This window comes from Lactuca saligna, chromosome 1, assembly GCF_052625555.1.
Source record: "Lactuca saligna cultivar CGN05327 chromosome 1, ASM5262555v1, whole genome shotgun sequence".
Taxonomy (NCBI): domain Eukaryota; kingdom Viridiplantae; phylum Streptophyta; class Magnoliopsida; order Asterales; family Asteraceae; genus Lactuca; species Lactuca saligna.
The window spans coordinates 46,335,587-46,407,675 of record NC_136417.1 but is presented as its reverse complement, the minus strand read 5'-3'; the positions used below and the strand labels follow the sequence as shown (position 1 = coordinate 46,407,675).

Sequence of the window (72,089 nt, the reverse complement as noted above, 5' to 3'; positions counted from 1 at the left end):
GTCTAACATTGTATTGCGTAAGAATATTCAGGAACTTTACGGCGAACTAAAGGGGAATAGACTTATTAAGGTAATTAACTTTTCAGTTTGTTAACATCTGAGTAATTATCTTTTTTTTGTACACATCTAGGTAACGAACTTTTTAGAAGTGTTCGCATATGACCATTATGACCAGTTGTAGCAAGTTGAATCCGGGCATAATGGTCATATGTGAACACTTCCAAAGAGTTCGTTAGTTGGATGTGTATAAAAAAATAATTACCTAGATGTGAACAAACCGAAATGGTAAGAGTAAATTACACGAATGGTCCATGTGGTTTGGGTAATTTGTGCATTTGGTCCCTAACTTATTTTTTTAACTCGAATGATCCTTACTGTTTATTTTTGTTGTGCATTTGGTCCATGTCTTACCTCAAAAGACTATTGTGTCTTTTTTAATTAATTTTCTTATTTAGGTATTTATTTTTTATATATTAAAAAAATTAATAAACCCTACATATCTGTATTTCCTCACCCACAACTCACTGTCTCTTCATTGAATTTTCCACCACCACAACCCAATAGAAGGTAGAGGTGGCAATCGTGTCGGGTTCGTGTCGTGCCAAAACACTAAACGGGTTGAAAGTGCTTGACCCTAACCCGACCCATTTAATTAACGTGTTGTGTCGTGTCAACCCGTTTATTTTCGTGTCGGGTTTCGGGTTAGGGCTATACCTTGTAATAACAGGTTGAGCATGTTGAAAGAGTAGGAGTTTGGTAGGCAGAAATGAAAAACTAATTGTTTTGAGGCAGAATAGATGAAGCCATAGCAAGTTTAGATGACAAAATTAAAAGAGTGAGAGTTGGGGAGGCGGATGACAAGGTCATGAGGATGTGAGAGTGGTGAAAGAGACTGGGTAGTTTGGGAGAGAATGGAAGAACTGAAGTGAAATCTTGATTTAGACGGCTAAGTTATTTAAACATTACAAAACAATTCAATTCAAAGGTTTTCTTTTGCTTATGCTTTTGGTTTTGTATCTTTCTAGTTTATTTAAATAAATCAAAAAACTTGCAAATAAATAAACGGGTCATTTTCGAGTCATATTCGAGTTGAAATTCTCAATCCTAACCTTACCCATTTAATTTTCGTGTCGTGTCGTATTAACCCGTTTATTTAAACGGGTTGAAATATCTTACCCAAACCCGTTTATTTCATGTCGGGTTCGTGTCGGGTTTTGTGTCGTGTCAATTTTTGTCACCTCTAATAGAAGGGTTGTGGTGTTGGTTCGTTGGAGTTGCAGAACCGAAAAAAGAATGGATGGTGAAGATGTCGATGTCACTAAAGATAGGAAAAAAAAAAGTTGAGGAGGATTAGAGATAGGATGGTGACCGATGAGACCAAACACACAATAAAAATAAATAATAGGTATCATCCAAGTTAAAAAAAAAATAAGTTAGGTATCAAACGCACAAATTATCCAAACCACAGGGACCATTCATGTAATTTACTCTTACATTTTCGGTTTGTTCACGTATGGGTAACTATCTTTTTTTTGTACACATGCATATAACAAAATTTTTGAAGTGTTCACATATGACCAATATGATCGATTATGATTGGATGTTACCTGTTACAACCTGTCATAATGGTCATACGTAAACACTTCTAAAAAATTTGTTACCTAAATATGTACAAAAAAAAATACTGTGAGTAAACCGAAAAACCAAATTACCTTAATAATTCTCTTTCCGCCGAACTAAATCTAATTTTTACATTGTATTTAATAATCTAGAGATATTTTTGTATTGAATTAAGTTGATGCGAGGGTAAAATAGGTATTTGACAAGCTGCAGGTTACTAAATTTGGCAGTTTGTTGGCGGCTCCTATAGATGGTGTTGTTTGTTTTTCTTAAGAAAAACATCTTCAAAACTCTTATTGTTGCGCGGCGCAGCACACGCGTAACACTTTTTGTCCCACAACAGTTTGTTTTTCGGAAGTTTTCGCGGCTTAAAACCTTTGTCTGTATGCTTCTTGGGGAAGCACTTGTTATACCTCTTCTCACCCCTTCAAACCTAAACCAAAAAAAATCCAACCCCAAAAAACCATCATCCTTTTTTTTTCCAAAAATTGAACAAGGATATATGTCATGAAGTATATTTAATATTACATTTATGGTCCTTTATTTATATATTATATTCTATTTTCATCCCTTTAACATTTAATACATTAAATTTATATCTCTTTTAACTCTTTTCTCCCATTTGACTTACATAAATTAATTGATTTTAATGATGTTTTTTAAAATAAGTGTCTATAGTTTCATTTTTCATTTTTTTTAAATAAGTGTCTATTATTTTGTAATTATGAAATAAAAAATAAAATGGAAAAATAGATTGTAACAAAACATATAACATATTATATTTTATTATCTCAATGTTTTAAGATTATAATTATTAAATTTTATGTGTTTAAAAACAATTTTCGATTTATTAAATTAATTTATTTTAATTTTTTAATGTCTGCAGCAGTCTGCAGATGTTAACAAAAATAAACACACTTCTTATTACAGTTAGTAGCCGTGTGGTCTACCTTTTCTGCTGCAAAAGTTTGCAGAGATGATCCATAGACTTTTTGAATTTTTACTTCAAAAAAAAAACAACTTTATTTAATAATGACAAAATTGCAAAAATGGTCCCTGTGTTTGGCAAAATTATGCGACTTTGGTCCAAAACGATACTTTGATGCACCACTGGTCCAAAATTGGATTTTTCCATTGTTTTTGGTCCCTCTCATTCACTTCCGTCCATATACTCCGTTACATGCAATAAAGATCGGGGTATTTTCGTCTTTCCACCTCCATATCATCGATTACCGCCATATTGAATGATATACGTAGTTAATGACCCTTCACTATACGCACTAAACCCAACTTGTTGATCGAAAACCCTAATCGTTCATTGAAATCTTGCATTTGATCATCAACCGCAATCGTAAGTTTGAATCCACGAGTATGGTCCAAATGTGGGAAATCAGGCCAAGAAATCAGTGTTTTGATGCAATCCGAATTTACGGTAACGTACTCTGTTTCTTACATATTTCTTTGAAACAAAAAAAAAATCTTTTACAATCCATATAAAGTAATGTTTTTTTGGTTTGGTTCATGATTTTTACAGAAGGATATCCCACGATGTTCACTATTGAGCTCCATCATGGAGGGAGGTTCACAAAATTCCCAGGGATAAGCTACATTGAAGGAAAATTAGACCACATTGACTTGGTAGACATGGATGAGTTCTTTGTGCATGAGTTGGACGAGGTGATGTTGAAGCTTGGTTATGATGTACCACTAGTCATTTACTACCACTATCAATTGCCAAAATGGAGATTTGGAGTTTGGTCTTAGAGCTCTAGGGAATGATATTGATGTACTTAGTCTTGCACAGTACATTGAACATCATAAGATCATCATGGTATACACTAAACATAATGAAACTAAGTTACTTACATACTTTATGTCTCCAAGAGTTAAACCTAGGGTCATAATTGAGGAAATAGCAGATGATGTGCCCACTGCAACTGTTGGTGATCAAGATGTCCTAAATCTTGAATTGTGTTTAGTAAGATATGAGACACCCGAATACAATTCAAATAAGAGATTGAGGTTAGTTGATGGGAGTCAATCATGTAGTAAGAAATTGTGTTTCAACTTGGAACACACTGCAACTGTTGGTGATCAAGATGCACATGTTGAAATTGGTAATGAAGGTGCAAATATTAGTGAGCAAGGTGCAACTGTTAGTGGTCAAGATACACATGTTGAAATTGGTAATGAAAGAGCAAATGTTAGTGATCAAGGTGCAGCTGTTGGTGATCAAGATACAGAAGTTCATGATCAAGGTGCAAATGTTGGTGACCAAGAAGTAAATACAAGAGAGTTTGATACCTTTGATGACCAACCATTTCAATTTGAAGACTTTGATCCTTTCTTTGATCAATATACTTTTAATGATGGTAATGATCAGAGTATGGGTGTTGGTGCAAAACTTGGCACGGGACTAGGGGAAGTTCAATTTGAAAGTGAGGGAGTTTGTGAAGGACTTGGTGAAGGAGGTAGTGAAGGGGGTAGTGAAGGGGGTAGTGAAGGGAGTGAGGAAGACAGTGACTTTCTTGAAGATGAAGAAAACTATGTAAGTGATATTGAGGTGGACATGAGTGATTTCTATATGAATGTTGATCTAGATGTTGAATATGTTGACAGAGGAAAAGGTGTTGAGACTGAAAATGAAGTTGTTGATACAGAAGATGTTAAAGATGTTGAAGTAATTGATAATGATGAATGGGACTCATTAGGTGAAGATAGTGATGATGAAAGAAGGAAAGCAATATTAAAACAGATGGTGAAGGAGAAGAAGTGCTCTCTTGGTGAAGTCCATACAGTTACTTTTCAAGTGGGTCAAAAGTATAAAAGTAAAAAGGAAATTAAGGACAAAGTCAACAAACTTGCCATTGAGACTAGAAGGAATCTTGGCTTCAAGAAAAACGACAAAACAAGGCTTAGGGTTGTGTGTAAAGGTAATGTACCTAATGTAAATGCAAGTGGGGTAGGTAAGGGCAATAAATTAAATTGTTCTTGGTCAATGCAGACTTCACAGTCAAAAGATAGTGATTATTGGTATGTGAAAACTTTACTGGACAAACATACTTGTGTTCAAACTAGAAAACTTAGGGCTTGCACTGCGAAGTATATATCTGCAGAAATCTTAGACATGGTCGAGTCTAACCCTACAGTACCCCTTCGAAGCATTCAAGAGCAAGTTCAGAAGAGGCTTCAAGTTGGTGTCCATACACAAAGTATAGAGAGCAAAAGCAACAGCTACAAAGCAAGTGAGTGGTGACTACACAAAGCAATACGAGGTGTTAAGAGATTATCTTATGGAACTACAAGCAACTAATGTGGGTACAACTGTGAAGCTTGAGGTTGTTAATGAGCCTAACAGTACTAGAGAAACAAGGCAGTTTAAAAGGGTGTATATTTGCTTAGGGGCATTAAAGAAAGGTTTTAAAGCAGGTTTAAGAGATATTCTGGGACTAGATGGTGCTTTTATGAAAGGACCCTTTCCAGGCCAAGTACTCACAGCAGTTGGATTGGATTCAAACAACGGCATATACCCACTTGCATATGCCATTGTTGAGACTGAAAATATGAGTAGCTGGAAATGGTTTCTAGAATGCTTGGGAGATGACTTAGAGTTGTACTCAAATTCTAACTTTACTTTCATGAGTGATAGACAAAAGGTACTATTTTCTTCTTTTTGTATTACTAATAGTTTATTTGTATATGATTGTTGCAATGATTATGTGAAATAATCCTTTACAGGGACTCTTACCTGCTATTGCACAACTATACCCACAGGCTGAGCATCGATTCTATCTAAGACATATTTATGAGAACATGAGGAAAAAATGGAAAACAAAAGAGTATAAAGATCACTTATGGCAGTGTGCAATAGCAACCACAGTACCAGAATTTGAACACTACATGAATGAACTTAACAAGTTTGATAAGGATGCTTTTGAGTGGTTGAAGAAAATCCCCCTTCACCATTGGTCCAGAAGCCACTTTTCAGGTTACATTCCCTAACTTAGGTGAAGCTTTACTAGTGCTCATTGTATATGGTTTAGTTCATATAATTTTCTTGTTTAATACAGGCAGAGCAGGATCGGATATATTGCTCAACAATTTATGTGAGGTTTTCAACAGTAAGCTTATTCATGGTAGGAATAAGCCCATCATAAGTTGTCTTGAGTACATCAGGCGGTACCTTATGAAGAGGATTTGCAATGTGAAGAAAGTGATGTCCAAAGCTCCAGGTCCACTCACTCCAACAGCATCAAAGTTACTTGAGAGAAATAGGGAAGCTTCAGTCCAATATAGAGCTAGATGGAATGGGACTGCAAAGTATGAAGTTTATGGTCCTTGGCATGACCAGCATGTGGTTGACATGACAAATATGTCATGTACATGTAGAAGGTGGGAATTGAATGGGATTCCATGCAGGCATGCCATAGCTACAATACATGAAATGACTGATAGTGGAGACAAAGTTGGGGAGCTTTACACTTATGTCAACAAAGTGTATTGGCTTCAAACATGGAGTGAAGCTTACTCTTACACTGTGGACCCTATAAAGGGTAGAGCCATGTGGCCAAAAAGTACCTGTCCATTTCAATTAACACCACCACCACATCACAATCAACCTGGGAGACCTAAGACCAAGAGAAAGAGAAGTGCAGATGAAAAATATGATAAACAGATGCAAAATCATGGTGCAGGTGAACCTGAAAAACTTACCAGAAAGTTTGTTAGTGTTAGGTGTGGGAAATGCAACAATAGGGGTCATAGCTCAAGGACGTGCAAGGGTCAAGGTGGGAATGCAGGAAGAAATGAAGGAGGGAATGCAGGAAGCAGTCAAAGAGGGAATGCATGATGCAGTCAAGGAGGGAATGGAGGTAGCAGTCAATGCAGGAATTAGTGTATTTTGTTTAAAAACTTATCTTTTGGTTTAGCACAACTTTTGTGCATTTGGATGTAATGGTTTAAAACTAGTTTGTTGTAATGGTTTTATTTTGGTCTTTTAGCCCTTTTGGTCATGAAACTAATGTCAACCTTTTGTCATTGTTGAAGAATGATGTTTATGGTTTATACCAACTGTTGGTTGTCATGTTTATGGAACACATTTTTGGTTATAAGAACTGTTTTCTGAAACAACAAATAAACATTAACATTCGGTGATAACTGCAATACATTGTCATTATATCCTTGAAAAGGTTACAAATTTCTGAAGTTGTCCAAAATAACCCTAAACTGATATTACATTATCAAATACCAAAAACTACCACATTCCCTTGTTACAATTTCATAACACAAAAAACACCCAAAAATTACATGCAACTACAGGGGTCCCTAATTGCTTATTACTAAATGAAAAGCACCCAAACCACCACAAATAGTAACCAACTTGCAAACAAACACATCTTCAATCTTGCCACTTGATAGTTTACATTGTTGATATTCCTCAATAATCCGGGTATTATCAACATAGATCGTGCACACATGGGAGGATCAATCCATCCTAAGAATCGGCATCTGGAACCCTTCACATAAAAAAATAAACCCTAAACATGAGGGTGATTTTCCAAAATGAGGGTAAAATAGCAAAATCGAACACTTACCTTTTGAGGGCAGGAAAGAAACCTCCGATCAGGGTTTGCTGATGTCCAGGAGGTGCGAACCACCGCTTCCCTACCACAGAAACACATCACCATTTTAATTTTTGATCTCTAAGAAATTGTGAACACAGAGTAGGAAGAGTATGAAGCTCGTGAAGTTGAAGAAGGAAGAGTGATGTAGCTCTGCTTTTATTTTGAATAAGGTTGCAAAAAAGGTCCCTGTATGTGGAAAGACGAAAATACCCCGGTCTTTATTGCATGTAACGGAGTATATGGACGGAAGTAAATGGGAGGGACCAAAAACAATGGAAAAATCCAATTTTGGACCAGTGGTGCATCAAAGTATCGTTTTGGACCAAAGTCGTATAATTTTGCCAAACATAGGGACCATTTTTGCAATTTTGTCTTTAATAATCTAGAGATATTTTTGTATTGAATTAAGTTGACGCGAGGGTAAAACAGGTATTTGACAAGCTGCAGGTTACTGAATTTGGCGGTCTGTTGGCGGCTCCTATAGATGGTTTATCCGTTAACTTCGCCATTGAAGACCTCAATTGATTCTCTCAACAAATCTTCTTTGTTTTTTCACTAGTAAAATCGTCTTTCCTCCTTTCACTGATTCTGCTCAAAGATTTCTTTTTTGTTACTTTGCTTATCGCTTGTAATCTCCCTAGGTAAGATTACCTCATCTCTGTAAGTTTCTTTAATTGAATTCATGAGCAACAGATGAGCATACAATTCTCAAAAGCGTGCTACTGGGTAGCATAAGTTAATTGCTTGTTGGATTTCCTTAAAGGGTTTTCATTCTTTTTGCCAAATAGTGAGAATTTTAGCTGCCCACCAGGTGTTTGTTGAATTGCCTGAATGAGTTTTCTTTTCTCTGCCTGAAGTGGTACACAGTCATAGTATAAGTCGAGGTGTCTCTATTGATTGAATAGCTTGAATGGCTTTTGCTTCTTGTCTAAGTTGCGACCCATGGACTCTTCCTCAAAATCTAAACCATCCATCTCTACTTTTCACTTCTACAAAGCTCGCAAACTTCGTTACATTTGCATCCACTAAACACTACGAGCAACTCACCACTTTACCTTCAGAAAAAGAACTTATTGACATCCTGCGTCGTGAAAAAGATGAACATTCTGTGCTTAACGCCTTCAAATGGGCTTTAAAGCAACCATGTTTCACACCCTCTTTGTCTATCTACGAGGAAATGCTTAAAAAGCTTGGCCAAGTAGGTTCAATCGATTCAATCAGAGGAGTATTGGATGACATGAAGAAATCTTCATGTAAGGTAGCTGAAGATACTTTCTTTATTTTAATCGAAAGTTTTGCCAAGTTTGATCTATACGATGAAGCCATTTGTGTGTTGTTCATAATGGAAGAAGAGTTTGGAGTGAAACCAGGCACACACACTTTCAATTTCTTGTTAAACGTTCTTGTGGATGGAAACAAACTAAAGCTAGTAGAAGATGTTCACTCACTAATGTCAAGTAAAAGAGTCAAAAAAGATGTTTCAACTTTCAATATCTTGATAAAAGCTCTCTGTAAAGCCCATCAAATGAGACCCGCAATTCTGATGATGGAAGACATGCCTACACATGGATTGACACCTGATGAAAAGACATACACCACACTAATGCATGGTTTCATTGAAGAAGGAAACTTAGATGGAGCATTAAGAATCAAAGAACAAATGGGATTAGCACAATGTGAATTCACTAATATATCAGTTAACACATTAATCCATGGATTTTGCAAAATGGGACGAATTTCAGAAGCTTTGAATTTCATCCAGGAGATGTCAAAGGAAGGATTTTTTCCAGATCGGTTTACATTCAACACTTTGGTCAACGGTCTATGTAAAGCAGGACATGTTGACCATGCTTTAGAGATTTTAGAAGTAATGCTTCTAGAAGGATCTGATCCTGATGTATACACATACAACACAGTGATTTCAGGATTGTGTAAAATTGGTAAAGTTGAAAAAGCAAATGAGATTTTGAGCCAAATGGTTGAAAGAGACTGTGCTCCTAATACAGTCACATACAACACTATAATCAGTGGTTTATGTAAAGAAAACCAAATCGAAGCAGCTTCCAAACTTGCCCTTGGTTTGACTAGTCAAGGAATCTCACCCGATGTATGCACTTTCAATGCTTTAATCCAAGGTCTTTGTTTATCAAGCAAATTCGAAACTGCACTCCAAGTGTTCGATGAAATGAAAACAAAAGGGTGTCAACCAGATGAGTTCACTTACAATATGTTAATCAATTGGTATTGTAACAAAGGAAAACTAGACTCAGCTTTGAAGCTACTAAAGGAAATGGAAGCAACCGGTATCCCTCGAAATGTAATTACCTATAATACCCTCATCGACGGGTTTTGTAAAAACAAAAAGTTCGAAGAAGCCGGGGAGATTTTCGACCAAATGGAGCTTCAAGGGATTTCAAGAAACGTTGTTACATACAACACGCTTATCGATGGGCTTTGTAAAAACAGAAAAGCAGAAGAAGCAGCCATGCTTATGGATCAAATGATAATCGAAGGTCTAAAACCTGATAAATTCACTTACAATTCGATTCTTTCTCATTTTTGTAAAATGGGAGACATAAAACGCGCTACAGACACTGTTCAAGTTATGATCACAAACGGATGTGAACCCGATATTGTAACCTATGGGACTTTGATTCAAGGGTTATGTAAAGCAGGAAGGATTGATGTTGCTTGTAGGTTGTTAAGAAGCATTCAGTTGAAAAACATGGTGGTGACACCTCACGCGTATAATCCCGTGATTCAAACGTTGTTTAAGAAACGGGGTGCTGAGTCAGCGATGGAGTTTTTTAGGGAAATGGAGGGAAAGGGTTGTGTGCCTGATGAGGTGTCGTATCGGATTGTGGCTAAAGGGCTTTGTTCGGGTGGTGGGCCCATTGGTCAAGCGGTTGATTTTGTATTTGAGATGACTGAAAAGGGATATGTACCCGAGTTTTCTTCGGTTTATATGTTGGCTGAAGGGCTTTGTGCTTTGCAAATGGAGGAGACTTTGGTTAAGTTGGTGGATCGGATTATGAATACTGCTATGTTTAATGATAGTGAAGTTAAGATGATTATGGGGTACCTTAAAATTCGCAAATTTGAGGATGCGTTGGCGGCTTTGGATCGGTTTCTTGCTGTTCGGAAACCTAAGAGAGGTTACTGGTGAGGAGGTCTTGTTGTATGTTCTAGTTTTTGGTTGGTAGGATTGTCTATGTTTCTACCATATATTATGTGTTGTAACTTTTTTTTTACCCTAGTGTTATGTTGTTTTGTGGTTTTGAGTATGATGTTTCAAAGTAATATACTTCTTGAAATGCTAACAATTATGGTGGTTTGGAGTATGATGTTTCAAAGTATTATTATCGGTGTTAATAATAGCTAAGTCATTGACATTACTTATGAAATAATAATTTTATAATAAATCAAAAGGCTGATATAAACCATTGTTAATGTCTTCATAAAATAAAATAGAAACAATATGTTTAAGGTAAATATATATATTTCGAACCATATAACCTCAACCGCGACGGAATGCACATCTAGTAAATTTGTATATATATATATATTTAATTTAATGTCATTTTCAATTAGTCTTACTCTAATTTAATTTAAAAACGATTTTGATTGCTTTTTGGAAACAAACTATTTCAAATACCTTTAATTTGTCAACAAATTAAAAAAAAAATTATGAAAATTTTGTTCTTCTACCTTTTGGCGCAAGTTCATCGTGTCATTCTATTTAAAATTTACTCATATTTAGGATTTAATTTTGCGATGTCTATGTTGTTGCATCCCCTTCATATGATTTGAATTTGATGAAGTGAAAACATTTATCTTGAGCCTCCATTTATAGAGTGGTTGAGAAATTCTGTCATGCATTTAGTTGTCTGTATGAACAAACAAACTTTGCAGAACCGTTTCACCTAATTCTGACCGGTTGTCCGCACTATTTTTCTACAATTAAAACACTTTTATGGCTATTTAGTGAAAAGTCAATTGGCTCTTGCTACCTTACGGAGCAAATAAAGGATCCGCAAATCACGCAAATCACACTGTTTATATAAACAACAAACGTTGTACAACCAGCTTATATAAAAAAGATTTCATATTCTATGTGAGTAAACTCGGGACTTCCTTGTACTGAATCATCAAATGAGCCACATTAAGACTATGGGGTATCAATACATGTGAAAACCATTCCACATCATCATCATACATCTTCACCACCCATTTACTATTGTTAGGGGTGGTGTTCACCGGTGAATAACTAGTGAGAGAGAGAGAGATGTTTTTGATTGGGTGTGAAAACTCATAATTGGCTTCAATCAACACCATTACTCCCATTGGAGGTGGTGTTCACTAGTAAACATCTCCTCCACATAGGATTCCTACATTCGAAGAAAGAACTCATCCACTAAGATGGGTTTATGTTTTGGCCCACAAAGTGCTCCAATATTATCTAGACAAGGCTTAAGCTTGCTTTGATGATGGGTTTAAGTTTTGGCCCTTTTGAGGACTTTCTTCGAGGAAAGCCGGCTTTATAGACTCAAATCTTCGTTCGCCAATAGAATATTTCTTTCTTTTTTAAATTATGTACTATACGTAAGATTTTGAAACATTTTAACATTATTAGCCATATTTTATTGTATTTTTTTAATGTCGTTCTCATAATACATTTACGTTGTAGTTACTTTTGAGAGCGAGTTTGTATCTATACCTACTTCTTAGCAACGACTCAAAATAAAAACATCTTTCTTACTTAAAATATCAAATGCCTAGGATTCAATTGTAATTCTTAAATGTATAATCTACTAAAGATTGGAGGTCGATGTCTAAAGCTTTTGAGGGCAAGCCCTTACTAAACACACAAGCCTTTCAAAAAACTTGAAACAAAACACAAGATTCAAAGAAACAGTAGCAAATGACAATAATACCCCTGCAGTTATATAAACTCATCCACTAAGAGCAGTAAAGAATGAAAGTGAACCCCATAACAAAAAACAGAAGCACCAAAATTTCAAGATGTAACAACAGCAGCCTACATACACTCCATATCCTAACACTAAACAACATTAGAAAAAGGGGGAAAGTAAATGACAATAATGCCCCTCCCTAATCATCATCACTCAGGAATCATTTGCTCAGTGTCTGCATCACCTTCTTGCTCAATAGTTGGCTTCGATGGCTGAGTAGATCCAGGAGCTTGCCTCTTTTTTATTCCACTCACAATATCATCAATTCTTAAAAGCATACAAGCAGCTTCAATGGCTGTCTTGAATGTCTGCGCCTTCACATTGTATGCATCCCAAATCTTCAAAGGAAGGATAGAATTGTCAATTTACAATAAGCAGAAGAAGATTCTAATTCAAGAAAGGAAGATTGTAATTTGTACCTTTAGTTCTTTCATATCCGCGATTACACCTGTATTTCCATCAATTCCTGTCCATGCATTCTCACCATTTGCATGCTGCGTAACATCAACAAAATAATGTTTATATTTAAAAAAGGAGTAGATTACATTTTTGGTCCCTGAGAGTAACTGATTGTTGCAGATTTGGTCCCAAAAAGTTTTCTTTTGCAATTTTGGTCCTTATTTAAGGTTTTCTGAACACAATTGGTCTATGTTCCAAGTAATATGAGTAAATGAGTCAGTTTACTTGGAACATGGACCAAAAATGCTACGGAAACCTTAAACAAGGACCAAATTTGCAAAAGTAAAATGAACACAGGGACTAAGAAAGTCATTTTTCTTGGAACATGGATCAAAAACATTAAAAAAAAAAAACCTCAAATAAGGACCAAAATTGCAAAAGAAAACTTATTGAGACTAAAATTGCAAAAACCAACTATACTAAGGGACCAAAATGTAAATTAGAAAATATTTCTTACCTTTCCCTGAAGAGCAGTCATTGTTCTAATGACATTGACACCACAGTTTTGTGCCAAGGTTCGGGGTATAGCCTCAAATGCCACAGCTGCAGCTTCATAAGGCCACTGTTTTTAACCAAAAAAAGAAACCCACATGAATAAAATTTGATTATTTGGTTTAAAGTTATATCTTTAATTTCCAAACTACAAAATTTATAAAATTCCAAATTTTATAACTTAAAAGAAGATGTGTTACCTTTTCAATGCCTTCTATTGATGAGCTATTTTGCTTCAATGTAGCAGAAACAGTTAACTCAGTGGCACCACCACCAGGGACAAGTTTTGGATGTTTTAAAATGTTCCTAGCCACTGACATTGCATCCTGTTTTTCATTCCATTCAATCATATACCAAATTAATTTTTGAAAAAAGAAAAAAAAAATCAAATACCAACCTGTAAATTTCGCTCCACTTCATTTAAAAGATCCTTGCTGGCACCTCTGAGAAGAACAGTACACGCTTTCGGATCTTGACAATCAACAATATAAGCAAAAAACTCATCACCAATCTTTTTCACTTCAAAAAGTCCAGCTCCAGTTCCCACATCAGATTCTTGAAGCTCATCTGGCCTATTTACAATAACAGCCCCACATGCCTTTGCAATCCTGTTATTATCAGTTTTCCTTAATCTCCTAATTGCACTGACTCCTGCTTTGCTTAGATAATGACACGCTAAATCACTAAGTCCTTTTTCTGTGATTACCAAATCAGGTTTAAATTTGAGTATTTGAGCGCATAAATTCATGATATATTCCTCTTCCATTTTTAACAAAACTGCCCAGTCTTCTTCTCGGACTAACTCTGCGTTTGTTTGATTCTCTCCTTTTTTGTACTCGAGAGGGCAATCGAGTAAAATGACACGTGGGTTTATGATTTTTCTTTTCATTTTTCCAGGGACGACAACGTCTTTGTTGAACATAACACCTTTTAGGACTTTGGAATCTTCTAATTGCCCTCCTGGGATTTTTTCTACTTTGATGTATTTTTTTATGTCTACTTCTCTTACTCCCTGGCCTAGGTCAACACCAACTGTTGTTGTTGCATCAAGTGCTAGATCCTATTAAAAAATAGTAATAATATTAACAAACTGACCATTATTTTACCCTTTTAATGAAATGATCACCTACTTTGCAATGGGTCAATAGCAAAATTACATTTTACTGGGAAAGGGCTGCAGAAAAACTTAATATCTTTTTTTTCAAAATGACATCATCATTTTAAAAAATATAAAAGTTTCCACATTATATTTTTGACCCTTTTGATGATAGGGACCATTGATAAAGCAATTTCAAAAAAGGTCCCTAATTTGTCAAACCAAGAAAAAAAATATGGGCCTTTTCATTAGAATAAGATAAAAAAGATCTTTATATAGTTGCTGAAATGGTAAAACAGGGGGGGGGGGGGGGGGGGGGGGGATAAGAATACTTACTGCAATTAGATCTCCAAATTGGCTTGTGAATTTTGTGCCAATGCAACTCTTTACTAAACCCAACATCATTGAACCTGGTGATGGAAGAACATGCTTAAACAAAATCTTGAAAGAACCATGGTTAATTGGTCTTTTTGTTTAGTTAACTGATGATATAAGGTTTTGGGGAGAGTTAAAATTGAAAAGTAGTGATGGGGCTTACGGTTATTCACATCAATAGACATGGAGATTTTGTCCAACACAGCAAGAGCATCTTCAAGGGCCTTGTTGTAAGCTGAAAAAGGTATACTTTTTATATGATTAATACTCGAGACTTTTTGAATAAAGTGAAGAAAAGATATCAACATTATCCAAATAGTACCTCGGCAAATTACTGTAGGATGATACTTCTTCTCAATGAAATCTTCCGCAACATGAAGCATCTCACCAGCTGAAATTCAAAGAAAGAAATGTATATTAAATAAAAAAATACATGATATAAAGAATAAACAATCATATGATATAAAATTTTGAAAGAGGTATACCAAGAACAATAACAGATGTAGTTCCATCACCAACTTCTTCATCTTGCGTGCGGCTTAGTTCAATCATGGACTAAACATGTAAAAAAAATTAATGAGTTATATTTGTCTAAATATGTAAAAATCAAAGGCATTTATGTGGAAAGGACATTAAAATGTTGACAATATCTACCTAAAGTTGAAATTCAATGAAACTAGCACAAGCAGAAGAAAGAAGAAAGAGTGGAAACAAGTTAAAGATTCAAACATGAATTTTTATTAAAAAAATTATGAAATCATAAATACCTTTGCAGCTGGGTGAGCAATATCCAACTCACGCAAAATAGCATTTCCATCATTAGTGACCACGATTCCTGCCATCATACAAAAACCAATAAATTAAAAATATTAAGTGATCAAATATTAGTCCCATCAAGAAGCATTTTTAAGCACCTCCAGTAGCATCAAGAAGCATTTTTAACATGGACCTAGGGCCCAAGGTAGTGCGAATAATATCAGCAACAGCCTGCAATCCGGAAGTAAAGTGATCAAATATTAGTCCCATCTTTTTTGCAATTAGGATACTGCAACTTGTGAGACTTTTTAGATGTAGCTTACATGACATTATAACTAGTAGGATTAAAGAGGCTTTAAAGATAATGTATTGATCACAAATCAAGTCCTGTTTACCTTTGAAGCTTGGATATTTGCATTATGGACCTTAGTTCCAGATTCACGTGTGAGCGAATCATCTGTACATTTCAAATGGTAGTCACATCAGCATTTCAAATAGACACAAATCAGCATTTCCAAGTTTTATGCATTAACTGAGGTTAGTTTGAACTTTGTAACATGCAAAAAGCTTTTGAATATATCGACTTTCACTGGCTCTTAATACTAATAGATTGGGATTGATGTACACAGGTTACCAAATGATATGAACATTTTCATGATTCGTATCCAATATTCTCAAAGTCAAAATGATTTCTGTAGTTCTTGTTTAACGTTCTAAAAATCTCAGAACTCACACTAAATTTGACTACAATTACTATGTTACGGCACAATACCACATAAAAGGAACTCTAGCCTGAGAACAGAGGACGTACATAACCGAACTCCATCTCCCAAAGATAATAATGAGACATAGAGCTAAAATGAGAGTCGATCCCAATGACATAACTATAGAATCATTGGGGTCTTTATTTGCCATTTCCCACTCTTTTACAGTGAAAAGTTGGTCCGGAAACCTTCTACCATCCGTTCTTCCACGGTCATCACCGGAGTTTTGGTTTTACAGTTTTACACAGAGGAACATAAACCGCCACTAACAATGGCGTTATCAGCTAACAAATTATAAGATCACAACAATAGATCATCGATATGTGTGTGGAGCGTGCTATAGAGGAAGGATATATACTTACTGAGAACAAGAACAGGCGCTTGCATAGCTTCAGATGCGAGTGTAGAATGGAATGTGCGAAGTATTCACTAGGGTTTCTCTTAGCCTTCTTGGGAGGAAACAGGTGTGGTGTCTCACTCTCTCACTCTCTCTGAACTCTCAAGAACACACAATAACAAAAACAAACATTCCGTCGTAGCGCTTGATTTTGCGTAATACTTGGGATTTTTGCGATTTGAAAATGGGCCGTTGGCCCATAAGTTTTGTATGTATTTTCTTTAGTATGTTTTGCTTTTTATATAAAAAATTTACACACTCACTCGCAACTTGTATAAATATCAAATTTCAACGTTTAGTTCTTATTTTTAAAATTTAATTCGAACCGTCTCTGTGATAGTTTCTGACGAACATAAAATGACTATTTTACTATTTCCGTTTTATTTTTGATATATTTTTTTGATTTTTTTGATATTAACAATTTAAAAGAAAAATAAAAAATAAAAGAAAAACAAAATTTGGACCTCACCACCACAAACACTTATCTCCTACCCTAACCTTACTCATATCCACATTCTTCAGTTATCTTCTTCGGTTCATATTCTACCTCCGGCTACTGCAAAATACCACCGGACCACCACACAACATCGTCGGACCACCGCACACCACCACCACATTTTCTCTCAAAAAAACCACCGACAGGGATGACGCAATACGAAAAGAGAGAGAGGGGGGAAAAGGGAGAGGGAGAGAGAGAGAGACAGAGAGAGAGAGAGAGAGAAAATGAGATGGAGCTGTCAGCGTCACTTGTTTGCAAATCTACTCTCCATGTGGTGGTTGTCGACGGTGGCTTCGTCTTCTCCGCCTGAAATAAATGTCCCCACCCTCATAAGTCATCTCTCTCATGTCAATAACATCACCGGAAACAACCAGTGGGAAAAGGAAAAGAAGATCTAAAGAAAGTTCCCCTCCGAAGCAGTCACCATCGTCCTTCTCTCTACCCCTATCCACTGTCTCCCCCTTTCTCTCTTCTCTCATGTATGTGAACCCATTAGAAACTGGCACCATCTCTGCAAGAAACCACCACCATATACTCTGGAAACCGCCGCCATAGATCCGGATTGCACTAAGAACCCTGACTTCAAGATTTTCCAACAAGCTCATTTCAGAAATCATTTTTGAAGCTTCTCAACACTCTTGACTTCCAATTTTAGATTCAAGATTTTTAGATTTGAAGTTTCATTACCCAACTTCTTTGATTTCCCTTCATCTCCAACTTCTTTTTACAGATTTGGTGTTGATTTTGGTTTCGGATTTTGGGTTGTTTTGGTTTAAGATTTCAAAAAATTGGTGTTGATTTCATTTGGGTTTGAGTTTTAGATTATGGTTTTAGTATCATGTTCCAAATTATGGTTCTGGAATCAGATTTAGGGTTGCAAGAGTTGTCGGTGGTGGGTGCAGGAGGGTCCAGTGGTGGTTTCAAGAGGTACCTGTTTGATTTTGCAATTTTGTACTTCTCAATTTCTTCAAGAACCTATTGAAGTGTTATATTTTGATTTTCGATTGTGTAAAAAAAACTATTCGTTTTAGTTTGGGTTTGGATACAAGTTTCAAGATAGTGAAGATAGAGTAAACAATAAGGTGGGTGGGTGGCGGTGGTGGAAGAGGAAGGAAACAGGAATCCTGGATTATTTCTTTAATTATTTTTAATAAATTGTAAAACAAATGATAAGTAAGATAAAAATAAAACATAAAGGGTAAAATAGTCATTTTATATTCGTCAAGAACTATCCGAGTGAGAAAAAAAATATTACAAGGACGATCCGAGTTAAATTTTAAAAATAGGGACTAAATGCATAATTTGACACTTGGACAAGGGATGAATTGTATAATTTACTCATATTTAAAAAATAAAAATAAAAAGCTTTTTTATCATTTCATTCATAAACACTCAATTGTTTTTTATATAATTTTTTTAAAAGTAAAGAGTATTTTTATCATTTCATAAACACTCAACATAATCTGTTAATAAAATTAGTCGTAAGGATTATTAGTGTGTTAAACTTTTGTCAATGATAAAAGAGGTAGGCTAAGTGAAGGAGAAAATAATAAGAAGCATAGAAGGAGGAGATTGACATGCTCTTTCTCTTCTACAAGGCTTAATCAAGTTAGGTTGTTGAGCTCAACATACTGAACTGAGTCACTCAACACCAAGTTCATGTCGAGTCTACTCCCCATAGTCTTAGACTGCACGTAATTTGTATGGGGGCACACTTATCAAGTAGGATACGCCGGCCGTATAATGATATAAATAGGGACGAGCATCTAGCTCGGTGGAACCTAACCTGACCGAAAAAAGAAAACATCAATCAGTCTAGTTCTCGATTGGATTCGGGTCGGGTTGGGAACCAAACACATACTTAAAGAGCATATATACTTGTAGGACCGAATCGGAACCAAAACTACACTATCTAGTCAAATTCTCAGTTCTTTATATCTCATTAAATTGCTTCCTTGTTTTTCAGTTTTCGACTCGGTTTTAGACCGAGGATCATCCTTAGATATAAAGAGATAGCCTAATAATGTATACAAATTTTGAAGGAAATTGATAGTCATTTTCAACTATCTACGTTAATATGACATTATTATATGTAGTACGTCACAATTTTTTTATATACATAAGAGTTCATGCTTTAAATTATTCTATTGTATAATTTTATAAAACATTAATTGTTATATATAAAAAAAATATATTGTATAATTTTATAAAACATAAATTATTGTGTATATTGTATTGAAAAGTTGTACACAATATCTTTTTCTATACATAAATCTCCATGCCTAATAAAAACCTCTTCTACATGCCACGTGTCTTCTTTCAAGCATTGCCTTATGCCACGTGTCTATCTCACCATCATTTTACTCTCTCATTTTCCCGCCCAGTGATTCCCGTCTTCAATCAACAATCAATTTCAATTCCTAAATATCAACATTTGTAATCAATTGCTCAGTCCCTGGTTTCTCTCCATTCAATTTCCATTCTTTATGCAATCAATTCCAAATCATCGATGGATTCTTATCTCAAAATCTGCAAGACAATCTTATTATATTTTCAATCTTATAAATGCGTGTTTATTATCACAAACAATTCGATGGACTAGGTTTATTATGTCACGATTCTTATACTATGGGAAGATGAATATTCCTTGGAATTCAGTTTGATTCTTGTAACAACATGGTGATTTGTTCTTCGATAATCAGATGAATGGTCGTTTACTAATTTCGTTGCTATGTAATTATGTTCCTTCATCTCATATTATGCAATCATTATATGTCTATGATGATTTCAATGTATTTATTGATTTCATGGTATTGACAGATAGGGCTTTATTTTTATATGTTTATTTCTAATCAATTAATTGTCAAGTTCTTCTGTAAGGATCGATTTTTACTCTACTACTCGGACTATTCAAGTCTCGAATGGGAAACATGGTAATTCGTTCTTTATCTCTTATCTTTGATTTATTATGTTTTTATTAGTTTTGATTTTTAGGGTTCGATGCATTTTTTGTGGTATGTAGATTGTTCTTCAATGTTAGTATGCCCTGATTGGGATCTTTTTATTGTTTTTTTTTTCTACAATATATTTTTTGGGTTTCACTGTACAAGGTAAAAAGTTATGCCTCCATTCCCACTCATCTCCAACTTTCTCGAGTCCTGTAACGACCCAATTTTCACGTCCAAAAATTTCATTTTTAAATTAATACTTTGAAAAACATTTGTGAATAAACATCGTTTGATTCTATCATTTCATAAACATATCTCGTGTCTGAAAACCAAAACATAAAAACAACCATAATGTCAGAGTACAAAATCCCAGAATAACTCATGGTGTGGAAAACAATGTGCGTGTATGATGTGCCGCTACTACGCCAGCTTTTTCCCCTTCGAAGAAGAGGTACCTGAAAACAAAACTGTAAACTGTAAGCATGAAGCTTAGTGAGTTCCCCCATCGTACCACATACCATACAATCACATAACATACAAATATTGTCAGGCATATCTGGGTGCCCGACCTACCCATTCGGTCCTTTCGACCAGATACTGCCTAGCATATCTGGGTGTTGGCCTCCCATTTGGTCTTTTCGACCGGATACTGCCTAGCATATCTGGGTGTTGGCCTCCCCTTCGGTCCTTTCGACCGGATACTGCCTAGCATATCTGGGTGTTGGCTTCCCTTTCGGTCCTTTCGACCGGATACTATCACATAATATCATATCACACATATCATAATCTGGCTAGCATGGCTGAGTACTAAACTACCCCTTCAGTCCTATCGACCGGTAACCAGGGACTATTTCACCCCTACTACCACTATCACATAACATCATAACATGTTAGCACATAAACATATCAAGTAGTAGCAAACCTAGTTGAATATCACAAAGACAATCATCTAACATACAACTCCTACTGGTGGGCCGACATTGTTGCCTTAGACCCACCGCTACTGGAAGGTAACTCACCTCGAAAAGTAGTTGCTGAAAGTCTGCTTGCTAGACGACTGACTGTTGCACCGGCAATCCTCCGGCTATAAATCCATAAACACATATTAGTCACTCCTAAATACCCTTAGGTCAAAAGGCTAACCTACCCCTGGTCCAAGGTCAACTCCTTGGTCAAGGTCAACTTCCAGTTGACTGGACTCGCCGAGTCATGGCACGGACTCGCCGAGTATCTCTCCTACTATCCTAGCATTAACTCATCAAGTCTCTCTTCCCACTCACTGAGTCACCCATAACTCACTACTTGGGACGATTAGACTGACTAGCGATCCGACTCGCCGAGTCCGAGAACAACTCGCCGAGTTTCAGGCAATCTTCAAATGACTCGCTGAGTTGTTCATCCAACTCGCCGAGTCTAAGACTATCTTCATAGAACTCGCTGAGTCCCTTCAACCGTCCTCCCATACCGATCAAATTTGAGACATGCAACAGTTCCAAACCATAGATCTAAGCTCCTGGGGTATGCTTATCACGTAAAGTTGCAAACTTTACGTGCATGCATGGCCCTATGAGCTCAAAAATGCAATTCCAAGCTCTTTGGGAGGTTATACACTCAATAGGGACCTTAATCACTTCAACCACAGGGACTTTACACTTCTAAGGTGTCCATAAGGTCTAGATCTGAAGTCCTTTCAGAACATAGAGCATAATTACATGGAGTTCGAGGTTTTAGGGCTTGAAAACTATCAATTAGGGACAAAAAGGGGATTTAATGAACTAATGATCAAGGTAGGAACTTTTCTACCTGAATGGAAGCTCTTCACAGTGTCGGTTTCGGATCTATTTCCCTTCCTTGCACTCTTCAACCTCCTCCTTCTTCTTCTAAGCTCCAAACTTCCTTCACCAAGCCAAAAATCACTCACAAGAACAATATGGGGGCTAGGGTTTCGCTATACAGCTCTCTGGAAGTGTTAGGGACAAGGGAGGCCGAGTTAGAGTGTTTAAATAGGGTGCAAACACACTGGTTAGGGTTTTACACGTCCAACATGGACTCGTCGAGTCTGGGACCCAACTCGCCGAGTCCCCCACTTAAATGCCATACCAAAATCGCTCCAACTCGGTGAGTCGGGCCTCCAACTTGCCGAGTCCAAGGCAAAATGCGAAAAAAAATACATAAACAGGAATCGTACCAGGAATCCGGTGTTACAAGTCCTCTGTCATATTCATTTGGTAAGGTTTTTCATTATGTTTTCTAATTTGAAGTAATTATTAGTACTTTTATGAATTTATCTATTTGGTTTTTTGCAAAAAGTTCAACATATGTCAAATCCCTTAAAAAAAAATTTGGTATCCAGAAAAAAAAAAAAAAAAGATACTTTAGGGTTTTGACAACGAAAAAAAAAAAGATGCTTACTCTAATTATTGCAGACTATTAATGATCATGAAAGTCTCTTTTGTACAATTTCTTAATTATCCTAGAAAAAGAAAAGATACCCACACCAAATTACTATAAAATATATCTTAAATAAAAATGGTTTCATATGTGCACTAGAATTGGTTTTCTTAAAATCAAGATTTTGGTTGTAAATGGAGTAAAATGGGATGGATTCCAAGAAAATGCTTAACCATGATTTGCACTATAATTGGTCTAATACCAAACACCGCTTCTGTTATCCTTATTTTTTTCTACTGTTGCTCTACTTTTGGGCTGTAACGTCTGTGTTTCCGGGCTTGCTATTTTTATCAATGTAATGGTCTAGGTTAACCTTTGTAACCCGTTTTGAAATAATATAAGTGTATTATTTGAGTATTATGTGTTTTGTGCTTAGTTGCTTAATTATGTGGTTTGATTAATTAAGAATAAAAATAAGTGTCAAAATTTAAGTGTAAAATAAACTTGATATCTTTAGATAATGTTGTAGTAGTTGAAACAAGGTTTCCGAAGATATAAAGAATGCCGAAATCCGAGTTATAACGAGGAAGTTATGACCTGTCGAAGTTTCGCGACAGAACCGGCAACGCTGAATAACGTAAAAAGTGAAATTTACGTTAAAACGATATTTAGCCTTAGTGATCTAAACGAGAATCGAAGATCTCGTTGTTAGTATCAAAGCGATAAAAAGTTAGGCGAGAACGGACGTCAAACGAAAAAGTTATGAATTTATAACGAAATTTTCTGTCCCGGCTTATTAAAAATAAATAATAAAAATAAAGTCAAAACTAGCCGACGGAGTCTAAATGAAAGTTGTAGAGCGTAGTCTCACCTTTCCGTGGATATAAAGAACGTCGAAAACGGAGTTCGTATGAAGAAGATATGAATTTCCGAAGTTTGATAAATAATTTGTATTTATTTTTAAATCAAAAATCCGGCATTATCCGAAGGGGGAGTCAGATATCTGATTCGAGGTACGCGCCGCGTACAGCCAAAGTGTCGACACTTCGGATGACACATGCGCTGACGCATTTCGGAAGCAGTACGCGCTGCGTACTGTTGTACGCCCCGCGTAACTTGGGCTTCCAGCCTCCTATAAATAGGATGCGAGGGGTCCGGGTTTAATTGCTAATTTCCTCTCGTTTTTGTGCCGAAGCTCTGCGTTTTTACCCCCGAAGCCATCCCGAAGCCCCGGTAATATTCCCGAGTCCCGAAGCGAGTCCCGAGATCCCGAAGATCCCGAGAAATGCGGTTTCCGAGCCGAAGCTCTGCCCGCGAGAAGTTCGATTTTCGTAGAGATCTTCCAGATCTGCTGAGGATTACGACTTCTGTAAGCCGTAGTGTTGTCCGATCACCTTCTGATCAAGTGAGTGTATACTACCTTATCATAAACGCAATAATAATACAAGTATGGTTCGAGTGTATTAAGTTTATTGTCGTTTATACGTGTGAATGCGTTGTTACTTTCTCATAACGTATAACTATGAAGTATTTTATACGAGATACGTGTTATGTGTATATTTTGTTGTTATGTGTGTGAATGTATATTCACTTTCTTCTATCTTACAGATATGATTATTTCTACATGAAATACGTGTTATGTGTGTGTGCCTCATCTGTTATATGGAAAATGTATTGATCAAGCATGCTATACAGGTTTTGAAAATATGTATAAAAAATGTATGTTTTTATCTACTAATATGTTGGGTAGAACATGGGTAGATAGTTGGTGTGTAATAAACAGATGAGAGGCCTCGTTGTTGTTTTGATCCAGTCATCTAGCGGAATTTAGATGACGACCACAGACTTTTCTAGATAGTCCAGTGGAACGCTAGCAGGCTCATAACATGTAGGTGTTAATGAACTTGGGTGTTCATTCGCTGTATTCCATCCCCCTCATGGTTGCCTTATTTGACTTATATTGCTGAGGAAACCCCGCAGCATGTGTTGTCACCCCGATGAAAATATTCTTAGATTAGGTCCCTTGCGTTAGTTATTTTAGGGACGTAAAGTGAGAATAACGGGAATGGGTAACTGGGTTATTGTTGGTTGATAATAATTAATTTAATTATTTATTGTGGGTTGAAAACCCTATATGCTCACCAGGCTCCCAAGCTTGACCCACTCAGTTTTATTTGTATTACAGGAAGTGGTGCAAGGGCGTAAGATGGATGAACCATCAGGTTGTTTTGTTTACAAGTCTATATATGTAAATATTTGTTGAATGACTTATAATATTATCGTTTATGCTTGTTGGTCTATATCGGAACATGACACCCCGAGTTTTGATTATATAATGAAAAATACATTTCTTTTATGAAATGCTTTGGTAAACATTGTTTTATCATGTTTTGTTTTTGGGAACAAATTCCGCAACTCTTTCAAATCAAAAGGATTTACTCTGAAAATATTTAAAAGCATAAATGAAAAATCGGTCTTTTCTGGCCGGGATTTTGGGGATGTCACATGGGCTGTATGGATTTGCAAGCTGTTTTATCTTTTATTTTTTTTGTGGTTAAACCTTTTTCCTTCATTAAAACAAGAATTATGCCAGTGACAATCGCAGTCCATTTGAAGAAACATTTAAAAAAAAATAAGACATAAATTGAGAACAAGGAACACTTATTTGCTTATTGCTATTCCATTTGCAATAGAATTCCATCATAAAAATGATTGTAATGGAGTATATCGATCTATTAGGCAACAATGCAATGAAAGGGTATTTTCGTTAATTTTGACACAATTTTGATTATTTCTTTTGTAAACAGGGGAACAATGGAGCTTAACCATATCTAGATAATAACTTTCAATGGCTTTGACTTGTAATTTGTAATAATTGTAGGGTAACCAAGTTTTGGGTTCATATAATCTTTCTAATTCAGGTGGTAGATCGAAAGGTGGATGTTACATTCTTTTCTTTAAAATTGTAGGGTAACCAGGTGGAGATGTAAGCAACTGACCGGATTAAGATGGATATTGATGTGTTGAAGAGCGGTTATATTTCAGTGCCTTCGCTTCAAGAAATCTATTTTTACTTAGGGTGTGACAAGGTAAGCCTTGAATATTTATATTTTCATGTTTTTACAACCGAATAAGTCTATGACTTCGACCAAGTTCTCCATCTTGCTCAACCTGATTCTGTTTTTGTGTTTTTACAACTTAATAAGTTTTTAAATAAAAGCTTAAGGGATATATACACACATATACACACACATACATACATACATACATACATACATTGCAGAGTTGATGAAGCGTTACAAGGCTACTGAAAAACAGCAGCAATCAAAAACTCCGCATATCTTCTGAAAAATCAGGTCACAAGCAAAAACATCAAAGGCACCAAAATGCACCAAATTACCAAACTAGGAAAGCATAATTGCATGTGTCAAGACCACCAAAATAGAACAACCAAAACAAAAACATCCAGAGACCGATAAGCAGCCAACACTCATTAAGGAAACTAGGGGCAAAAATGTCAAGAGCCCAAAAAATTCAAGATACCCTCAGTTGAAGATTTAACTATTTAACTGGTTGTTTAAAATCTGTCAATTTTTAGGAGTGAAAAACAAATTTTTTTTATTGCTTTGGGACTATAAAACATTTTTATTTATTTATTTATTTACTATTTTTGTGGGATTAAAATAACATTTTATAGCATCTTACTTTACAGAAAATAGCTTTTTTATTGCAACCGACTATAAAAAGCATTATCCTGATGACTGTTCTTGGACTATAAAACACAATTATTTTTTCATGTGCAAACACTATTAACAATTACTTTTTAGTTATTGACAGACCTTGAATAATCGGGATTTCTATCAGGTAGATAATTTTTTATTAATCTTTTAAATTCATGGTTTTACTTTTTTTTAATTACTCCTTTAAATTCATGGTTTTATTACTCCTTTAAAATCATATTTTTATAGATAAATTCTCATATGAAGAGATAAGGAAAATATAGAAACCTAAATCATAAAGTTGCCAAAAATCAAGAAGAAATGTCATGACAACTTCATTTTCGCATCGCGGCCAATCCTCTTACTTCGACCAAAATGAAAAAAAATATATGATGATACACGCATGACAATACTATATTTGTGGCGCAACAATGCTATATTTATGATGGGACGAGAAGGATTTCTAGAATCCTTCAAATAAATGACCTCCTCATTGATATCCAATGTGTTGCATTGTACAATAAGAAAAATAACAAATTTTAGAGATCATAAACATATTCAAAATTGAAGAACACTCTTGAAGTATTCGAAGATCAAAGTGTGGAATCAACATTCAATTTATTTGTTATCATATATAGGAATTCCTTTATGACTATTTTTTGTTTCTTATCTATGATTAAGGGCTAATACCCTTTTACTATGGTGCACATTACTCTTGACAAAATGTATTATTATTTTTAAGGTTTATCAGTTTTCAAAGTTATTTTACATTGTTAGGTGTAGTACACAAACTATTTATTTTATAAAACATAAATGGTTTTTTTTCTATAAAGCATACCTTGTATAGCATTGTGAATTAAGGTCAACGTTGACCCATCATCAACCAATAACGTCTCACTCTCTAGACCAGGTTTATCGCACTAGCTAAAAGCTCCTTTCACTCTTGCAAGTTTCTCTCGTTACCTAGCATTGTTCTTAAATTCCGATCATCGCTGTCCGATCCTACAGTTGAATGTAATCGGATACCTCGATCAACATATATAGTTTTCATTTATTCTGTCGGATCCAATCGGTCGCCAATCGAGTTTCTTCAGTTGGGATTTGGTGGTTGTTTTCTAGTAATTTAGGGTTTGAAGTGCATCGAACGATGGTGCCTTCACTCCAGTTCTCCACGCTCCCTTGCGTTACCTCTTTCTATGGTAGCAGTTCACGTTCTTATCATCTGAAACCCCGTCTTGAAAAAGGTGATCGTCGTGGTAATCTTAGTTAACACTCAGCCTATTATTCGTCCTTTTCCGTCTAATTAGCATCTGTAGCTTTTGCCCTGTGTAATCTTCTCAATCTATCTTCCCTCTCGTTTTTCGATTTTATTACCATATTCCGCCTCTGGTACGGCGAACTCGCTCTCCTCGACTAATCGGAGTCTGATCGCGCGATCGATAAGTGAAACCCGCCTCGAGGTATCCTGGACTGTTTGATTCAGGTGCGTGTTGAAGTTTGGATTAAACAGATCTTATTTAACAAAAAGGTACATATTCGTTACATATTTACATATTTCTCTTTCACTTCGACGCATTGGGCTGATCCCCGTGTAGATGTTGCATTTCTGATAGATTTACATCACATGTGTATATACAGTGGATTCACATTCTCTGTGTCAGAAACAATTCCTATAATGTTTCATTTTGCGTACATGTTTTCTTAGTTCTTGTTCCATTCACTCATTTGCTTGCAAACTTCAGTTTAATGCTAGATTCAGTAATTAAGTATTTTTTTTAATTGTTGTGATTCCAACAATCCAACTGCTGATCTGCATGTTTAACAACATTTAAGAGGAAAGTCAAAACAAATTATACTGTAACATGCTGTTAGTATTCTGGGCAATGAATTGAATTGTGTATGTCTGCATTAACAAGCTAAAGGCAATGAACAATGAGCCCTAAAACAGAATTGGTTGTTCTTCCGAATCAACATGGAGGTGCTTTAATGTGCAGGGTACTAATCTATTGCATATTCAGAACTTTGAGTTTTACTAGAGTCACAAATCATTACATTTCATTTGCAGCTGCAAACCTGTGCCAATGGACATTGATCTATCAACCTCTGTTGATGTAAACAACTGCCATGGATTGTATATACACACACCTGAATCCACTCAAAATCTTTCTGTGGATAAACTCGGGAACAATGTCACTCAGTTTCTGAATATCCAAGATGACAAAGATGTGGTTCCAGGCTCTAAACCACCACATGGAAAATATGAGAAGTATTTCAGCAATCCAACATTTATTTGTTCAATCGAGTCCACACTCTCTCCAGGAGCATCTGTAGAAGCCATAACTGTCAATGAGCCTACACCTTGTGACAACCTTAAATCTGTTCATCCAACTTGCTCACATCCTCCATCTTTGCCTGTACGTATTGCCTTTATCTCAATATATTATCCCTGTTAGCATAAACATAAATCAACCCATTGATGATTGATTCTTTGAAGTGAAATTACCTCTAAGTAGGATGCTATATTATATAATAAACAGATATACAAAAGTAGGTTGCTATGTCTTGCATTTAACCCTAATTATAAATCCAATTAGCCTATTATATCGAGCCTTCATGATCCGAACATATAAATCCACTTTGTTTTCTATTACAATTTTCGATATTTGCTGATTGATTCTTTGAAGAAGTGAAATTACCATTTTGCCCCTTGACATTTTGTCTTCCCTACAGACTGCCTGGAAGCCTGTGTCAGCCATGAAAGGTAGCAGAGAGAAACGAGGAGTGACCCCACCTCAAAAACTGACAGTTAAGTGGGCCCCAGACGTCTATGATCCAGTCCCCACCTCAGTTTCCCACACGGTAACAAACAGAAACAACAAGCCTCAAAGACAAACCAAGAAAAACACAAAATCCAAACAGAAGAATGGAAACAAGTCATCACGTGGAAGTGGAAGTAAATACAAAGACAAAAAACAAGGCCGGAAGCGTGGTGGTGATTCTTCCACCGCTGGTTTCAAGCTGCCTGAACAGGAGGAGGAGGCGGTGGGTGATGGTGATTATGGCCTGCCACCACCAGCCGCCATGGAGTTTCATGTCGGAAATCCAGATCAATTCTGTGGGACCGGCTTTCTGAATAGGTATGACGCAAACCAGGTACGCTATCCTTGTCTAAGATTGTAAATAAAAAAGTGATTGAAGTTCTGTTGATTTTGTGTGAAATTTTCACAGATTTGCGTGTATTTCTGGTAGTACAAGTATTAAAAAATTATGGATGGGTTTGTACTAAATGCTTTATACCTGATGCAAATTACTCTTAGGTATGTGTGGGTGGACTCGTAAAATTCTATATTAGTGAAAAATAAAGGTAAAAGTTTGGGTAAATGATAGTGCAATTAGGGAGGAGGGTGTGGTGACACAAGAACCACACTCCCTCCTTGCCACATAGGTGTCATGTCAATTTTACCACGCAAAGTGTGGTATGAGAGAGAAGGAGGGAGGGAGGGAGCCAAGACTCAAAAGGACCAAGAGGACGAAGACTGAGTTATACGTGGGTGATGAGGTTTGGCAGTGAAATAATAGCTGCTTGCACAAGTTTACTCAATGTTTTAAAATCCGGGTCAGGTTGATTATGAACAGGTTTTTGGTTTAACCGTTGACAAGAAAGTTATGCTTTTCAATGTTTGAATTTTTGGACATTAATTTTTAGACTAAAATTTTTCACTCGAAACATCACCACACAAATACGTAGACATCCCGTCTTGGTCAATTGCATCTTGAAAAGTTGACAAAAACTCAAAATACGTTTGAAAAACATGTGTATGTCTATACGTAGTTTTAAATGTATGCATGTATTTATGTATAACTAGGGTTTAGACCATCCGCGCGTTGTTGTGGAAGATCCGGTATATTAAAAAATGTAGTTTGATACCATATATACCATTGAGATAATTAAATCATGTAAAGTGGAACACAAAAATATCAAAATAAAATATGGATACAAACAATTGACATTATAATGTATAAAATACTAATAATTTAACTTTAAAATTATAATGGGTGAAAACTGTTAAATAAATATTAAATAAGGAGAAAGAATATAAATATATATAAATTTTAAAACTATAAAGATAAAAATTGTTATATCAAAATTAGTTCAGGGTACAAAATATAAAAACAAATAAAAATAAAGGGAGAAAAATGTAAAAAGAACAGCAAGTATGAAAACTTAAAAAATAATTATGCTTAATTGTCTCACACTCCTATTTTGGTATTTAATATATATATATATATATATATATATATATATATATATATATATATATATATATATATATATATATATATAATTTTGAAAATCTTATTGATTTGACTATAGTTGAGCTCGTTGACCAATGACCCGCCACATCAACTCAACTAAAAAAACCATGTTTGAAAGCATTAAGGGAGCATTTCTTCATTGGCTCTTTTTCAATCGAGTTTTTTTTTATTGCTTCTCATTTACTCGTTGATAAGACCATGCAGTATGGATACTTTAACGCCGTGGAGGAGCCTACGTGGTACCTCCACAACGTCGTGGTAACGCCAACCCCCATCCCCTCCCCCCCTCCTTTGCTTCTCGTTGCCAGCGTAATGCCCCTCAATGCCATTTTCTTTCTTTCCTATGTTTTTCTTCTCTCAACATCGTTCCCGTCTTCATTATCATCCCCAAATCTTGTGGTGAAAGAGAGATGGTGTAATGTTGCTCATATCCAATATTCTAAAAAAACAAGTCTACTCATATTGAATCAACTTCCTAATATAATTAACTGTATTGATATAAATAAAAAGAGAAATTAAATATCTTCCTATATTTTATTCCTACTATCCTTCTACCCACGTAAAATGGTGACAAGTGGATTAAAATATTATCAATTTCATTAAATGTGTCATTAAATATGATACATGTCAACATTTGATAGGGTAGGAAGATAAATATGAATAAAACGAATGAGGATATTTAAAAAAATAACCAAAACTAACGTTTTAATAAAATAATAAAAAAAAATTGTGTTTTCGTAAAATAACCAATTTAGTTATATTTCTAATTGGAATGGGTCATTCTAGACTAATAAACATAAACAATATCATATAACGTCTGCTTTTTTTTTCTTATTTACATTAAAAAAAAATAGTTTTCAAAAGACTATTGATGTTTGAAATGTCTACTATCCATCAACCCATTCTTTCAAACGTAATCATTAACATTAGATAATTCATCAATGGTAGATAATTGAAAAAAGTGGAAAATTGGTCCCTATAGTTTTTCAAAAATTATGGATATTGTCTAAAAAGTTGTGGATTTGCATGGAATGTTCAACATCAGGAAGTTTAAGGGGTCCTGAAAAAGTTGAAACAACTATTTTGTTATTATTATTTCTTTTTATATTTTTTATTTGTTTTAGCATTTAAATAATTATAAAAAATAGAAAATAAAATAAACCCCACCTCTCTCTCTCCACATGCAAATAAGATGGAAAAAAACCCAGATTGCACTGAAATAATAGTTTGACAAAAATGAACTCTTCATCATCTTTAGAGTATTATTCCAATAATGCATTAGGATGGGAATTTGATTGTTAAACGTTTTGTTCAGGAATGGGGTTTGTGTCTGTTCATGGAGACCTTTAAATTGCTATCTACAAACCTTAGTGAAGAGAGATGTGACAGCTAGTGTAGAAAGGAGTAGGCTCGAAAGAATCCTTAAGGAGTTCGCAGGGTGTTTAAGGAGTGATGGGTAAGAACAAATTTCGATGAAATCTAATTTAATTGGGAGAGAGTTATAACACTTGTTTTCCTGATTTGATCAACTGAAGACTTAAGGACTTTAAAGATGAGATTTTTGGGGAAAACCTTTTATCACAACGTGGTAGGATGATGAGGTTTGGTAGTGAAATAGCTGCTTGCACAAGTTTACTCAATGTTTTAAAATCTAGGTGAGGTTGATTATGAGTAGGTTTTTGGTTTAACCGTTGACAAGAAAGTTATGTTTTTCAATGTTTGAATTTTAGACTAAAATTTTTCACTCGAAACATCACCACACAAATACATAGACATCCCGTTATGTATGATTGTGTTTATGTTGTATGTATGTGGATAGGAGAGATGGTAGGTCGGCACTAGAGCCGAGGATTTTGCTTGGATGCATTGTATATATGATGGCATGTAGTATACTGGGGGAGTCACAAAGATGTATGCTTATAGTTGTAGATAAAATATTTTTACAGGTTGTTTGTGTAAAGGGCTCGGTGGGACGGTACACTCACATCGAAGATATTTGTTCCACTATTTTGGTAATTCAACTCGGATAACATGATGGTTTCAAACTAATAAAAGTCACTTATTGATTTTAAGTTAAGATTTTAATTGGTTAATCTATTTTGAAACTGAAAACTCTCTTTGTAATTTGTGGGACGTCACATAATGATAGAGCCCTTTTGGGCTACACGTAAGGACGGATTAAGAAATTATTCACATGAGAGAATAATACGGATCTAGTTTGTTAATTAATCAAGGGCTCAATTGGTGGTTGATCAAGTGAGAGCTTTGAAGTGTTTATTTGTCCTTAGTACGACTTGTCTCTCTTTGATGGTTCATAGGGGAGACACATAGGATTCCGGTGGTATCATTACTTGCACATGTTTGTGTTGTTTCTTATTTTGATTGCATTTAAATTTGAAATTGAAGCTTCTATTAAAGTTATAAAATGAGTTTAAAATTGAATATTTTCAAAAGTTAAAATTTTGAAGGAAATAAAACAAAATCCGTTCTAAAAAAACGTAAATCTCGTATTACCCATGAAAAATGTATTTCCTTATAATTTGTTGTTGTATGATAGTGCTTGGAGCTAACACGTTAGCCAGATTATAATTAGCCAAATTATAATCGAGGTGATCTAATACTCGCGATTCTCAAGCGTTACTTGAGTCAAAGTAATACCTTTTGTTTCATCTAATGATTTCAGTGACAATCTTCCTCCCATTCTCGCCAGGTGTAATAGATAAAGATTCATTATTTAAGTAGATTACTTTGTATCTAGTTAGTATTGAAGTAGTTCTAATCCACTTGGTTACATCTTGTATAATATACCATCCATTCTTTCATTAGAGATCGATAATAAAGTTGTTCTTAAAGTACTTTAAAAAAGATGTAACATTGATTTGTAAAAATGTGTTAGGTGTTGTTTATTTTTTTGAAGCAAAAATATATGCCTTTTGCGGACCATATCTGTAAGTTTTTGCAGCAGAAGAGGTGGACCAAATGTCTGCAATTTACAATAAAAAGTTTGTTTTTTAACGTCTGCAGGTAATGAAATAAATTATTTTTTCAAACTTAATTTTAGGTCATAAAAAAAAAAAAAAAAAAAAAAAAAAACATTTTCAGCATAAAAGATAAGCGGCGGAGAAAAGAAAAAAAGATAGGCGACGTTTTTTTTTTGTTTAGGTTAAAATGAGGCGTGAACACATTTGAAGACAGTAGTCCATGTTTGCGCCAGGAAGACCTCGCGCAGATATTTTTTGATCTAAGTACTTCTAAAAAAACAAACACTTTGCGAGGACATGCGTGTGCACGGCTCAGACAAAGTGGTTACATAGATCTAAAAAAAACAAAAAAACAAACACCCCCTTAGTAACTTAGCATTTTGTATTTTTTAAGTTTGCATTAATAAATTTACTATTATATTAAAAGAACTAGGTTATAAACCCGACTATTTTATTAACCACAAATTAAATAACAAATCAAGATAAGGAAACAAATCAAACGGAAGTTCTTGTAACACGATTACAAATCAAATTGTCAATCCTTGTAACAAGATAACTAATCAAACCCACAATGAACGTTCGTATTTCCATTAGGTTTCCTTGTTACGATCTACATTCTTTCCTTACAGGTAATACTCCCTTGCTACCGTCTATATATATAAAGAGTATACAAGGGCTAGTTATACGTTCAAGATTTCATAAGAATGAATGCTCTAAGAAAACCCACCCACCAGATGATTATGATCAGTAGCCATGGAGGAAACCCCTCTAAGAAACAACCAAAAACTGCTCGGAAGCCTGTATTAGCCATGAAAGGTAGCCGAGAGAAACGAGGAGTGACCCCACCTCAAAAGCTGACAGTGAAGTGGGCCCCAGACGTCTACGATCCAGTCCTCTCCTCAATTTCCCACACGGTAGCAAACAATCGGATCGGGAGGCTGCGAATTAAGAACTCCAAATCTGAACAGATGATCGAAAACAAGCTGCCATCAGATAGAAACAAAGACAAAGACAAGAAGCATGGCCGTAAGTGTGGCGATGATTCTACCCTTCTTAATTAAGATTGTATATAAATAAAACGATTGTTGGAAATTTGGTTTTTAGTTTTGTGTAGCATGGTTATTCAAAGTTTATGGATAGTTTTGTGCTAAAAGGCTTTACACCTAGTAGATATATGTGAGTGTAGGTACTCGTATAAATCTATATATTAGTGCAAATTTAAAAGTGAAGACTTGGATAAATGGTATCACAATCGTTTGTGCCTGTTCTAGTTTAGTTGTGTTAGATTTTGGGTTTAGAATATCAATCAATATACTTGGATAGTTCAATGATCTTGTATAAAAAACATTTTTTAACATTTATGATTTCGATCTGGGTGGGGTTGGAATAATCCAATAATAAATTGATTTGGAATACGTGCATATTCAAAATTTTGAAATACAAAAACAGATTGCAATCAATGCGTATCCAGAGACAAGTTTGCATGCAGAAGATAAACATATTTCATGATGTTCGAACTGTTTTGCAATGTTCAAGTCTTCTATATATACATAGAGTTTTAAAGGTGAAAACAATGATGCCCTCTTGATGGACACAAAGTTTGGGTCCTTTGGCAAAGAGAAAAAAAAAATGCCCCTTGGAACCCCAAGTCTTAAAATATAACTAAAAGATATTCGACTCGTTTCAATAGAATATTCGACTCGTTTCAATAGAATCATAACTACACTAAAATACTAATAACATTAAAATAACCAACAAATTGTTTTCTTTATATGTTGCATCATTAAATGTCAGTTGTGGTGACGTTTAATCGCGCTGACTATAACCCATAAAAACCATTAGTGTATGTAAAAAAACGTCACCATATGGTACCAATTTTTATAGTTTTTTCAATCATTTTTCGATAACTATCACCATAAACTACTTTCCCTCACAAGTTGTTTTATTTGTTTTATTTCCATGACTATTGTTGATTTTTACTGACACGTAATATATTAAAACATGACCATAAAATTAATATTAATCACATGTTTTTTTATTTGTCATGACTATTGTTGACTTTTAGTAATATATTAAAACATGACCATAAAATTAATATTAATCACATGTTTTTTTATTTGTCATGACTATTGTTGACTTTTAGTAACATGTAATATATTAAATCATGACCATAAAATTGTTCGTTTGTCATGACTACTATTGATTTTTAGTGACACATTTTTTATTAAACCGTGGTCATAAACTATTATTAATCGCATATTTTTTTGTTTGTCATGACTAGTATTAACTTTTAGTGACACATAATATATTAACCCGTGGTCATAATTTACTTTTAGTCACATGTTTTTTCGTTTGTCAAAACTATTATTGACTTTTGGCAACACATAATAGATTAAACGGAGACTATTGTTGACATTCAATCATACTTTTGTGTTTGTCATGACTATTGTTGAACAACTTAAAATCATTTATATGTCAAATATTGTTCCGTTAACATCATGTATGTTATTCAGATAAACAACTTAAATTAATAGACATACTATACAAATTGTCTAATACATTAAAAATGTCTTATACAATTACATTACATACAAAATATAATAAATGTTTAACAACTTAGTTAAAAAAAAAACATTTTTTGGATTACTGAGGGTTAAACAATCTCATAAAACCCGCCAATTGCTATTTATGGTGTGTTTGTCTTCTTTGTAAATCAGTGGCGTTTTAACAACTTTAAACAAGTAGCAAAAGTAAATTGCTATTATACCGATGATGCATCTGCCATTCCTGATTCCAACAACTCATCTCTTGTAACCTGATTTAATCTGTTTGATGCAACTCGTTTAACTTTCACTCTTCATATTATTCAGATCAGATTTATATTCCCTTAGTTTGGCAAGGAGCACAACTTTCACATTTGGCTGCAAGCTTCTTGCTTCATATTGTGGAGAAATAGGGAAGAGATGACATGTCTTAGTGAACCCCTGCACAAAACATTACCAAAATCAAACATCTAAAAAGGAAATCTTGTTGCACCTTCCATATGTACCTAATACAAGAGCTGCCATTCTTTTTTTTTCAGTAAAAAAATCAGAAATTAAGTATTCGATAGGCACCAAGTCAACCAAGATTCGAGAAAATCTCGGATTCCAACAACAAAGTAGGGTTAGAATTGAAATAAAATCTTGGATTGACATGAACACCAACAAACTTACCAGAGATTGCAACAAATTTGTGCGAAATAAGAGGATTTACTGTTGTACGCTCTTGCACATACCCAAACTAGGGTTAGAATGAATTGGAGGTAGCACCTGTGATTGTATGTAGAATCGTTTCAGGGGAGAACAAACGGCGTCAACTCTGAGATGAGGTCCGACGATGGTGATGTATGTGATGAGAACGGTGATGGTGATGCTTCTCTTGTTGCGATTAGGTCTAGGATAGAGGACGAGGGTCAGAGTTAAAGAAGGAGTCTTAACCATCGCCTACCTGGCCAAGAATTGTAAAGAGGGAGACGAACGTCTACGAGTGAAGCCCCTCCAAATTAGGTCGAAATTGTTTTTTAGAATATAGGGAATTAAAAACATAAAATTTTGGTTAAAGAGGAAAAAATGATAAAAAAAAATAACAATAATAATAAAAAATAAAAGAGGGAAAATTGAAATTCTGGTAAACACACGGAAAATAAAACTCCCTCCAAATTCTTAAGTATTTAAACTTTTACAATATCAACTGTGACCATAAAGCACGTAACCTGTTTTATTTATTCTTTATTATTTTTTTTTTTTTTACTTTTAGATGTACATGAAAAATAAAACATGATTATAAAATATATTTTTTTTAATATCATAATAAAATACTTATATTCACATCTTGTTATTTTTTTATATTCAAATCATTAATTTTAGATATACATATAAAACTAAATTGTTATCATAAAAGTTATACTCGCATGTTTTTTTAAATATCATAATAAAATATTTACGGTCACAATGATCTACTGTAACTATTGGTTAGCATTTGTTACATTTTTTTTGTGTAAAGCAGTGACAAAATACGTGAAAATAGTTTGCAATGGAGACGGTTTTTACTAGTGTTGGTGACATGGTGACATTGGGTGATGACTTTTAGTTAACATGTAACTAAAACATTACTGAAATTTAATTAATGACTTTTGGTGATGCAAATAATCAAAACCATGACAACCTTTTTTTAAAAAAAAAACAGTTGTCATAGGTCCTTTTTGTACTAATGTATGTAAATGTTTTTATATATTTTTATATGTTTTGTAAGTTTAAAAGTTTATTTGTGTTAAAAGTGGAAATAGTAGTGAAAACGAGGATAGCAAAATGAGTGATAAAATTATGCCATAAAGCTCTACTAATATAAATGTAACTCAACAAAACCAGCATTTGTGGGTTTAATGCGAAAATTGATATGGAATAAGACAGGATTAACCAAGGTTGTTCAAACAGAGGGCAGCTAAATAGTGTTACCAATAGGCTTAATTAAGTTTGTTGCGTTGGATGTGCAAAATTTATCTCTTAATAAAATACAAGTCAACACCCTAAAGATATTTCAGGTTGCAAAAAAAACACTTTAATTATAAATATAAATAGAAAATGTTACAACATTCATAAACACATTTGCGGAAAGAAAATTCTAAGGGTTATAGAAAACTGCAAGTCGAATAAAATGGTTTATTACGGTTCACTGGAACCTTGTTACATTGAATTTATCCAAAACCATTTGGACATATGATCCAATGAGAGAACTCTTAAGTCTTAACCGTAATGTCTAAACTCATTCAGACATTTGGATGACACTATTGAAAACCTAGCAATCACTTTGAAGTACCATATCATAATGAACCACTAAAAAACTAGTTTAAGAGTCATGCCAACATACATTTGATCCTTAATCACTCATGTGTCTGAAAGGGCTTGTTTGACATGACAACGCATAAACCTTACTTCGTGTTTGAATCATTTTTCATGTTTCCCAATGCAAATGGCTCGTTTGACAATGTGACACATAAGCCTTACTTCACATGATTTTCGGTTCGAAATGCTCTACTTGCTTCTTGATGCATTGTGATACAATGCTTGTTGCATGTGTAACACCCAACTCTTTGTGTAAAACTTAAAAGTACACCAATAAAATTCTTTTAAAAATCACATTTTACATAAGATGTACTTTAATACCATAAGAGGACATTCATAAGTTATATCAATACATGCCAAAATATATTACATAACTATTTAGAGGTATGAGTTGGGTTCTACTACATCTTTTAACTATTGGATTAAGTGTCTAAACTCATTACTAAAATTGATATATACTTGAATTGATAGTAGCACAATCCTTTTGGGTTGCCCTCAAACCTAGCAATTGGACATGATGACTTTTAGAGATAGAGAGAGATTAATTTATTATGTGAATAATAAATTAAATAAACGGTTTATTAATGTGTTATGAAAATAATATACTAATTAGAGATCGTATAATTTCATTTATAATTAATCAGAGATTAATTTGAATTAATTTTGGGATTAATTTGATTAATTAAAAGTACGATGACTATTTGGCTATTTATTGATAGTTGAGAAAGGGAGGCTCTAGAACCTCGTGGAATGAGGTGGACGAAAATCATCTACGGTAAGGCCTAGATGATTTCGTCCAAGGCCCCTTGGATAAGGGGATTGGGCTGCTTGGCCACCAAGCAAGGGAATCTATGGATTATCCATTAAACCCTAGCTTTGGCACCAAGTATCTTCAATTATAGAAGGAACCTCTAACCCTTTGGTTTCATCCACTCCTTCCCTCTACAAGTATTGGAAGAAAATTGCTTATCCCATCTCCTCTCTCTTAAGTTATCCTCTTGCTATATTCGTGTGATTCCATTAGAAGCACGATATTTGTGGTGCTAGCTTCCAAGAGATCTTCAAAGAGAATTTATAGTTGTTTTCTATAACAACTAAAATGTATGTAATCCTAAAACCCTATCTTTTATTTTTTTTCAAAAATATCCTAGGGTTTCTAGGGTTCTTTTTGATGTTCTTAGTTATAGGTTCAATAGAGAAAACATAGATCCTATTTAGGTTACATGCAAACATATGGGTTTTATTTTTGTTTGTTTACCTAAATTCAATCAATGGTATCATAGATTTTTGGTTTATTTTCAATTGATTTTGCTATAATTTTTGAATTTATCTAATTAGGGTTGATAGAAATTAAACCCTAAAAGGCTATAATTTCGACTGGGGCTAGGGTTTTTTTCTAAACCCGAGCCTCATTCCCTTGGATTTTGAAATTAGGGTTATGGTTTTGAAATCATAACCTTCCTCCCCAAGTATTTAAAAAAATGGTAGGTTATTATGGTTTCTATATTTTAAATAAACGTTAGTTTAATTTGTTTAAAATGTATAATTCTAAAATTAGATAAATCCTATACCCAAATTTTCGAAAATTTAGATGGTAAGGATTATGATTAAATTATTTGATTAATTTAATTAGATAATCCTTAATTGATTTTGATTTACTTAATTATTTGTTAATTAAAAGATAATAACTAAATCATTATTGGTTTATTTTAAATTTAATTATTGAGATATTAATTTCAAATTTTAAAATATAATCCCGAATATTTTGAAAAGTTTTAAAATACACCTTATATTATATGTAAAATTAAAAGTTTAATAATTACTATATGTATGGGACTAAGTCAGTTAAATCGCTAGTACACCTCATTCACGAAGCTAGTTTATAAGGGAGTATAAGGAAATTGCCTATAAAATGGTAGTTGAATGGATGTCCACTCTCACCCACCGCTTCCTTTATTAGTGGAAAGTCGTTAGTTGAACGGATTTGATAGGACAATTACTTCTCATTAAAAGTACAATGATATTAAAAAATACTAGAACTATTTTTATTCTAATCCTAAATCTAGTTACTTAAGAAAAAATGTGAATTTGTATGCGAATCCATGAAATTGCACATTACACTTTATAAGTCGTTAGTAGAGCGTGTGTGGTTAACCAACACACTAATAGGGACTAATAAAGAGTTGTAATGGGTATCTCATAAATTATCATCGTTGATGGAGCGTGTATGGTATACCAACACATCAATTAGGATTATAAATCACAATGAGATTACCAAGCACATTTGCATGGTTATTCACATCTTGTTTGTGATCCTCAATATCTCAGTCGCAAATAGAAGAGCATAATTTGCGATTAAACATGTCATGGAATAGTTTTAGTGAATCTCAAAAGGCCTTGTGAGGTGAATTATCTGACGCATAATTTATAGCTGGAGGTAGTGGTTTTTCCCTCAAGATCTGGCGACATTACCTCTATAGGGTCTGGTGTATTATTTACACAGAACATAAGAGCCTAAGGTATTTGATGGACCAGTCGAATCTGAACATGAGGCAGCATCAGTGATTGGATGTGGTAAAAGATTATGATTATGAGATCCTTTACCATTCAGGGAAGGCCAATATGGTGGCCGATGCTCTCAGCCTCAAGGAGGTCGCAACTCTAATTAAAGATATTTGTATGAAGATGGCAGTGATTACTCTACTATTGGAACAGATTCAAGAGGCTCGGGTTGAGGTTATGAAGGAAGAGCACCGGAAGAGTGAGCGCATAGTTGGTCAGGTGGCGTCCTTCGATTATGATAGCCGAAGGTTAATGACTCTCAATCGGAGAGTTTGGATTCCTTATTGGGGTGGTGCGTGTCAGGTTCGGATGGAGGAGGCGCATAAATCGAGATTCTCCATTCATCCATGGGCGATGAAGATGTATAGAGGTAATTGATTATTGGTATTGATTATTGGTGGCTCTGCATGAAGTGGGATGAGCTTGATATGTAGAGAGGTGATTGAGTTGCAAGAAAGTCAAGGCCGAGCATCAGTTGCCTCATAACAAGATGCATCTGTTAGACATTCCCATTTGGAAATGGGAGGAGATTACCATGGATTTCATTACGAAGTTGTCTCGGACTACGTGCGGAGTAGATTCGATTTGGTTCATCATGGGTCGATTGACCAAGAGCGTTTCTTATTCAAGATAGTATCTCTTTGGATAAGTTGGTCAACATATACATCAGAGAGGTTGTAGCACAGCATGGGTGTTAGTTTTCGTGGTTTCAGACAGGGACATCTGATTTACATCCAAATTTTGGAAGAGGTTCCATGTGGATTTGGGTACTCGTCTGCATGTCACCACGACTTTCCACTCGTAGACTGATGGACAGAGAGAGCGGACTATTCAGACCTTGGAGGATATGCTTCGGGCGTGTGTATTGTATTTCGGTGGGTGTTGGGATACGTATCTTCCGTTAGCGGAAATTTCATACAACAACAATTATCATACCAACATTAATCGACCTCCTTTTAAGATACTCTAACGGAGGAAATGCAGGACTTCGATATGTTGGGATGGGGTTGGTCAGGGAGTTATGGGGAGTACCGAAATGGTACTTAAGACTACCGAGTTGATTCAGCAGTTTCGGGGTAAACTCCAGACAGCTCAAATTCGGTAGAACAGCTATGTCGACAAGCGCCAATCAAATATAGAGTTCCAAGTTGGGGATATGGTCAAACTGGTCAATTCTTGGTCAAAGTCAAAGTCAAACTGGTCAATTCTTGGTCAAAGTCAAAGTCAAAGTCAAATTCAACCTTCCTGATTGACTCTACTCGCTGTGTCACCCCGTCGACTCGCCGAGTTCCCATACCCAGAAAACTCTCATTACACAACTTAACTCGCCGAGTCGCCCCAAGACTCGCCCAATCCAACAATCTATGAGTCCCATCATGTCTGACTCACTGAGTTGCCAACCGACTCACTTAATCCAAGGCTTTAACCTAAAGAGGTTGGGTTCCGTGACCAGACTTGCCGAGTCCAAGGCAATCTTCAATAGACTCGTCGAGTTGTTCTTCCAACTCGCCGAGTCCATGCTTATGTTCATACAACTCGTCGAGTACACCCATGTGACTCACCGAGTCCCTCCAGTTCTCAATTCATTAAGATGCGTTTCAAGCCATGCAAGGGCTCCAAATCATAGATCCACTCTTCTATAACCCAATCCTCACATAAAGTTGCAAACTTTACATGAAACCATGGAGATTTAGGCCCAAAACACACTAGGGCTTGGGTTTTGGACAAAGGGGCTTCACCAACAACTCAATGACTAAAACTTTATGACGTTACGGACCATCACAAGCCTATATCTGAAGTAGCAACCTCATATCTAAGCCTCTAACTTGAAATAGCTCTTAATCATACCAAAAATCCCTCGAATTTCAAAAGATAATAGATCTAGATACCAAAGAGCCCAAGCAACAAATTATTACCTCCAATATATGCTCCATTGAAGTAGATCTGGATCTACACCACTCCTTTGCAGCAAGCCTTTAATTCCTCAAGCTCTTTCCCACCAATTTCCTCTTCCAAGCTCCAATCTCCTCAATAATGATGTCTCACATGAAGGTTAGGGTTTTTGGAATTCTCAAGGGGATTAGGAGGCTGGGAGAAGGACATAAAGTCCTTTAAATAGGGTGCAAACCCTAAGATTAGGGTTTTCTCATTCCAGCACCAACTTGTCGAGTCCAGCTTCCGACTCGGTGAGTTGGTCGCTTGATTCGTGATCCAAACCCGCTCCGACTCGGCGAGTAAGTGTACCTACTCATCGAGTCCCTTCCTTTATTTACACTTAGCACCCTTCACTTCTTGTTCCGAACTTGGAAATGTTACAATTCTCCCCCACTTAAATTAGGCTTCGTCCTCGAAGCCTACGACAACACAAACTTCCGGATGATACTCCCACAATGCATCCATTGATCTCAACCGGCCCAGATTCCTTCAAACACTGCTATCGAATCCTTAAAATTCATCTCTTCCCTTGAAGGGTCCTGCTAACCGCTTCGAGTCGTCCACCTGCTTCCTTTCCCTGATAACAACACTCATCAACTAGGTGACACCAGAAGACACTACCTTACTTCCGCTTTACACATTCATTCGCCACCTGCGTAAACTGGATACCATTCTAAACCAATGGGTCTTGACCTCGTATTATCCCACTATCTCTCACTCATCTGGTGCCACTTCTCTCAACTAGCACCGGTGGAAACTCATCCTGTTTCCTCCTGGATCAAATCCCTTACCGCGTTGATATAATGGAACATTTCCCAGCTCCCGAGCAACCCTCCTGAACACCCATCTATAACGTTCATACACATCGTACCTGGACCAATCAGCCCTGGGCTGGAAAACCAGGCACGCCTACAATGGTTCGGCCATCCTTAGGATGGAACACCACTACATCCATAGCTCATGACCATGACCATACTCGAAAACAAGGATCTTGTACTTGCGTCACCCTCAAACCCTTTGGCTCGACACAATGGAGTGCAACCCACTCACACCTCCCTATCACGACCTCTAGGTCCTTGACCTCCGATTGTAATATCCTCATACAGTCCTTAGCACCAGTCCAGACTACTCCCGAATCTGATAACCTGTTGTCTCACCTTCCTTTGTCCGAACCTCCAATCTGGAACCATTATCCTCCTCCTCTTCCAAGGAGACTGAAAACATGCATGCGCATCATCCAACATTGCTACAACCTCAACGGGCATCTAACCCGTAAGTGCTTCCCTATATTTGGTACGACCCCAATGCTTATTATCAATAACTTAAGTACTTTCGATCATCCATTCACACTAATGTTTTCCTTTTAGAGGACCCACACTCCTTCTAGACCTATATACCTTTCCCTTCCTGGAAATCTACTCAACAACCCTTGCCACACCTGCAAGTGCCACTATGCTAAACTCCACTCTACACTATCCATGTAGAGCAACTGCTGTTCTCGAACTCCCATATACTTTGAATCTGATCACATACTAACTAGGCCCACGCACGACCTCCAGCCAACTCCATCATCATGATCAATACTTGGGGCCAGACCATATCAATTACCATTTCATGGTGACATATTCACTTATTCTCGTCATATCGATCCACTAACACATACATAGTCTTCAACATGACTGGACCTCCTTTCCAGGCCTTCAACCTATTTGGACCACTCTCGGAACCCTCAACATTTTTGGACCGCCTTCCTCATACTGATCCACTAACACGTGTTTAAGTGACCTACTCGCCGAGTGCAAGATAGAACTCGACGAGTTGGAGCTGGAGGATGAAACCCTAATTTCTAGGGTTTTGCATCCTATTTAAAGGATTATTAGCCTCCTTTGGCCTCCTTACAGTCCTTTGAGAGTTCAGCAAGCCCTAATATGTGTGTGTGTGCTACATTTGTGTGTTTCAAGCTTTGGAAGTGGATTCTTGGTGAGAAGAGCTTGGAGAACAAGTGACTAGAAGCAAGGAACGTGTGGGGATAAAAAATCTACCTTAGTTAGCATCATTTGAAGGTATCAAGTTGTTACCTTGACCTTATTTCCTTCTAGGTCTCTTTTGGGTAAAGATTAGGGCTTTCTAGCATATTAAGAAGTTTTTCTTGTGCATGAGCTAAGATATGAAGTTGCAACTTTAGATATGAACTCTCTTGGCTCTCTAAGTCCATAAAGCTTCTAGCTTTAACAAGTGTGAAACTCTACTTAGGTGTCAACTCCATTATAATTTTGGATTTGTCATTATGAGTCTTTAGAGCCTTGCATTTACTTAAAGTTTGCAACTTTACAGGATAAACATGCCTTGGGAAACTGGATCTGCAATATGGAACCTTAAAATAGCTTAAAAAGCATCTGAATGGATGAAGGACTGAAGGGACTCGGCGAGTTGCAAGGACAACTCGTCGAGTCCGATGAAGATAGTCATGCAAGGATTTCTGCATGGACTCGGCAAGTCAGTGGGGTGACTCAGCGAGTCAACTAGGGTTTTCCTGACATTGGACACGCATGAACTCAGTGAGTTGCAGGGAAATTTGACGAGTCAGTGGGGGGATTTCATGACTACTTGAGTTTTGGAAGGACTCGACGAGTCGGTGATTGCACTCGATGAGTCGGGTCAACATGGTCTATTAACCTTGACCGTTGACTTTGACTTTTACCAAGGGTTGACTATTTGACTTCTAGGACATTTTTGGAATTTATAAATATGATTCCATGACGAATATAGGTCGTGGAGTTTGTGGCAGTGATCCGAGACTTTGAGCTTATCTTTCGAGTCGACAGTTGCGAGGTGAGTTATCCTCACTATACTCAAGGGTCTAAGGCACTAAGGTCGTACCTTTGGATTGTTATCTGGATATGTGATGCTAGTACGATCTGTTAGATTGATATCCTAGTAGGTAGGATAGTATTATGTGGTATGTGGTATGATTTGTTAGATCGGTATCCTTGTAGATAGGATGGTATTATGTGTTATGTGGTCTGATCCATTAGATCAATTGTTGTCTATAAAATACTATGTAATTATCATGCCCATGTTTGTTTGGCGGTTGAGGCTTTTATGCTTTGAGTGAAAGCCAATAGACATGGGCATTTCAACCTGTTGGTTGTGGGTCATGAGTATTCCATCCCTAGGATGATTGGACTCATAGTATGTGGGCATTCCAACATGTTGGTTGTGGGCCTGGGGTATTCCATCCCGAGGATGACTGGACCCATAGTATGTTTACATTCCAACGTGATGGTTGAGGGCCTTGAGTATTCCAATCCGATGGTTGACTGGACCCATAGTATGTTGTTTATGATTATATGTGTATTGATGTGGGTATCGGTATTTTGGGGGAACTCACTAAGCTTTTGGGCTTACATTTTCAGTTTATTATTTCAGGTACATCAGGGGATCACAACAAGGCGAAGTGTAACCATGTCCTTAGTCCTCCGTATGTACTTGAGGATATTCTTTACAACAGTCCAATGTGCCTTACCAGGGTTCCCCTGATACCTGCTAACCATGCTCAAGGCAAAGGCTACATCAGGTCGAGTGATGTGAAATTTTAATGCACTAGTTTTTTTATTTATAATTCCTAATTTATCGCATCTAAACAACACCTTACAAGCAATATAACTTTGATAAGCAAGAGTGTCGAGCACAAGGGGAATGGTAGTAAATTAATTTAAAATATTTAATTATAGGTTACACGTGACACATAAAAGCAGTGATGAAATGATTTATTAAATCTTAAACGAACAACTAATTAACAAATCTCGATAAACTAACAGGGAAACAAATATCTTCAGGTACTTTGGTTTAGATAAATTACATCATAAAAGCATAGAAAATTGCATACACAGATTCATTTATTCACGTTCACCAATTCCTAAAATGATTAGATTCATGTTCACTGTTACTAATCCTTTAGCAAACAAATTAATTCAAACATTGATTAGTTGATTAAACTAACATGCTTCCTAGTGTTCAGTTCGTATCAAGCAAGACTTGTAATAATAGTTAATCAAATTACTAATTCAATTAACCTCTTGTTGATGGTTTATCACACAAGGCTCACACATTAACTTACTTATTTCCGAGTTAATCCTAGTTTCACATTCGTTATTCCTAGACATATAATATTGATGGTCATCAAAATCATAAGAGACAAGCAATCAAGAAGATGTTCATACAACTCAATTTTCTTGGCAATTAACAGCAAATAACTATCATTAACACGTAAGGATCATTTAACAAGCTTGGCAAGATAAATTAAACATAAACAAACAATCCAATATAGCAATTAATCCAATAACAAGGATTCATTCAATCATAAACACAAAGTAAAAGGTTTTTACACCTAAATCAGAAAGTAAACACATAATAGTATCACAGTGGAATGCTAAGCATGGTCACGTTAACAACCCACATGATCACCGACATGAATCCGCTCTCCAATCCCTTAGATCTTCACTCCTGTCAGCTTTACGGCTTTTCGGCCGCCTTCTAGACCCTCAAAACGGCAGTTATGAAGTTTTCTTGTCGCACAAGTCAAAGTGGAATATCATAGATGATGAAAATGGTGGAATGATATGAGGTATTTATAGTTGAAGGGAGATGGAATTAATATGGAATATTAGAGTTGGATTGGAATAAGGAAACTAATGGTGGTTTAGGGATTAAGCAAATAAAAACAAGGTAAGCGATGCTTGGGGAATAAGTAACTTGGAGGAAATTTCCGTCCAGCTTTTATGCTTCATCTTCAAGGTCGATTTTGGATAAGATAAATGCGGAATTAGAAAAAATCCTCTCACATAAGTCGTAGGAAATTTCATCTAGTTTTCGAAACATTTTGAATCTCTCCAATTGGACTTATGAGTCATAAGATATACCCGAAATAATAAAGAGGGGTCAATCTGCCAGTAATATCCTTTTTGCATCTTTTCAACTCCATTTTCTTCCTTTTGCATTCTAGTTCCTATTTTAACTGTAATTGAATATTTCAAAGAATATTAAGTATCTTTTAGTTCTAAATAACATAAAAACATGGTATAAAATAATAAGAAAACATCATAAATATATGCATAAAATAGACGTTATCATCGAGTACACCTCATAACATACATGATCTATCCGACAGCCGACGCATAAGGTATTTGACTCATTTCTGCTATCTCAGCCTTAGTACTAGGGCTTTGTGTCTTACTCAATCTGGCGTTACTCTGGATGGGTAACTCTCCTTTCTTGGAGTCCTGCATGTCGAATCTCTTCAGCACCTTATCCAAGTAGGTACTCTGACTAAGTCCAGTTAGTCTTTTGCTCCGGTCTCTGGAGATCCTTATCCCTAAAATATAGGTAGCTTCTCATAGGTCCTTCATAGAGAAATACTTCCCAAGCCAGGACTCAACTTCCTGCAGGGTTGGGATGTTATTTCCTATGAGTAGTATGTTATCCACATACAATACCAAAAAACTAACTATACTCCCACTAGCTTTGACATACACACAAGATTCATCTTCACTCATAGAAAAGCCAAACTCTTTGAATTTCTCATCAAAGCAAAGATTTCGTCTGCGAGGTGCTTGTTTTAATCCATAAATGGATTTCTCAAGCTTACACACTCTATTAGGGTACTCTGTATTGACAAAACCCTCTGGCTGACTCATGTAAACATCCAGTTGCCATATTTCATAGTCATGAAATGCAACTATGGTTAACAGAACCCTAACAGACTTAATCTTGGCCACTGGAGAAAAAAAGTCTCATCATAATCAACTCCCAGAGTTTGTGAGAAACCCTTTGCAACCAATCGTGCCTTATAAGTGTGTACATTACCATCCATGTCAGTCTTCTTCTTGAAGATCCATTTGCACCCTACAGTCTTACGACTTGGTACATTCTCAACCAAGTTCCAAACTTGATTGCCATACATGGACCGTATCTCACTGTCCATTGCCTCTTTCCATTTGGCTGAATCAGGGCCTACCATGGCTTCCGCGTAACTGTTAGGTTCATCCAGAGCTATCAGTGTCTCATCACTTATAAGTGTATCACCTTCCGCGGTAATATAGGATCCATAATAAGGCTCAGGTGCATTCCTAACCCTTGTGGACCGCCTCAGAGGTACGTACTTGTCAATTGGCTCAACAGGAGTTTCCTCCTCAAGTTGAGTGCTAGGGTTTGAAGTTCCTTCACCACTTGACTCTTGAATTTCTTCAAGGTCAACTTTCCTCCCACTGTTTCCTTGGCTTATGAACTCTCTCTCCCTCTCTCTCTCTCTCTCTCTCTCTCAAGACAACCCTCCTTGCTACAAAGACCACATTTTCACTAGGTCTGTAGAAGAGGTAACCAAAGGATTGGTGTCGGTAGCTAATGAAAATACACCTCTCGCTTCGAGGTTCGAGCTTATCATGGGTCTCGCATCTCACGATAGCCTCACAACCCCAAATCTTGATGTGGTCTAGTTTGGGTACTTTACCAGTCCACATCTCATGAGGAGTTTAGGCAACTTTCTTTGTAGGGACCAGGTTAAGGATATGGGCGACAGTCTCTAAGGCATACCTCCAAAATGAGTTTGGTAACGAAGCTCAACTCATCATGGAACGAAGTATATCCATCAAGGTTCGATTACGCCCCTCAGCCACACCATTCAACTACGGTGTCCTGGGAGGTGTCAATTGTGAGATAATCCCACATTCCATAAGATAGTCGAGGAACTCTGAACTAAGATACTCACCACCTCGATCTGATCGAAGCATCTTAATGTTCCTGCCTAATTGATTCTCAACTTCCTGTTTAAACTCTTTAAACCTTTCAAAAGTCTCTGACTTATGCTTGATTAAGTAGACATATCCATATCTACTGTAAAAGTTAAATAATAACGATTAGCATCCCTTGTGGCATGTTTGAAGGGTCCACACACATCCGTGTGTACAAGATCCAACAAACCTTCACCCCTTTCACAAGAACCTGTGAAGGGTGACTTTCTCATTTTTCCAAGTAAGCATGATTCGCAACTATCATCTGACTTTAGGTCAAATGACTCCAAGACTCCATCCTTTTGGAGTTGGCGTATGCATTTCTTGCTTATATGTCCAAGAAGACAATGCCATAATGACGCTTTATCCAAGTTATTATCATTAACATAATCAATACACAATACATTATTTCCTAAGTTATCAACCACAAATACAGTTTCATACACACCATCACAAGGTAATGCTTTAAAATAAAGAACATTATTAAATAAAGCATTAATCGAATCAACATCATTATCAAATGAAAAGGTAAAACCTTGTTTATACAATACATGAAAGGAAATAATATTTCTTGCCATTTATGGCAAATAACAACATTTATTCAAATCTAAATTGAACCCACTACTTATCGATAAAGTATAAACTCCAATCTTGGTGACAGGTAATGCTTTCCTATTCGCCATGATTAAGTTTATTATTCCATGCTCCACATTCTCACTTCTTCTTAGTCCCTGCAAATCAGAACATATATGAATACCACAACCGGTATCAAGGACCCAAGAGTTAGAATGTGGTGAGTTATTAGATAAGATAGTGTAAATACCTGCATGGTTGGGTTTAACTTTCTCATCCTTCACATCTTGCTGGTACTTTGGGCAGTTTCGCTTCCAATGAGACTTTTCATGAAAATAGAAGCATTCAGTCTCTTTTGGGTCAGAAGAAGAAGTGACAAAACCTTTCTTGGTTCCACTTGAAGAAGAGCCATCAAGGGTCCTAGCCTTGGTACCCTTTGAAGAGATATTTCTCTTCTTCCCTCTACCTTTCCCGATTGCCAAGACAGGGGCGGAGTTTGGAGTAGGAGTGTTAACAACCAACTTACCTTTAAGACGTGTTTATGCAGTCTTGAGGAGTCCCTGAAGTTTGCTGAGTGTGACCTCTTCCTTATTCATGTGATATGTCATGCGGAATTGATCATAACACGATGGTAAGAAGTGCAAAATGATATCTATTGCAAGCTCCCCAGGGAAGTTCACATTAAGTTTCAGCAACCGATCCACATACCTTTGCATTTTCTGCATGTGGCTCGTGACGAATTCCCCATCCTTCATCATGGTTGTTATGATGGAGCAGATAATTTCATACCTCTCTTGTCGTGCACTTTGATGGTATCTTTCCATCAGATATTGGTGCATTTCAAAAGGGTAGAAGTCATCATAGGACTTTTGGAGTTCTGCTATCATGGTGGCCAACATGAAGCATGCTACTTTGGTAGCATCCCTTTCATGTGCCATGCGGAATTGATCCCTGAAGTTTGCTGAGTGTGACCTCTTCCTTATTCATGTGATATGTCATGCGGAATTGATCATAACACGATGGTAAGAAGTGCAAAATGATATCTATTGCAAGCTCCTCAAGGAAGTTCACATTAAGTTTCAGCAACCGATCCACATACCTTTGCATTTTCTGCATGTGGCTCGTGACGAATTCCCCGTCCTTCATCATGGTTGTTATGATGGAGCAGATAATTTCATACCTCTCTTGTCGTGCACTTTGATGGTATCTTTCCATCAGATCTTGGTGCATTTCAAAAGGGTAAAAGTCATCATAGGACTTTTGGAGTTCTGCTATAATGGTGGCCAACATGAAGCATGCTACTTTGGTAGCATCCCTTTCATGTGCCCGGAAGTCAGCGATCTCCCGGGGAGTTGCAGTGGTCTCATCAATCTCCTTAAGCTCCTTGTCGATGGCATATTCTTTGTCCTCGTAGCGGGTAATCATCATGATGTTTTTGATCCATTCATTAAAGTTGGATCCATCAAAAGTGACTTTTCCCACACAAGTTCATAAGGGTAAAGGAGCCATTAGGATTAGAACCAGAAGCAGCGTTGTTTGAAGACATCTGAAATAAGAGAACAAGATTAGTTTAGATATTAAGAGAGTCCTTAAAAAAACACCCAAGTGTAATATTAAGGCTAGGATCCAATCATAATATATTATAACTCAGAAGAGGTATGTCGTAATCAAAGCTATAACATATTTGAAAGATAGGTGAATGACGATTCACCAATTTCCACCATGAAAAACGAAATATAAATATTATGTTTTTTTAATTGGTTCTTAGAAATTCCAAGATCATTTTGATTTTCAATGAACTTTTCAAAGACATGTTTCAATCTCGAGTGTGACCTCCAAGTTTTGTGACTGAGATACCATGGATCACAAAACAAGGTGTGAATTAACTATGCATGAGTCTTATACCTAGTTGTTTACTTTACGAACCAAATAATATACGTGTTATAATCTTGTTTTTAAAATGTAGTATCACCTTTAAAATCAATATAATCAATTAAAAAAACTAATCTTAGACACTTTGAAAAAAGTAATTGCATTTAAATAAAATTTACACAAAGCAATTATTCGTGGCCTAATTTCCCGCGTGCTAGAAGGTCTGTACACGTGTCAAGGATGCCATGTCAGCAATCCGTGTGAAAGCACTTCAACCAATCAAATCATCCTTAGATTCCTATATAAACCAAACCCACAAATCCCTCGGTCCCCAACTTGTATCCTCTCTGATTCGTTTTCTATTCCATTCATCAGAACTTTATCGATCGCTCTACTTTGATTGTAACTAATGGCACCGACGAAGGCTGAGAAGAAACCAGCGGAGAAGAAGCCATCGACGGCAGACAAAAAGCCAGCGAAGGCGGAGAAGAAGCTTCCCAAAGAAGGCGTATCCAGCGGCGGCGTAGATAAGAAAAAGAAGAAGATCAAGAAGAGCAGCGAGACTTACAAGATCTATCTCTTCAAGGTTTTGAAGCAAGTTCATCCTGATATTGGAATTTCAGGCAAAGCGATGGGAATTATGAACAGTTTCATCAACGATATATTTGAAAAGCTCGCTCAGGAATCATCTCGTCTCGCTCGATACAACAAGAAGCCAACGATTACTTCACGCGAGATCCAGACGGCGGTTAGACTTGTGTTGCCTGGTGAATTGGCGAAACACGCCGTCTCTGAAGGTACCAAGGCCGTTACCAAATTTACCAGTTCTTAGATCGCAACATGATTGATCAAAATGGAAATATGCGATTTGATCGGTTCCTATTTGAACTCTTCAACCTTTATTGTTCTTACTTTCGAGATCTGCATCTATTATAGTTCTCCGATATACATTGTTTTTTGATAACCGTTATTCGTATGTTCTTATTAGTGGTTTCGCGAATCTTAATTTCAGAATTTACCATGATCCGATACAAATTAGGGTTTCATGATGACCAATTTTACAAAATAGACCGCTTAATTCATGTAGTTCTTTTATCATCTTTGAATTTGCGAGGGGCAAATAGATGTTTCGTCGTTAAAATCAAAATTCCAAAATAAGTGTGATTATTGATTATTGAGCGAACTTCAGGACAATCGTTATGAAAGTGCTTTATCCACAATGCAAAATTTCTGTATGCGAACTACTATTCAGATGTATTGCCATGTATCGTTTTTTCTATTTAACGTCAGTGAGTTCAAAGATCAGTGAATTCGAATGTCAAGGAGTTCAAAAATCAGTGAATTCGAATGTCAGGGAGTTCAAAAATCAGTGAGTTAAAAAATAATGGAAACTTCAGCTTAGTTTCTATTATAATGATTTCTTTATTCGTTTTTTTTTTGTTTGCAGTAAACATCATCTATATATTCCAATGACGATAGAACTTCACATATTTATTTAAATTAACTATTATAAATTTATATAATTAAAAAAATCTATTAAGTAGTAATTTATCTAAAATAGTTAATTTATAATTTTGATTTTTTAATATGAAAGTTTAATTATGGAGCTCTTAATAGCCACGCCATCAGGGGTTTTGAGTTTATGTATCCTATTTAACACTAGAAACCTTTTTATAAAGCAGGCCAGGTCTCTAAATTAGAAGGTAGAAAGGTAGAAGTGGAGTTTATTCCTCTAGAATTAAAAAAATAATAATATAAGAGACATTTTAAACCAAAACATGTTAGTTAGTTAGGGCTTTAATGACATTTTTCTTTTCAAATCTATGGAGTTTATTAAACTACACATCATCTTGATTATTTAGACGATCTATCATTTGTTTTTTAGAGCTATTCAAAAATGAAAAGGTCTCCACTTGAAACTTTATCTAGAATCTAACAAAACGACCAATTTTACGAATCGTTCAATGGGAATTTGTGTTTCATCGTCATCGGGTATAAGTCAACTTCATTATTGGGTTGTATTTAGATAATTATTCCTGGGTTTCTTCATTAATTGATGATTGATTGTGAGGGGCATTTTAATTCTAGAAATATGTGTGTTTTTTTTTTCCTGTAATGCTCTTTGTTACACATGACATTGTAAATAAACCTCTTTTAACAACTCCTAAGTTTTTATCAGAGAAAATGTTCTTGTAGCACAATGAATTTAGAAGTTTGGTATAATTTCACCACTGATGTTTTTTTATCAGCAATAGGCCATCTAACTTATAATATTCTTGTCAATTAAGTCGTTGTGACCGATTTTAAAAGGTTTAACCATTTACTTATCTTACCTTGCATCTGGCGTGTACTTTATCTTACCTAGCATTTGACGTGTAGGGAAGAAGATATGAAGTTGCCATGTTGACTACACGTTGACTTCCATGTCAATGATCCTCTATTAAAAAAAAGTTAGAAGGCTCAATTGGACCACACACTTTCTTTGTTTCTATTATCGGTGTAGCTCGCTAAGCCACCGAATCTATCAATAGCGTCTTCCTCCTCGATCTCATCATCCAGAAACCTATTATTTTAGCTCTCAAACTTCAAAATCAATTGTTGTAAAAATGTGTGGGTGTGATAAGCCCGCTAAAGAAAGAACAAGTTGGAAATAAGTAAGTACATAAAGGTGATTATGGAATTGTCGGAATAGCTTGGAAAGTTTCCAATACTCCATCTTTGGTATAAATTCCTAAAAAATCTTAGTACATCCTTACAATTTAATGTGAATGAAAATGATGATGACAATGGTTTTTATGACTTATGCACGAGAATACTTTGTTTAGTTCTCGATCTTCTAGTTTGCTTATTGTAACCATGAGATATGTGATGAGTTGTGAGTACATTGTGGTCAAAAGCTTGTGTACCCTTAATTACATATTTCACTGCTTTTATTATATTTTGATGTTATTATTTTTATAAACATCAAAATACGTTATTATTTCACTGCTTATTGTTACTATTTATTTTTATAAATTAAATTGCAGACAAACTTCAAAAAAATGTACATATTTTATGTGAAAGGATGATGAGTTAGAGGAAGGTTACTTAAAAGCCTAAGGCCGGAGGGAGTAGAGATTGACATCCTCAAGATGTAGACAAAATCGACCGAGGTATGTCGAGTTATGTTGCCGAGCACGAGGAGTGATGTGCACCGAGTACACGTCGACATGCAGAGTCTACTCCCTGCAGCGTAAGGTTACTGAAGCAGAAGCTGGATAGCAAGGAAGACACGTATGAGTTTGTAAGTATGTGGAAAAAGTTGATGGAGCTAGAGTTTCTCCTTTCAAATGAGAAGAAGCAGACTTTGAAGCCTGACGACACAATCTTAAAGGAGAAGGCAGTTATGGAGATACTTGAGAAGAAAACGGATGCTTCCATGCAGGAAGCTTTGAGGTTAAAGTTAACCCTTTTGTGTATTATGGTGACGTTGGTACTTTGGTTCTTTAAACTAATTCATTGAAGTTAAACTGTACGAACTAGGGTGTTTAGTATATGTAATATGATTTTGTTTAATGATGCAGTTAGTATTCGAACCAACTTTTGACCGCCATTGCCATGGTCGATGATTTGTGGATGATGTTCCCTGCATTAGTATGTAGGTTTTGTTGGAAATTACCAATATCCTTTAATAGGGAATTTTGTAAAGTTGTACCCTTTATTTAATCTAATCTAATGACAAGTAGTAGTTTATTTATATAATTGAGTGTATTATATGTATTTTATTTGTTTTATGTGGTCCATACTATATTTGTCAAATGTGGACCATCATCACACATTTCTTAACAACATTGTCTACATTAATCATTAAAATACACACAAAAGGACCATATTGTTCATTATAATTAATGCAACATGTAAATTGACAATGTAGTTGAAAAGAAAGCAACCAACTTTCTTATGCTTAAAACTTTCATAAATGGCAACCAACTTTCATAAATAGTAACAAACTTTCATAAATTGCAACAAACTTTTATAAATTGCATACAATTTTCATAAATAGCAACAAACTTGCATAAATTTCATACTACTATCATAAATAGCAACAAACTTCCATAAATTGCATAAAACTTTCATCAATAGCAACAAACCTTCATAAATTGCAAACAATTATCATAAATAGCAACAACCTTTCATAAAGTGCATACAACATTCACAAATAACAACAAACTATCATAAATAGCAACAAAATTTCATAAATGGCTTACAACCTTCATAAATAACAACAACCTCTCATAAATTGCATTCAAGTTTCTTAAATAACAACAAACTTTCATAAATAACAACAATCATTCATAAATTCCACCATCACAAATAACCTATCATCAAGGTTCTGTTGTTGTAACATCCCGAAATCAAGTGTATTTTATTTGTTGGATTAGGTGTATAAGCCCATAACTATAATTGGTATATACTTGAATTGATAGTATCATAGTCCTTTTGGGTTGCCCTCAAAACTACAACTGGACATGATGATTTTTGGAGAGAGATGTTGATTTATTAATTGATTAATAATTTGAAATAAATTTAATGTATTATGCGAATAATATATTAATTAGAAATAGTAATATTTAATCCGAAATTAATTGGAATTAATTTTGGGATTAATAGAATTAATTAAAAGTATAGGGTCTAAAGTGAAATTGTTCAATAGTTGAAAACGAGACTCCAAAACCTTCTCGGAGAAGGTTGGACGGGTTCTATAGGGATATTCTAGGGTTTCTAGAATATCCTATGGGGGTAAATATGGAGCTGGATAATTACCAATTTGAAATATTATTATTATATTCAGATTAGGGTTATCCAAGGCTTCGTTGTTGCACTAGAGGCACGACATTTATGGTGCTTGCTATCAAGGCTTCAACAACAAAAGGATCTTTGTTATTTGTCAATAATAATCAAGGTATGTTTCTCTTAACCTTAATTAGAATTTCGAAAATATGGTAGGGATCTTAGGGTTTCTTACTTGATGTTCACAGTTGTATATTTAGTTAGAGAAAACATAGATCTTATTCTAGGGTTGCATGCACACTTAAGAGTTTTATTTGTTTTGTATCAAACCCATCAGTAGTATCAGAGTCTTACCATGTTTTCTATTGAATTGTTACAATAGATGAATTGATCAAATTAAGGTTTATGGAAATTAAACCCTCTTGGAATAGGGTTTTCAAAACTAGGGTTTCTTAGGCTCTAAGTTTCAAAATTTTGGTAAGGGTTGCAACCCTTACCTTGCCCTACAAGTTTCGATTTTTGAGGGGTTTTCTTGCCCCTCAAGATTTCAAAAATAAGGTAAGGATTGAAATCTTTACCTTCTTCCCTAAGTCACTAATTTCGAAAATTGATAGTTATTGATAGGGTTTTCTTATTTTTGGTAATTATCAGTTTATTTGAATAAATATGATAATTATAAAAATTGGTTATCCCTACCCACTTTTTTTGAAATTTAGGGGGAATGATTAGGATTAAACTATTTTGATTAATTTAATTGGATAATCCCTACATGATTTAATATTAATGTTTAATTAATAGATGATTATTAAATCATTTGGTTTAATTTTAAATTTAAATTAAATTTCTAATTTTCAAAATTGAATATTTAAACCTAGTATTTTGAAAAAGTTTTAAAATACACTTTATACTATATGTAAAATTAAAAGTTTAATATTTACTATATGTATAAGATTAAGTCAGTCGAACCGTTAGTACGCCTCATTCACGAAATCGATGTATAAGGGGGGTATAAGGAAATTGACTATAAAATGGTAGTTGAGTGAGTGTCGACTCTCACCCACCGCTTCCTTGATTGGTGGAGGGTCGTTAACCTAACGGGTTTGATAGGACAAATTAATTCTCATTAATAAGTATAATGCGATTAAAAGTAACTAAACATTTTATTTTAAAATCCAAATCTTAGTTATTTTAGGAAAATGAGAATTTGTATGCTAACCCATGAAATTGCACATTGCATTTTATTAGTCGCTAGTGGAGCGTGTGTGGTTAATCAACACACTAATAGGCACTAATAAAGAGTGGCAATGAGGGTCTCGAAAATTATCACTGATTAATGGAGCGCGTGTGGTTAACCGAAACATTAAGAGGAGATGATAAATGACATCGAGGTAGCATGCTAATTTGCATGGTTATTCACATCTTGTTCGTGATCATTGGTATTCCAGTCACAAATAGAAGAGTATAATCGAGAATAAAAATGCCATTGAAGAGTTTTAATAAATCTCAGAAGATCCAACAATTTCATTAAAAACCCAATTCGTTTTCTCATGGTGAAATTGGTAAATCGTCATTTACCTACCTTCATATAATTTACATTTAGATTACAACATCCCTTTTCTAAGTTGTGAATTATTTAGTTGGATCATAGCCTTGATATTTCATTTTGGGTGTTATATTGAGGATTATTCTTATCTAACTAAAACTATCTTTCTTTTATAGATGTCTACTCCAAACGATGCTTCTGGTTCCTCTTCTTCCTCCTCCAACAACAACTTATCCTTGTTGAACAACTACTCAAAGGTGTAATTGGATGACACCAATTATAATGATTGGATGCGCAACATAAAAATGGCCATTCGTTTCGAGGACAAGGAATATGTCCTTGAGAAACCACTAAAAGATGTAGAAGAAGAGAAGGTCACTCCTGAAGAGCTTGATCAATTCAAAAAACACTACAATGATGCAACAAAAGTTGCTTGCATGGTAGCCATTATGACTCCTGAATTGTAGAGACACTACAAGGATTATTGGCCATAGAAAATGAACAAGAACCTTATGGAAAAGTACCATAAGCGAGCTCATCAAGAGAAGTATGATGTTGTAAAGTCCCTCATAGCTAGCAAGATGAAAGAGGGAGAGTTTGTTAGCAACCACGTTAAGAGAATGCAACGATACATAGATAGGTATGTCAAGCTTAATGTGAATTTTGATGAAGAGTTGGCAATCAACATAGTGTTGAATTCTTTGCCAAGTTTTTATGATCAGTTCATATCGACATATCATTTGAACAACAATGAAACTACTTTGTCTCAATTGTACAACCTCCTCCGAACAACTAAACAAGAATAAAAGGAAAAATTGTTGCCTCCACTCCTGCTGCTACTCCAGTTCTGGCCATAGGTCAAGGAGAAGGGAACAAGAGGAAAGGTCATCCTAAGAAAAAAGCTTGAAGGGAAAGTCCCATGCTGGGTTATCAAGTAGTGGACCCAAAGAAAAACCTACTTCTGATGCCCCCCTGTTTCTGATCCAAAAGAGGACACTTGCTTCTACAACAACAACAAAGGGAATTGGAAATGAAGCTGCCCAAAGTACTTGAAAGATATCAAGGATGGCAAGGTGAAGCCAAAATTGGTAGGTATTTACACTATATTATCTAGTAACTCATCATATTATCGTTCTTGGGTCCTTGATACAAGATGTGAATTTCACATTTGTTCTAATTTTAGGGGCTAAAAAGAAATGAAAATGTGGAACATGGAAGGATAAACTGGGTCATGGGGAATATTCAATCTTCACCTGTCACCAAGATTGGATTTTATGGCTTAGTGCTTAGTTGTGAGTTAGTCTTAGATTTAATAAATTGTTGCTACTCGTCATAAATGAAACAAAACATTATTTCCTTTCATGCATTGTTTATACAAGGTTTTAAATATTCTTTTAATGATCATAATGGTTCTATTTCTGCTTATAAAAATGGTGTTTTTTAATTTGAAGCTTTACCATGTGATGATGTGTATGAAACTGTGATGATTGTAGACAATTTAGGTAATAGGGTTTTCCAAATTGATGTGTCTAATGGTATATACAAAGAGTGCTTGTGGCATTGTCATCTTTAACACATAAACAAGAAACGCATCACCCAACTCCAAAATGATGAAGTGTTGGAATCATTTGACTTAAGGTCGGATGATACATGCGAATCTTGTTTATCGGGTAAGATGACAAAATCACCTTTCACTGGGTCTTGTGAAAGAGGTGAACGTTTGTTGGACCTCATACACATGGATGTGTGTGGGACTTTAGATCCATCCCAAGGGATACAAATCGATTATATGTGGTTTTCACTAATGATTATAGCAGATATGACTATATCTACTTAATCAAGCATAAGCCAAAAACCTTTGAAAAGTTCAAAGAGTTTAAACAAGAAGTTGAGAATCCATTGGGCAAGAAGATAAAGATGCTTAGATCTGATAGAGGTGGTGAGTATCTTAGTATCGAGTTCTATGACTACCAAAAGGAATGTGGAATTGTTTCACAGTTGACACCTCCCAGGACACGACAACTTAATGGTGTGGCTGAAAGGCACATCAAACCTTGTTGGACATGGTTCGTTCGATGATGAGTCGAGCTTCTATTATAATCTCATTATGGGGGTACTACTTAGCGATTTCTTCCCACATTCTTAATCTTGTCACAACTAAGTTTTGGATTAATGTCTAAGTCCATAACTATATTGGGTAATACTTGACCCGACCCGACATGGTCCATTTGGGTTGCATGGCATCATGCATTTGGATAGACTATAATGAGAGAAATAACACTTAAGGTTGGTTAATATATTATAAGTTCTAATATATTAATATGATTATTTAATTAGTATTGTTCAAGAATTAATCTAGGATTAATTAAGTGATCAAAAGAAGACTAATTAAATATATGGGTTGATTGTGTAAATAATCCATACTTATATAGTGGGCTAATGCTCCATGGATTGTCAAGTTGAGCTAAAACCTATAAGATGCTCCATGGATGATCCATGGTGTATTTGTACCCATGGATCATGGAAATTAAAGGCCATGACAATTAGGTTTTACATGGTGTAACCCTAACTATATAACGATCTTATTTTTGGAGAAAATCGGCCACTATGAATAATAGAAAGGGCTAGCCGATTTCATGAAGTGTGAATTCCTCTCAAGTCATTCCATGTGTATATGGTGTTGTGTGAACCATTTGAGGTGTCACACTTGGGGCACTAGGCACTCAAGCTTCATGAAGACAATCTACATCAAAGAGGTATGTAATTCTAACTTGATATATTCATATGAATCATGTTATTATGCCAGTTAGGATGAATACCTTGGAAAGTTCATATTTGCATGTATAATAGAGAAAACATAGATCCAAGGTATTTAGGGTTGCATGTACACTTAGGAGTGTTAGAATGCGCAAAACCCAACACTAAGAAGGTTTCCAAAACACCTCATGAGATGTGGACATGGAAGGTTCCATCGTTAGCACATATTAAGGTTTGGGGTTGTGAAGTTTTCGTAAGATGAGAGACTCACGGAAAGCTTGAACCTCGAAGCGAGAGATATATTTTCATTTGGTATCCACATAAGTCCATTGCATATTTGTTCTACAATCCTAGTGAGAATGTGGTCTTTGTAGCATGAAGGGGAGTCTTTCACGAGAGAAAGAGATCATATGTAAAGAGGACAGTAAGAGTACTATTGATATTGAAGAAATTCAAGAATGAAACGATGAAGAAACCTCTTAAGATACTAGGGCTCAACTTGAGGAAGAGATTCCAGTTGAACCAATTGATGAGTAATTACCTCTGAGGCGTTCCAATAGAGTTAGAATGCCACCTGAGCTCTATGGTTTCCATATTACTATAGATGGTGTTGCATTTATCATTGATAGTACACTGGTAATTTGGATGAACCTTAGAAGTACAAGGAAATAATGGCAGACTCTGAGGCTGCCAAATGGCAAGAGACAATGGAAAGCGAGACCATGTCCATGTATGACAACCAAGTTTGGAATTTGGTTAATAGTGTACAACGTCGTAAGATATTTGGGTGCAAATGGATCTTCAAGAAGAAGATTGAAATATATATGGAAAGGTACACACTTTCAAAGCTCGATTGGTTGCGAAAGGCTTTACTTAAATCCCGAGGGTTGACTATGACGAAACTTTCTCACTTGTGGCCAAGATAAAATCTATTAGGGAAATGCTAGCAAAAACTGCATTTAATGATTATGAAATATGGCAGATGGATGTCAAAACCACTTTCCTTAATGGGAAGTTGGCTGAGGATGTTTACATGAGTTAGTCAGATGGTTTTGTAGATGCAAAGTATCCTAATAGAGTGTGTAATCTTGAGAAATCAATTTATGGATTGAAACAAGCTTCTCGTAGATGGAATCTTTGCTTTTACGAGAAGGTCAAAGAGTTTGAATTCTCTAGAAGTAAAGATGAGTCATGTGTATATGTCACAAATAGTGATAGAATAGTAACCTTCCTGGCATTGTATGTTGATGACATAATTCTTATAGAAACAACATTCCAACATTGCAAGAGGTTAAGTCTTGGCTTGGAATATGTTTTGCTATGAAGGATCTAGGAGAGGCTTGTTGGATTAGGTGTATAAGTTCATAACTATTTTTGGTATGTACTTGACCCGGTTGACATGGTCCATTTGGGTTGCATGGCATCATGACATTTGGATAGACAAAATGAGAAAAGAACACTGATGATTTATTAATATATTAAAAGTTCTAATATATTAATAATATTATTTAATTAGTATTGATCAACAATTAATTTGGAATTAATTTAGTGATAAAAAAGAGACTAATTAAATATATAGGGTTGATTGTGTAAATCATCCATTCTTATATAGTGGGCTAATAATCCATGGTTTATTGAATTGGGCTAAAACCCATAGGGTGCTCCATGGATAGTCCATGGAGATTTTACCCATGGATCATGGTGGAAATGAAAAGCCATGTCAATTAGGGTTTATATGGTGTAACCCTACTTGTGACACAACTATAAAAGGACCCCATGGGCTACCAAAATCGGCACTAAGTGAAGAACTAGGGGCTAGCCGATTTTGAGTGTGTGTACTTCTCTCAAAGCTATTCCCAGAGTTGTGGTGTTGTGTGAAACACTTGGGGCATCACATTTGGGGTGCTAGGCTCACAAAGTTCTTAAGGAATCCAAGCAACAAGAAAGGTATGTTCTCCTACTATCTTTTATGTTTCAAGTTCAACATGTCATGCTAGTTAGGTTAAGAACCTTGGAAAAGCAAATTTGAATGTATCTTAGTAAAACATAGATCCATGGTTTCTAGGGTTTCATGTACACCTTAGGAGTGTTAGAATGCTTAAAACCCTTTAGTGGTATCAAAGCATAGACTTGTTTTCTTGATACTTGATGCAAATTGTTGAAGAAACTCAAAATTTCTGCATTCTGCTGAGTGAACTCGCTGAGTCCATGGAGGGACTCGACGGGTCCATCCATATTTTCATCCTACTCATCAAGTACGTTCTTGCACTCGACGAGTAGGAGACACATAGTGCAGTTTTTCGAGTTTTGCTGCTGGAAATGCACTAGAAACATTATCCTAAACTATTTTGGTCTTACAAAACCTGTTTTAGATGGTGTAATGGTTATGCTAATCCATTTACAATGACTATTATCAATATTTTAAGTTTTGTATGTGTTTTTATGATTCTTGAAATTGTTGATATGAGTGTTCATACAATTATGAGTTTGGTAGATCATAGGAATTATTTGCAAATTGTTTGTTAGTTTAATTCTTGATCTAAATGTTTTTTAATGGAATCCATAATTTGTCTTCAAGTTATGGATTACCAAAAGTCTTTCTTTTAAAGTCCATTAAAGAACACATAAGTTACATAAAATGAAGAGTTTTCATTTTAATAAACCATTAACTGATAAGTTACGAAGTTCAAAAGTTTTGAATAGTTACAAAACTTGCCCTCAAATTTTGGAGCATGTAAAGTCACTTTAGAAAACTTTAGTTCCAACCCCTAGAATTTTAAAAGTTAAAATTCAATCCTTATACTTTATAATATTATAAGTTAATATATATATATATATATATATATATATATATATATGTGTGTGTGTGTGTGTGTGTGTAAGAACAAGTTGTTTTATCGTTAGTAGGACTCATTAACAAAACCGGTCTATAAGGGGGGGGGGTATAAGGTTGTTGCTTATAAAATGACATCTGAATGAGTGTCCACTCTCACCCACCGCTTCCTTGACTGGTGGAGGGTCGTTTGCCGAGCGGCTAGGACAATGACTTTAATCCTCATTAAAAGTATTAATGATTATAAAGTAACTAAATTTTTTATAAATTCACAATCTTAGTTACTTTAGGAAAAATGTGAATTTGGTGCTAACCCATGAAATTACACTTTGCACCTTGCTTAAGTTGTTAGTGGAGCGTGTGTGATTAACCGACACACTAATTTGGATTTAAAAAAGTTGGAAAAGGGTGACTTAAGGTTTATCATAGATCGGTGGAGCGTGTGTGGTTAACCGGCACATCGATTAGGTGATAAACATTAAGAGCAACAAGTAATTTGCATGGTTATTCACACCTTGTTTTGTGATCCTTAGTATCCCAGTCACAAAGCTTGAAGGGCACAATCGAGATTGAAACATGCCATTGAAAAGTTCAATGAATCTCAAAAGAATCTAGGTGTTTCAAAACCAATTAAAACCAAATAATACATTTCATTTTTCGTGGTGGAAATTAGTGAATCGTCATTCACCTACCTTCAAATATTTTATCGCTTGGATTACAACATCCCTCTTCTAAGTTATAAAATGTTGTGTTGGGTCCTAGCCTTAATATTACATTTGGGAGTCTTATTAATGACTATCTTTATATCTAAGCTAAACTTGTCTTTCTTATTTTTTGGATGTCTTCCAACAATGCTACTTCTGGCTCAAACCCTACCTGCTCCTTCTCTCTCATGAACCTTTGTAGGAGAGTCATCTTTGATGTTTCCAACTTGATGGATTGGATCCAGAACATCAGGATGGTCACTTGTTACGAGGACAAGGAATATGTCCTCGACAAGGAGCTAAAGGAAATTAATGAGTCCACTGCTACTCCAGAGGAAATCGCTGACTTTAGAGCACATGAGAGATATGCTACCAAGGTGGCATGTATTATGTTGGCCACAATGCCCGCGGAACTCCATAAATCCTATGAGGACTTTTACCCTTTTGTGATGCACATGGATCTGATGGACTGCTACCATCAGAGTGCTCGTCAAGAGAGGTATGACATCATCTCTTCCATGATAACAAGTAGAATGAAGGATGGTGAATCCATCATGTGCCACTTACAGAAAATGCAAAGGTATGTGGACCGTTTGCTGAAATTGAATGTGAAATTCCCCGAGGAGTTGGCTATTGACATCATACTGCACTCCATACCTTCTTGTTATGATCAATTCCGGATGACCTATCACATGAACAAGGAGGAGGTCACACTTAGAAAACTTCAAGGACTTTTGAAGACCATCGAAACCGGTCTTAAGGTAAATCGGTTGTTACCACTCCTACTCCTACCGCGCCCTTGTTCTTGCCATCGGGCAAGGTAAAGGGAAGAAGAGGAAGAGCCCTTCGAAGGGTACTAAGGGAAAGTCTCTTGATGGCTCCTCTTCAAGTAGAACCAAAGGTGTTTATGTCACTCCTTCTGCCAACCCTAAAGAGGCTGAATGCTTCTATTGCCATGAAAAGGCGCACTGGAAGCGAAACTGCCCAAAGTATTTGCAAGATGTTAAGGATGGGAAAGTAAAACCCCACCATGCAGGTATTTACACTATATTGTCTAAAAACTCACCCTATTCTAATTCTTGGGTCTTTGATATAGGTTGTGGTATTCACATATGTTCTGATTTGCAAGGACTAAAAAGAAGTGAGAATGTGGAGCATGGGAAGATAAACTTAATCATGGGGAATAGGAAAGCTTCAACTGTAACCAAGATTGGAGTTCATTCTTTGTTTCTAAGTAGTGGGTTAACATTAGATTTGAATAAATGTTGTTACCCATCATAAATGGCGATAAATATTATTTCCTTTCATGGTTTGTGTAACGCCCGTACATCCGGGCTAGTCAATTTAGAGATAATAGGGGTCGAAAACGACTTTTCGACCAAATATTATTTAGAATAAATAATATTAACCAATTTGTAGAATACCTCTCAAGGGTTCCGTACATATAAAGAACGCCGAAATCCGAGTTATAATGAAGAAGTTATGGTTCGTCGAAGTTTACGGCAAAACCGACACGACACCGGGCGACGTAAATAGTGAATCTACGATGGATGACTTTTTAGACTTAGAAATATAAACAAAATTTTCAGTAAACTAAGAACATACGAAAAAAAGAACGCCCAAATCTGACTTCGTATGAGGAGGTTATGAATTTTCTAAGATTTGGCTTAGCAGTGCACAGTCCGAAACTTGCATTTTAGATCGAGTGGTTTTTGGCCTACACGACCTAAATGATAATTGAAGATCTCATTAATAGGAACTCAAAGGTAAAAAGACAGACGAAAACAGAGTTCGTATGTAGAAGTTATGAATTTTACGCGAACATTTAACAATATAATCTTCTTGTACTGTTAAATTTAAGACCGGTCGAGAATTAGCCGATGGAGTCAAAATGAAAGTTTTAGATCTTATTTTTACCTATGTGTGGATATAAATAACGTAAAGAATGGAGCTCATATGTGAAAGTTATAGATTTTTAGAAGCCGGAAGTATGCTGTGGGAAAATGGGTGACGTGGCACAATCTTGACCATTGTTTTCTCTCCAAGTCTTGCCATCAGATGATGACATGTGGCACTAAGTTTAGCGATATTTCACCCTATAAATAGAACCTCTTCCACCCTAATCTTCTTCACACCTTTCCCATTCTTTCTTCACTTTACTCTCTCTCTCTCTAGAACCTCTCTCTAGCACCGAAACCCCCCGAAAAGCCTAGGGAACCTCCTTAGCACGAGGCGGAAGCCCTAGAGTGCTAGACGGATCTGAGAAGAAGAGATTTTCAGCTTGGGAACACTGCTCGAAGCCAAGCCCGATTTTCTATAAAACCCGCTGTAAGTGAGCTACGCCTACGCTATTTTTAATATAGCTTTTATTTAATTATAGTAACGTTATTAGGAACTTATAATAAGTACTTGGGCTATTATTATGGGTTATATAAGTATTTTTTAACACTTATATAATAGTAATAATATCTAGACTATTAATTAGTCTTGACGAATAATAGACTAAACTCTAGTGGTAATAATACTAGGTTTCGTCGAAAGAATTTTTTAAGAAGCGAAGCGCTGTCTGAGTTCGGAATCACCACCTTTTCAAGTGACTGCATGGTCCCTTTCATCTTACACATAGATATGTATTATTTTATATAAACTACGTGTTATGTGTGCATATTATTTGTATACTTTCTATCTATGTTGGATGAACGATTTTATACAAGTTTCATATGATTTAAACTATATATGTATTTATATCTACGTAATATTTTGGGTAAAACATGGGTAGATGAAATATGAGTTGGATGATGAGTTGAGAGGTGATATAGACCATGAGGTAAGGGTGAAAGGTGGACGATGTGAGAAGCCTTGTTCCCAAATGTTGGCCCCGTCATCTTGCAGAGTATGAATGACAACCACGAACTATTCTAGACAGTCCAGTGGAACACTAGCAGGCTCGTAACCTGTAGGTGTTGTGAATGATGTGTTCATCGATGTACTCTAAAAACCATTGACATGTATTGCGAGTGGACTCTTGAAAACGATATTGTCAATAAAGAGATAACCCTAGCAGCTGTGCTCAAAGGACAATACTGGCAGTTGCGCCTCATAGAGAATGTCACAATTTTGGCAGTTGCGCCTAAGTGATAGAACTAGCAGTTGTGCTTGACAGCTGTGTCATTGAAAATGAAGGACTTCATACCAATTCCTTAGGATAATCCTTAGGAATGAATGAATGAGAAATAACTGATTCTTAGGGTAGATCCTTAAGAGTAAAGAAGATAATGAGGATGGGTAATTGGGTTAACTGTTTGATGATTTAACATAATAATTATATTATTGTGGGTTGAAAATCCTTTGTACTCACCAGGTTTCCCAACCTGACCCACTCAGTTTATTTATATCACAAGTGTTGATATGGAGTCACAATACACTGAGAAATTAAGGAGATATAAATCACTAGTGATAATGAATGTAAGTTCTGTTTATGCTTATGCTTATGTATTGACGATGACATCCCAAATGTTTTAAAATGAATAAAAATACTATTTTTCGGAAATGACCTGCTAACGTATTTATCATGTTTTACTGGGAACAAATTACACACATTTTTATTAAAAGAGGTACTCTGATTTTTATAAAGCATAAACAAAACTGGTCTTTTCTGGACGTGAAAATGGGGATGTCACAGTTTGTTTAAACAAGTATTTACTTTTTATTTTTGATAATGAATGTGATGGTATTAATGCTTTCTTTAATAATTTTCTTTCTTTTAAAGCATTACCTTGTGATGGTGTATATGAAACTGTGTCGGTTGTTGATAACCTAGGAAATAATGTGTTGTGTATTGATTCTTCCACTAACTTGGATAAAGCATCATTATGGCATTGTCGTCTTGGACATGTGAGCAAGAAATGCATAGGGCAAATCCAAAAGGACGGAGTCTTGGAGTCATTTGACCTAAAGTCGGATGATAGTTGTGAATCTTATTTACTTGGAAAAATGACAAAATCACCCTTCACTGGTACCTATGCTAGGGGTGAAGGTTTGTTGGATCTTGTACACACAGATGTGTGTGGACCCTTCAGAACCACCACAAGGGATGCTAACCGCTTCTATGTGACTTTTACTGATGATTATAGTAGATATGGATATGTCTACTTAATCAAGCATAAGTCAGAAACCTTTGAAAAGTTCAAGGAGTTTAAAGAGGAAGTGGAGAATCATATGGGCAGGAACATTAAGATGCTTCGATTCGATCGAGGTGGTAAGTATCTTAGTATAAAGTTCCTTGACTATCTTAAGGAATGTGGGATTGTCTCACAATTGACACCTCCCAGAACCCCACAGCTTAATGGTGTGGCTGACAGGCGTAATCGAACCTTGTCGACATGGTTCGTTCCATGATGAGTCGACCTTCGCTACCAATCTCATTTTGGGGGTATGCCTTAGAGACTGCCACCCAAATTCTTAATCTAGTCCCTACCAAAAAGGTTGCCAAAACACCTCATGAGACGTGGACTGGGAAAGTTCCCAATTTGGACCACATCAAGATTTGGGGTTGCGAGGCTTTCATGAGGTGCAAGACTCACGATAAGCTCGAACCTCGAAGTGAGAGGTGTATTTTCATTGGCTACCCACAAAAATCCTTTGGTTACCTCTTCTACAGACCTAATGATAATGTGGTCTTTGTAGCAAGGAGAAGAGTCTTGAGAGAGAGAGAGAGAGAGAGAGAGAGAGAGAGAGAGAGAGAAAGAGAGAGAGAGAGAGAGAGAGAGTTCATAAGCCAAGGAAACAGTGGGAGGCAAATTGACCTTGAAGAAATTCAAGAATCAAGTGGTGAAAGAACCTCGAACCCTAGCAATCATCCTGAGGAGGAAACTCCTGTTGATCCAACTGACGAGTATGTACCTCTGAGGCAGTCCACGAGAGTTAGGAATACACCTGAGCATTACTATGGTATCCATATTACTGCGGAAGGTGATACACTTATCAGTGATAATACACTGGTAGGTATGGATGAACCTAACAGCTACACAGAAGCTATGGCAGGTCCTAAGTCTACTAAATGGATAGAGGCTATGGACAACGAGATACAATCCATGTATGACAATCAAGTTTGGAACTTGGTTGACAATGTACAAGGTCGTAAGACAGTAGGGTGCAAATGGATCTTCAAGAAGAAGACCGACATGGATGGTAATGTACACACTTATAAGGTGCGACTGGTTGCAAAGGGCTTTTCTCAAACTCTGGGAGTTGATTATGATGAGACCTTTTCACCAATAGCAAATATTAACTCTATTAGGGTTATGTTAGCCATTGCTGCATTTCATGATTATGAAATATGACAAATGGATGTTAAAACCGCTTTCCTTAATAGAAGGTTAGCTGAGGATGTTTATGATGGGTTTTGAGCATTCTAACACTTCCTAAGTGTACATGCAACCCTAATAACCTTGGATCTATGTTTGTCTAATTGTCATGCAAAGTTGAATTCCAAGGTTATATTTCTATCTAGCATACATGGGGAACAATTTTAACATAAAGTATAGATAGAATAACTTACCTTGTTGTTGCTTGTGTTCCTTGAAACCTTGTGAGCCTAGCACCCCAAGTGTGATGCCTCAAATGCTTCACACAACACCAAATGCTCTTGGAAGAACTTATGAGAGAATACTCACTTCACAAAATCGGCCAAGCCCTCTATTTCTTAGTGTGTAGCCGATTTGGGAGGAGATCATATTGCTTATATAGTGTTGACACACCTAGGGTTAAACCCTAATGTGTCATGACTCTTCATTTCCATGACCCATGGGTTTGTAACTCCCATGGAGCATCCATGGAGCATCCTATGGGTGGAACCCAACTTGATGATCCATGGAGCCTTTTAGCCCACTATACAAGATATGGATGATTTACTTAATCAACCCATATATTTAATTAGTTATCTTTTGATCACTTAATTAATTCTAAATTAATTCTTGATCAAACTAATCAATAATATTATTAATATATTAGAACTTATAATATATTAATAATCTCCAAGTGTTATTTCTCTCATTTAGTCTATCCAATTGCATGGTGCCATGCAACCCAAATGGACCATGCCGGGTCGGGTCAAGTACATACCAGAAATAGTTATGGACTTAGACACCTTATCCAACAGTCTCCCACTTGGATAAGTCTAGTAACTATTACTGCAAGTATGACTTCAGGAACCGATCGGCAATCGTAGCTCTTTACAAGGTTTCTCGAAACTTGAGAAGATGATGGTACGCCATTTAAGATAAGTGATCATATAATCCTCTGTTCTAGATATCAGTCGGACAAATACATGGAACAATGTCTTACTTATTGTCCAACATTTGTTTCCCGATTTCCGATTTGTTTGACAAAGAACTTTATTGAACACATCAATTTAGTTCTGACCGGGCCCGGTACATAGGTCAAAACAAAATCATCGAGGGGCCCAGATATCAGCTTCTAATCCAAGAAGGAACAGATAAACTTCGACTCATATGTTTGTTCTACTACTCATTGAATTACACACAAGAGCACGATTTTATAACATCGAGTTACCAATGCGTTTTTCGTACAATCAATGCATAACCAACTCGTAAGTAACAAATCATATCTCTAGGTTTAAAGACTTATATGATATTACCGTCTCACGATCACTCGAGATAGAATTCCATGAAGTGATTCCAGTGAGCGTGGGTTGAGTCCAATGCTCAGAACTTATGAGCACTCATGATTGTTGTAGCCTTGTCCCAGACCTCTACAACCAAACATGACAGTCTTGATTCATACCTACTTCCGACATATGACCGACTGTGGAGGTTTGAACAATATGTTATACCAAACAAAATTATTCTGGAAGTCAAAACATGCAAAAGAAATATAGTAAACGATCGACAAGAGATAGCAACACTTTACTCATAAATAAAACACTTTTATTCATCATCAAATGTCAATTACACTTTACAAATTTCAAGATTATCTAACTACTAAATCTAATATAATCCTTCAGCCCTATGCCCCGAGCATGCTGGAGATGCTTAACCCGAGTCAGTCCCTTCGTGAGGGGATCTGCCGGATTCTCATCTGATGATACCCTCTTTGCCACGAGGAGTCCTTCTTCGATCCGATGTCTGATGAAATGGTATTTTCTGTCGATGTGTCTGGATCTCCCGTGATCCCTTGGTTCCTTGGCTAAGGCAACAGCACTTTCACTATCACAGAAAATTTCCATCGGCTCTTTAATAGCTGGTACAACTCCAAGGTCTCCAATGAAGTTCCTCAGCCATAACGCCTCCTTTGCCGCTTCGCTAGCTGCAATATACTCTGATTCACAAGTAGAATCTGCCACTGTCTCTTGCTTGGAACTCTTCCAAGAAATTGCTCCTCCATTTAGGGTAAAGACCCAGCCCGACTGAGAGCAGAAGTTATCCCTATCAGTCTGGA

At 35.9% G+C, this 72,089-nt stretch overlaps 5 protein-coding genes and 1 long non-coding RNA gene across 12 annotated transcripts; 4 read left to right on the top strand and 2 right to left on the bottom strand.

Moving 5' to 3' along the window:
- Positions 1-4,913: 4,913 nt before the first annotated feature.
- On the top strand, positions 4,914-6,469 carry LOC145005779 (protein FAR1-RELATED SEQUENCE 5-like). Its single transcript, XM_078964890.1, has 3 exons — positions 4,914-5,276; positions 5,359-5,608; positions 5,691-6,469. The coding sequence occupies exons 1-3, from the start codon at positions 4,914-4,916 to the stop codon at positions 6,467-6,469; spliced, it is 1,392 nt and encodes a 463-aa protein (XP_078821016.1).
- A 1,222-nt stretch (positions 6,470-7,691) lies between these two features.
- MEE40 (Pentatricopeptide repeat (PPR) superfamily protein) lies at positions 7,692-10,567 on the top strand. Its single transcript, XM_078983794.1, has one exon. It carries the CDS (start codon positions 8,155-8,157, stop codon positions 10,408-10,410), a length of 2,256 nt encoding a protein of 751 aa, XP_078839920.1. The 5' UTR covers positions 7,692-8,154; the 3' UTR covers positions 10,411-10,567.
- Positions 10,568-12,166: 1,599 nt separating this feature from the next.
- LOC145035199 (T-complex protein 1 subunit gamma-like) lies at positions 12,167-16,701 on the bottom strand. Its single transcript, XM_078983788.1, has 13 exons — positions 16,522-16,701; positions 15,791-15,852; positions 15,554-15,626; positions 15,407-15,474; positions 15,125-15,194; positions 14,962-15,030; positions 14,803-14,874; positions 14,601-14,674; positions 13,566-14,228; positions 13,369-13,494; positions 13,134-13,238; positions 12,637-12,711; positions 12,167-12,555 (listed from the first exon to the last, which is right to left on the bottom strand). The coding sequence occupies exons 1-13, from the start codon at positions 16,544-16,546 to the stop codon at positions 12,367-12,369; spliced, it is 1,671 nt and encodes a 556-aa protein (XP_078839914.1). The 5' UTR covers positions 16,547-16,701; the 3' UTR covers positions 12,167-12,366.
- Positions 16,702-26,979: 10,278 nt separating this feature from the next.
- LOC145035165 (uncharacterized) lies at positions 26,980-34,088 on the top strand. 7 transcript variants are annotated; one of them, XM_078983761.1, is made up of 4 exons: positions 26,980-27,596; positions 28,179-28,527; positions 28,844-29,266; positions 31,746-31,838. In XM_078983761.1, exons 2-4 carry the CDS (start codon positions 28,195-28,197, stop codon positions 31,821-31,823), a joined length of 834 nt encoding a protein of 277 aa, XP_078839887.1. In that variant the 5' UTR covers positions 26,980-27,596; positions 28,179-28,194; the 3' UTR covers positions 31,824-31,838. The 7 variants fall into 7 exon arrangements, with proteins under 7 accessions (XP_078839887.1, XP_078839884.1, XP_078839900.1 ...); XM_078983758.1 differs by having other exon boundaries at positions 26,981-27,641; XM_078983774.1 differs by lacking the exon at positions 31,746-31,838 and adding an exon at positions 34,041-34,088 and having other exon boundaries at positions 26,982-27,641.
- Positions 34,089-35,916: 1,828 nt separating this feature from the next.
- On the bottom strand, positions 35,917-37,030 carry LOC144997803 (uncharacterized). Its single transcript, XR_013659950.1, has 2 exons — positions 36,627-37,030; positions 35,917-36,395 (listed from the first exon to the last, which is right to left on the bottom strand). It is a non-coding gene; the product is annotated as an uncharacterized LOC144997803 (long non-coding RNA).
- Positions 37,031-52,359: 15,329 nt separating this feature from the next.
- LOC145035158 (histone H2B.9-like) lies at positions 52,360-52,988 on the top strand. Its single transcript, XM_078983751.1, has one exon. The coding sequence runs from the start codon at positions 52,434-52,436 to the stop codon at positions 52,854-52,856; it is 423 nt and encodes a 140-aa protein (XP_078839877.1). The 5' UTR covers positions 52,360-52,433; the 3' UTR covers positions 52,857-52,988.
- The last annotated feature ends 19,101 nt before the right edge of the window (positions 52,989-72,089 follow it).

What these genes read in the sequence shown, in the direction of transcription:
- LOC145035158 (XM_078983751.1), top strand. Translation starts at nt 52,434, where the DNA reads ATGGCACCGACGAAGGCTGAGAAGAAACCAGCGGAGAAGAAGCCATCG.
- LOC145005779 (XM_078964890.1), top strand. Translation starts at nt 4,914, where the DNA reads ATGGAACTACAAGCAACTAATGTGGGTACAACTGTGAAGCTTGAGGTT. An exon ending in TCATGAGTGATAGACAAAAG is followed by an intron (nt 5,277 to 5,358) that starts GTACTATTTTCT and finishes AATCCTTTACAG; the next exon opens with GGACTCTTACCTGCTATTGC. An exon ending in GTCCAGAAGCCACTTTTCAG is followed by an intron (nt 5,609 to 5,690) that starts GTTACATTCCCT and finishes TGTTTAATACAG; the next exon opens with GCAGAGCAGGATCGGATATA.
- MEE40 (XM_078983794.1), top strand. Translation starts at nt 8,155, where the DNA reads ATGGCTTTTGCTTCTTGTCTAAGTTGCGACCCATGGACTCTTCCTCAA.
- LOC145035199 (XM_078983788.1), bottom strand. Translation starts at nt 16,546, where the DNA reads ATGCAAGCGCCTGTTCTTGTTCTCA. An exon ending in TACATCTGTTATTGTTCTTG is followed by an intron (nt 15,031 to 15,124) that starts GTATACCTCTTT and finishes TTTGAATTTCAG; the next exon opens with CTGGTGAGATGCTTCATGTT. An exon ending in AAGTGGAGCGAAATTTACAG is followed by an intron (nt 13,495 to 13,565) that starts GTTGGTATTTGA and finishes AATGAAAAACAG; the next exon opens with GATGCAATGTCAGTGGCTAG.
- LOC145035165 (XM_078983761.1), top strand. Translation starts at nt 28,195, where the DNA reads ATGGACATTGATCTATCAACCTCTGTTGATGTAAACAACTGCCATGGA. An exon ending in CACATCCTCCATCTTTGCCT is followed by an intron (nt 28,528 to 28,843) that starts GTACGTATTGCC and finishes TCTTCCCTACAG; the next exon opens with ACTGCCTGGAAGCCTGTGTC. An exon ending in ATAGGTATGACGCAAACCAG is followed by an intron (nt 29,267 to 31,745) that starts GTACGCTATCCT and finishes CGTTTTGTTCAG; the next exon opens with GAATGGGGTTTGTGTCTGTT.